Below are 72,089 nucleotides of genomic sequence, written 5' to 3'. Positions count from 1 at the left end.
TGCATCCGAGGTCTCTATCCACCCAGCCATTCGGCTGTCATTTCACTCTATTCCCTCTAGAAAGATGGACACTTCCATGAGATTCCATTCCACACTGAACTGGTCCTTAACACCAATGGAACATTATTAGGAGCGAAGCCTTTGTCACCTGGATCGGCAGTCCACACTCAACCCCAGGAGGGCAAGTTTTCACTTGGTTTTAATTGTTAAAATTTTCTTGCCTTTGTGTCACTTGATCTCTCTCATAAGGTGCCCAGAAAGAAATGTTTTGAGTTTTCCTGAAGTCATGACAGGCTTAGACTCAGATATTAGAAAAAAGAACATGAAAATGACAATGCTGCATCAGACCAATGGTTCCTCTTGTTCAGCACCCTTCTTCCAACAGTAATCCATGCCAGAAGCTTCAGACCTAATTACAATTAAGTCATAATACTGGTAGAAACTATAACACTTACAAGCACCAATCCAGACTGCACAGTATTTATTCACAATGGCTATGTCTACACTAGCCCCAAACTTCGAAATGGCCACGCAAATGGCCATTTCGAAGTTTACTAATGAAGCGCTGAAATGCATATTCAGTGCTTCATTAGCATGCGGGCGGCCACGGCACTTCGAAATTGACGCACCTCGCGGCTCATCCCAACGGGGCTCCTTTTCAAAAGGACCCCACCTATTTCAAAGTCCCCTTATTCCCATAAGCTGCTTCAGCACTTCATTAGTAAACTTTGAAATGGCCATTTGTGTGGCCATTTCAAAGTTTGGGGCTAGTGTAGACACGGCCAATGTGTTATTAAGACACACAGAATGAGAGCTCCAAAGAGCTTACACCTCAAAATTAGAGGGCAGTAAACTAAGGATAGTTTTGCTGTAAATATGCAGTTACATCCCTGCCAACATGGTAAAAAGTGGCTGAAGGTCCAAATTCAACCTGCTGTGATTTTGTCACTAAGAGCTGCGTTCAGAGAAGAAACAGGTTTGGAATTTTCTCCCCAGATCAGTTTTGCCAATTCTGATGAATATTCGTTAATATCTTGCATTAATATTTCACAAAGTAAAATTAATTATAATTTAAACATGTGTGGCAGGGTCAGTCTCATCCCTGGGCCCCAGGTCCTCCATTCAGTCCACTGGCCCCACCATATGAACCCCATTACCCTTGCTTGGGGCAGGGGACAGTCTGGGGAGAACCTGGCCCCCACCCACTCACCCCTGGTTCTGGCCCAGGGAGTCTGAATAGCCACTACCAGAGAGGGCCAACTCCCTTTACCCTTGCCCCTGCAGCTTCTCTCCCTGGGCCACTTCCCCAGATGATTCACCCTGGTACTTCCTTCTGCTAGTGGTAGCCATGGCAGCAGCAAGTCCCCTCCTTTGTTTGACTCCCCCAGCTAACCAGTTCCTCACAGTCTCTGGTTGAGCTTCAGGCCCCCCCAAACTGGAGCAGTCCAGACCCCTGAGTTGCTGAGGCTCCGCTCCTCTTTTGTGGTCTCTGGTGTTCCTCTAAGTCTCCTTCCTTCACCTCACTTACCTTTGAAACTCTCCTTACCCTCCCTCCCCTTACCCTGCATGGAGAAGGGCTTATCAAGGTAGCCCTGAGTAGGATCAGCTGGCCCTAATTGATTTGGGGCAGCCTACTCCTCAGCTGCTCCCACTTTGATTGTCAGCTCCATCTCTGCTCTGTTTTCACTCCTGCCTCCCTTCTCCTGGCCCCACCCTGCCACATGAGATATTAATGGTTTGTGTTGGAAGGTCACGTGACAGGCTCCCCTTTTCAGGAAATTCTGTGAATCAAGAAGGCACGGAAAGGTCTAGATGAGTGTCTTAAGGGAGAGAGGAGTTTCTTCAAATATCATTGTGAAGTGATGGTTTATTCTGTCCTCTTTGTGATGATGTGTCTCAGACACCTGTATCTCTCACCAGTGGACTCAATAAGCTGAATTAAATATAGCTGAGCAGAAACAGCATATTAGCAAACAGCATGTCCGTAATTCAGTAATTACTGCATTGTCGCATCTGTATGCTTTCTAGGACCATTGTAGCAGGATCTGTGGCCATTCTTCCAACTTTCAATCTAAGTCAGGAGACAGCATTAAGAGCCCAAAGACATGAGAGTAACAGTATTGCCTTACAAGGAGGTGTAAAAGCCAATGGATTTCCACCTCTCTTCATGAACTGCAGAAATACCTTCTTCATGACTTCTAATACTACTAAAAGGCTACAAAGTGTGATATTAGAGGCTTTTGTACACACCATGAATGACTGCTGAACCATTTCCAAGCAGGCCACCTGCTAACAACTTTGTGTTTAGGAATCTATGACATTAAGTCCCTGGAGCAACAAAAGCAGAATCCCACATCCTAGACCTCTCTCATTAAAAACTATTTCTTCTGTATCGTTATTCTCGCCTTCCTGTTTTAGCAGAGGTTGGCAATGGTGATGAGCCAAAATTCTGTAATTCAAAAAACCATCCTGTGAGACATTTGGTCACAATATGTATGTGTGTGTGTGTGTGTTCAGAAAAAGAGAGGGAAGAATATGTGCATTTTATGTATCTATAACAGAGAGAAAGGAGAGTGAGGTTATAAGGTTGCTCAAATCAGGACTGGGTGAGGGGCATTTTGTCGGACATGGTCGGTTAGGCATAGAAAATCTCTCTCCCTCTTCAGTGCTCAGAAATGTAAAACATTCAGTTTGCAATCTGGTAACTCAGTTAATGCCTTTCCAGAAGTTTTTTCAAATCCCTGGCCTTTCTGAACCTGAGTAGGGGGCGGAGAGAAAGGATAGAGGACACTGAGTGTCTTATTAAAAGAAACTGAATTGCTTCTTCAGCTTCAAGACCAGGGATTTATGAGGGAATTTCACTGGCTCTGCAGCAATGTAAAATAAATAGACATTAGATGATGACAAGGAAAACAGAATTGTTGCCAAAGCTAAAAAGAGTTTGGCAAAAGAAGAAAGCACTACTACATAGTTAGTCATTATTTACTGTAAACCTTTTCATAAAGCACAGAAGAGAGATATATAGAAATAATGGGCCCTAGCTAAAAGATTAAAAGGACCTTCTATAGATTACATTATTCGCTGATGCAGTCTAGGATGCCTCGGTTGTTACAAAATAGTATTGTTCTATTCAGCCATTCAGAAAACTGATTATACCTTTTCGAGGCATTCACAGTTCTGGACTTCTACTAAATAACTAAAATGGCATGTAAAGAAAAGAAAGTTCTTGTAGAAACAATGAGATGTCAGTCAACTTCCACCTTCAATGTTTTCTTTATAATAGATTATTCTGTGTTGGGCGAGGGATGGTTCACATAGTGATTTTCAAATAAAAATAAAGTTTCTATGCTTAAGACCACTGAAAGAATATACTTTAAAAATTTAAATATTTTAAATTTCTTGAACGCCAGACAGCAAAAAATCCTTTCCAAATGTCTAAATATGTTTTACATTCACTGGTGGTTATAGCACCCAGCCCTGATCTGGGTGCTACTTTAATATGAGTATTAGATAATAAAATTAAAACTGCTGATAAGTGGATCTTATTTCCACCATCATTTAGATGGGAACTTGTTGGTTTAAACCAGAGCACAGGATCCACCCCCCACAAACAAAAGGAAAGACCCACAAAGGAGGAAACTACAATGCCAGAAAATGGCTGTAGCTTCCCCTTCGTGTTTCCAAAGGCCATCACCGCCTGAAAGGGTCTCACAGTTCGGCCCTTGGTGTGGTAGCCAAGGCTGTCTGATTCAGCTTGTCCTCACAGCAGCCTTCTACTACAGAAATATTGTTTGCTCCATAAAATAAAGGCGACTGGGGCTGACACAGGTAAGTGAAGTTTGAGTGTCCTTACACCAGCCCAGGTGAATCTGGCTGGTCCTTTTAGAACCTCTGTATTACTTTCTACAGCTGGAATGAGCAAAAAACATTTTTTTTTACACAGGAGCACCAAACATTGACAACATTTTCATGAAAACTTGTGCTATTCAGAAAGTGATTGGTTTATGTATGTTGTCCCATTATTCATGATTACTATGCGGCTGTGTGCCTTTGTGGCAATTGGTCAGGATAGAGTGGTGTGGTAAAAGTGTTTGCATCACATTAGCAGCCAAACAGGAAGGTGGAAGTGCTGAAAATCTGACAAGAGATCTTGTTCTCGTGAGATCATCAGTCTGATCTCTCAAAACTAATAAGATTGGGTAATTCATTATTATGTCCAGATCTTAGGATTCAGAGACACAGGGCAGTCACCTAGGGCTCCTTTATGACCATGCATCCCCCTCAACAGTCAAGCCGTTAGGGAGGGAATGACAGCAACAATGGAAGATTTTTTTTTTAAATTAGAAGGTATCTCACGAGACACACATGGAGCTTATTGTGGTGATGGAAGAGGGGGAGGAATGGAGAAAGGAGAACCGGCTGAAGAATAGACTTTTTCCCTTTTCATGCCTTCAGCAACTTTCCAGTTTCTTGATATTTTGGTTAAGAGCCAGCATGACATCAGTTTGACATTGCCTTATCATCTGCCTGGGGAGCTGTACCTTGCCCTTGCAGGGGAATAGACAAGATGACTGACTGAGGTAGGATTTCTTCATTTCTAATTCCCACAGCCCTGACATGCTCATATCTGTAGTTTATAAGTGAGTGGATTAAATTGCCATTTGAGATTAACTTGATTTTCCTTTGTGTTTTTTAAAAAAAAGAACGGCATGCATACTTGATCATTTTTGTCTCCTGTCTCTTGTAGGGCAGGTTGACAACACAGTCCCCTTTGTATGTCAAACAGTGACCAATCCCTTAAATACATTGTCTCCATCTGGTTACTTACATATCCAAGCTAAACATTAATTTTGTGTAAGCATTAGCATGAGTAAACCCTGACCTCTCAAATATCAATGGGAAGAAAATACCAATGAGAGATGCCACGGAGATGGATGCAGTACAAGGAAGAGAAGAGAAGAGAATAGCTCAGATATAAGAAGAGGGTAAGCACTGACCTTCTCTGAAAAAGAAATGTATTTTTAATGAGAGAGATGAATGATAATTACACTCACCGGGCCTAAATCAAAGCCTACTGAAGTCAATGGGTATCTTGCCATTGGCTTCAATGGACTTTTGATCAGGGCCCAAAGGCAACAACATTTTCAAACATTTTTGTGGGAAAGAGGATTTTCAATTTTAGTGAAAAATGCATATTATTCACTGAAAAAACTTTTTGATGAAAATTTGAGTTGCTCTAACTTTGGCGTCCATGCTTGTGGTTTTATTTACTTTCCCTACTTTTTTTCTATGTATTCCTTTGTAATGGCACTTTTTTTTCATTAGTATCCAGCATCCAGTTTCAAGTTTTAACAGTCTATAATGGGGATGATATGAAGTAAGAACTAAATAAATGTAGACAATGGAGGATAATTTTGTCTTCAGAGATGACAAAGTGAAAGTAACACCAAAAATTATGTTTAAAGTTTTGCTGCTGGTTACTGTGGGACTGGCATAATTCAAATTTTCCTGTAAACTCTAGGTGCAAAATCTGAAGTATGTGGGGCCAGGACTGTATTCTGTGCTAGTCAGTGAGAGAATTAATAGCATCTTAAGAGTGTAATAATATTGCATACGTCTATCTTTAATTGCTGGAAGCAAGTTTTTCCTTGTGCATCTTTGCTGTGAGTGGCTTTCACCTCAAGGCTACTGATTTCATTTCACTGGATTAGGGAAAAAAAACCAAAATCCGAATAACGATAAAAGCCGTTCTCACAAGATTATGTGGCATGGTTTTGGAAACAAGGACTAACGTCCTGTACAACCTCCAATTGCTGTTAATATCTCCTGGTATTCCATTGCAAGCTGCTATTTCCAGTAGGACTGGACATATCTATTGATATAATGGTCTCCAGAGACTGGAGAGCTTAAGTAGTTTTTTTGAGACGAGAGAGTACTGACCTGACCTACACACAGTAGTTGAATTGTTTGGAACGTTGATTCATGATTTTACAAAGGCTCCTCTATTCTTATTCTCCAAGGTGATTATACACCTGATGAGTGGTAAAAGCAACATTACCGGACCTGAGAGAGTTATTTTGCTTTTAATGCATGCCAGAATTAAGCCTGATAGCCTCGCTCATTGCTGTTTTGATAGCTGCCTGCTGTTTAAATGAAAGCACCATATTTCCTGACAGCTCATGCACAGGTGGCGAAAATCTCAAGCTAAACAAGCTTAGAAGAAATCAGTCTGAAGGACAGGGGTGGGGTGTCCATTCATGTCATCCACAGTCTAAATAGAAAATTTCACCTTGGTACAGGGAGAATCCTTTCATGGTGAGGGAAAGCAGAGGTTGAGAAAACGCTGATGGGTTTCCCCCAACCTCACTGATTTGTTTGGCCTTGAGTCATTTCTGTTGGGCATCAAAATCAGATCGAATGTGATGGCAGATTTATCCTTCTGTTTTAATTGTTAAGAAGGGACCATTCTGATGACTTCCCACATAACAGGCCACAGAATTGCACCCAGTAATTCTTGCAATGAAACTAACTACTTTTCCCTACACTAGGAGTGAAAGACCTATTTGTGACAACTCTATTTTGTGCTTTTTTTTAAAATCTTCCTGAAATCTGGTAGTCCAAGGATATAAATACTATAGAGGAGATTGTCAGTTGGTGTCTGCAAGTGTATTATCATAGTTCTAGCAACATCAGTGTAGCTGCCAAAATTTACTCCGGCTGCGAATCAGCCCCATAATTTTGAAAGTGTACACATCTAGGGCAGGGACAATCAATTATTCTTTGTCAAGGTCCAAATTTTTGGCCAAGGTACAGTCAAGGTCCAGATTCCAGAGAAACGTTTTTCATACTGCAATTACGATGATGATGAGAAGAAGAAGAAGAAGAAAGTTCAGGGTCCATTCTAAGGTTCCAATCTAGGGGCTTGACACTTTGAGCTTGATTCTCAACCTGAGGGTGTTCAGATCCAGGATTCAGGTTTAAGCAGAACTCTGAAGATGTGCAAGAACATTATCATTTTAAATATACCCATTGCCACAAAGGCTTGTAATACATTTCCCAACTTAGACCCTTATGAAATACTGCCATAGCCTCAGAGGCAGCAGGGTTGCCAGAGAACAAAAAGAATACTTCTGATGGGATGTGGCATGAACACTGGGGCAAACTTCAGTTGGGTTAGAAAGCTATGGAATTTTTAATGTTCTTACAGCATATATCACGTAGGCTTATGTGGTTGACTCCAAAAGATGCCTGGTCAGACAGACACACACAGAATGAACTGTGAATGATGGCACTCAACTTCCCCATCAAAGATGGAGGAAAGGATGAAAGATGGAACATAAAAATGTCCCAATTCAGATTATGCGGAGTCCCTAAACCTACATCAGCAGTGCACAAAGGGCAGCCTTTAGCTCCACCAATCTGATACTTTAGGGGGCAAGTGGAGACAGGAGCTGGCTACAGAGTCCTAGCTGGCTAGGGTACTGGAGAAAACCCCACCACTGACTTCCTGTTGCCAGCCCACACATCACTGAAGTAAGGGATAGTCACTCCAGAGCAGTTCCTCAGGGGTCAAGTTAGGACAAAGCCTTGGCTGCAGACTATCTAGTTGATTCTGGGCCAGTTGCCTGATGCAGGGCTGGGGCTGGAAAGGATGGGTGACATAGCCGAGGTAAGGTTCTACGTGTCTGCTGTGAAGAGCAGGCACAAATGTATCCTGGACCTGGAACTAGGGATGTGGCTCTTACAGCAGGCCAGAGATACATCTCCAGCCAGACTGAGGGAGGGCAAAGACCTTGTGGAAGTCTTGTCCAGCAGGGGACTGACACCAGGCAATACAGCACAGACTGGGGCTCACCACACTGAGCTCACACCACACCCAAGCACCAGTGACACCACTGTGGACGTAAGAGTTTGGGTCTGTTTGGACTCTTAATTGGGCTTTTGAGCATCTTTCCGTATATATCAAGATTGGAGATTCAGTATCCTGGGGTGGGGACCTTACACAAAAGGAGATGTGTGTATTATATAGCTGAGTGCAGCACCTATTTCTGGGTATAATTCCTGCTTCCTCAAAGGTTGTGTAAGGAAAGCAAGGGATTTGGACCTCCTGGGAGGCAAGCAAGGTACTCCCAGCCTCATAGCCTAGGGTTTGGAATCACATAATAGGCTCCCATCACAAATGGGTTTCTAATATTACCAAAGAGCAGTATTCCAAACCAACTCACTAAAATATATAATAGTTAGTCTGAAGCGCAGGGGGCTGGGGCTGCAACTGGGTCCATCTCTTGTTATGGTCATCGGTTGTGTGGGCACATTAGTGTATTGCCAAACTCAAGAGGGCAAAATGAACAATTCGGCTCTCAAAATTATTTATGAGACTAATAAAAAACCTTGGGGAGAGGTGGGAGAGATCAGCTTCCTCTGTCCTTTCCCATGCCAGACCTGGCAGGGAGGGAGGGGGAAGTGGTAGGAGTTGTGTCCCATCGCTATTGCTGCTCATAGAAGGGGGCAAATTAAAAAAGAGCAGAGCTACCCTGAGCAGCTGAGTTCTTGATGCTCTGTTCTCCTGTTTAACTCCTTCCCAACCCTCCCACCATGAGAATGGCTTCTGGCTGCTGAGGAAGAACTCTGTTTGTAGCAGCTCTGATTGGTTGTTCTGCTTTGGGAAGCAGTTGAGTGGGGTGGACAGCCAATCAGAGGACTCAAATTTGTTAGCAGGGCAGAGCTTCTTGTATCATCACAAAATTGGCTCTGAACCTCAATCAAAATCATCATGGGAGTTGGCAGCACTGTAAGTAATTACTTGGGTCTCTGAATTGCCTGGTTTCAAGCAGTAGTTGCAAAAACCCACAGTGAAAAGTAATCTCACAAACTATTTGGTCTGGAAGAAGGCTACGCTCTGGAAACCCTATGCACAAGCTTGATGTAGCAGGTTTCTCTTGGCTTTATTAGCATGCATGAGTAAAGCTTTAATCTTAGTGACAGTGCTGTACATCTGGAGTAACTCATCTGAATTTATGGCAATTTTATAAGTAGGACAAAAATCTTCCCTATACAATCTGATAGTTGTGAGAGACAGATGTACTCTTATCTGCTTGGTCATTTTAAGCTATTTTGGTAAATACTCATAAGCATGCTAGAGGGCTGGCTAGTTGCAAAGTAGTTTAAAAATGCTTTACTATTCTGGCTCTCCTTGCTTATCTGCTCTTATCTGTGAGTTCACTAGCTTTATCCCTCCCACTCTACACATGATATCAGCCACCAATGCCCATTTCTACTTCTCTCACAAATTTCTTAGCTTTCTTTTACACCAGCTGTCATGAAACACCCTCCTGTGGATGAATTTATCAAGTCTTTACCCTTTCCTCTTTACTGACGCTCAGGGAGATGAAATGGTCTCATTAGAGGTCCTGAGCACATGCACATCTCAGTGGCTTCAAATGAAGGATGATCCAGTATTTATGAAAATCAGGCCTTTTCCTGACATCACCTAGGACTTTTGAAAAGCCAGGAATTCAACACAGGCATCCAGAGTTTTATTAAGTCTTTTAATCACACTGCCATTCTTCCTACACCTACCTTCTGCAGTTGCAGGGATTTGCTCAAATAGGATATATTGATTTGATCCCAATGGAGTTTGCTCAGTGCTTCAGGAAGGATTAGGGAAACTTCTAAGACTCCCACCTCTAAGTTATAACCCCTGTTATTTATATTACTGGAACACTTTGAGACCTCAGCCACAATCAGCACCCCTCTGTGCTGCACAACCATACAAACACAATACAAAGTGAGCTCCAGCCCTGCAGGGCTCACACTCTAAACACATAAGACAAGTAGCAAGCAGGGATGGAGGACAGAGGTCTCATCCAGTAGGTAGGTGAGTGGCAAAGCTGGGAATAGAATGCAGAGCTCCTGGGGCCCAGTCCATTGCTTTACCTGTTACCCTTTGTGCTGAGCAGGGGCGTGAAAAATGGGGGACACATCCCCCCAAACGGGACGTGACATTTTGTAAGGGGGGGGAACACAACATGAGCAGCTCTCTCCCCCATCCTGCTCCCTCCCATGGCTTCTGCTGCCTCCCCAGCCCTCTGCTTTTTCCCCCGTGGCCTCTGCTGATGCTGTTGCCAAGGGAACAACCCTCCCAGCCAGCTGCTGGGCCAGTCAGAATGCTCAGAGGCCCTGAGTCAAGTCATGGGGGTGGCTGGCGAGTTCCCAGTTTGGTAAGGTGCCCTCATGAGGTCCTCCCTGTGAGCAGCCCCTCCCTTCGGGTCACCCCTTGGAGCCCCCCGACACCACCTTCCTGAGCATCCCACCCCCTTCCTGAGTGCATCCTTCCTGTGGTCCTCCCACAGGTTGTGGGGGATGGCTAATTGCAGAGCCAAAAAGCAGGGCCCATCATAAAAATTTTGCTCACCCCTAGCATAGAGCACCTTGCTCCTAGCTATTAGGGGAAGTTGACGTACTTTGGTTTGCCACATGCTTTTCAGTAAACATGAGCATGTGGAAAGTGAACAATGATTGTACTTCATCATCTACTCCCATTTGTTCACCAAGACATTCTTGCTGACAAAGTCCCTTTCCCTGGTCATTTTCATTCTTCAGTCCTCCTAAAATGAAGGCTGCTACCAGTCTGGAGGCAGAAGATTCTGGAAATTGTTTCCCACACACTGTTTAGCTTGAATGGATCCTTCACATGGTTATTTTGTTCCCATTTTAGATACAGATGCTGCAATAGCAGCTCCCTGCAGTTTGCCCTCCTCAACAGGGGAAGATTTCATCACCCTAGCCAAGAAGATCCCCCTAGGGTTACTTGACCAGCTTTTCTTGGGATCTATTCCAGAGTTTGACTTTCAATGAGAGCTGAACATTTGAAAAATTCCTTTTAAAGACTTAGGGCCTTATTCTGATCTCACTAAGACTGAAGTAAACCAGGAGTGATTCCAAAGAGGTCAACCATGTAACAGTATAAATGAGATTGAAATCAGACTCTGTCGTTATGTATTAGATTTTCCTAAAGCTAAACATTTGTTTAAAGTCCAGGGGAAAAAAAAGTTTCCAAGTCAGAAAAAGGTAAAATACACATACATGACTTTTTGAAGGAAAGTTCAAAGTCAATTAGGCACGGCTTCAGACGAGCACAAGTTGCAACAATGTAGTGCATTGTATTGTTGACAGGCACTAAGATACGGACATTCCTAGACACAGAGGGCCTCTTGCCCCAGAATTCTCATATTAGTAAAAAGGATCTTTGACCCTTCTGCAATTCCTTCGTACCAGCATAACTGATGCAAAACACCTCTGCACAACAGTAGATTTCAGGTGGACTCTCCTCTGATATCTGCCCCAAGCGTCAGTATTGTTCCAGGCAGTGCCACCAGGAGAAACAACCAAGGGTAACAGGAACCAAAATGTGGAGATGAGCCGACGAGAGGAAAGCTGGGAAGTAGGGAGGAGCAGCCCCTGTGTCTCACAGAGTTGCATGTCCTGCCTCCCCATGGCTACAAGTGTCCTGCAGAGATCTCTACGCCCTAGTTTCACCAGGTCTAGGATCGTAGAGATCTAAAATCATGCCAGGTATGCACTTGGTGCTTCCCATAGCTCCCAATGTCCATCACAAACATTTCAAAAATGGAGTAAACTAATAAACAGTATCACCATCACCATCCTTAAGGACATTTCCAGCAAAAAGTATGTTGTTAATCTAGTGTTCAGGTTGGGAGTAGCTTTGGGTAACTTAGGAATTGAAAAAAAAAAAACCCATCTTACAAAGAGAAACTACAAAAATAACCTTTCAAAAGCCATGTAAGTCAAAGGGAAAAGTAAATTTAGAACAAACTTCCTTGGATTTTTTTTCTTAGAGACTTAAATAAAGGTTAATGTAAAATAAAGCATATTTTCCTCCACTTATGAACATACAGAAATTCACACTTAAGGCTTTCAAAAATTTTTAAATTGCCCTGAAGTTTTGTTTTTTTAAATCCCCTCAAAACAAAACAAACTTTGAAACAACCTAATTCATCCATCTAACATAGGGTGACCCTCTGTCCCATTTTGGCTGGGGCAGTCCCATATTTCAGGCATCAGGAAGGCAGTCTGAATTATTTTAACAAAAGACTAAATTGTCCCATATTCACGCCCCTGCTGAGCTGCCCTTCCCCTAGGTCAGCACAGCTGCAGTTGCAGGTGCCAGGGGCTGGCCAGAGAGCATGTGCCGTACTGACTAGACAGGTGTGCAGGCAGTAGCAGGAGAGGGAGGTTGGGGCCCTGTCACAGGGTAAGGCAGGGTATGTTAGGGTCGGGGGAGGGTGGTGGTGCAGATCCCTCTCTCGCTTTTTGAATAAGATTTTAAGGGAACTTGGTGCCCCTCTTTGGGGCTACTGCCCCACCAGCCACAGAGACCCCTGCAAAGAGGTAACCCCATCCTGCTGTGCTGTAAGGCAGCCTCCTGTGGAACCAGGGAACTGCCTGTGCGACAGCTGCCTTCTGCAGCTGGGGATCCCCTCTCCCAGGGCAGGGCTACAACCCATACACTGCTCCTCTCTGCTTGGGGCAGCTGAGAGCCTCGCCCACCAGGCTGCAGCCCCCTTCCCAGCTCCCCACAGTGCATACATGGTTACAGTTGGTAAATGTTGACTTTGTAATGTCATATACACCTCATTGCAAGACAAGAAGAAAGCTTTTGCGTTAGAAACCATGAGCACATAGCATTCTGCACTGTCAACTTCTGGCTAACTTCTGTTCAGTTAAAATATATATTTTTAATTTTTTAAACCTATTAGTTATAAAAATGTAGCATCTTTTTAATGGGTGCTCAGTAAACAACGTTATTTTGAATGTTTATACTGCCTAGGTCTGACTGATTTTCATTTAACTTTCTGAAGTCAGAGCAATTTTTCCAGGTGTCCAGTATTTGGCAAAGGGAAATATAGTCACCCTACTCTAACAGTGTCTTATCGCTGGCAACAACAGACTCTTACTCCTAAATGTATAGTGGCTGCTCTGACGCTGATTTTATGTTTCATGAAGCCTACAAACCTGTGCACTTTACAAGCCCTTGATCAGGCAGATAGCATATTGATGATGATCCTTACCTGTTCAAAAGCATAATTAGAAACAAAGTTATTGTATTTACATATTGATTAGCACAGAATACCAAATCATAACAGCTACATAAAAGGAACAGAGTTTATTAGAGGGGCGGGGGAAAGGAGGATGAAGTGCAAGTAAATTGTGAGAAAAAACTTAGTATGAGTGATTTTAAAAATCAAAGCTCTGTGATGTGATGTTTACAAGTACAGGAGTCCCTTGAGTTATGTGATGGTTGAACTCCCACACACCTCCACGTAACCTGAATTTCGTGTAAGTCCAGGAAAGCAACAGGAGCATCTGGAGCTCCTTTTGAAAGGTAAGTCTTGCGGTAGGGAGGCCAGTTGGGGAGGGTTAAGCCTGGTGGTGGGTTGGGGCCGTAGGAGGGGGCAGGAGGGTTAATCATGGGGTGAGTTAGAGCTGCAGGGGATGGGGGTGGGGAGTTGAGACAGAGCTGTGTGCAGGGGGTTTGAACCAGGCTGGGGGGGTTGAACTCAGGCTGGAGGGTTGAGCCAGAGCACAGTGCGGGTTGAACTGGGGCAGGGATGGTGAGCTGGAGCTGCACATGGGGGTGGTGACTTGGAGGGGGGGAATTGACCCAGAGAATGGTGAGGGGGTTTGAACTGGGGCCACACAGGGCTGGGAGGGTTGAGCCAGGGCCGGGGGGAAAGGAGGGGAAGCGGGATTTTGAGTTGCGCTTAAGTTGCGATAATGCGAGTTAAGTGCACCTGGAAATCATGCGTTTTGAGGGCTTACTGTAGAGTGAGCCAGTGCTCCATTGTACTGTGACCATTTTGTTCCACACCATCTATCCGTTATTAATCATTATTTGTTTAAAAATGGGGTTGCCTTATTTATGCAAAGATTTTGAATATTGTCCTTAGCTGTATTTGAAACCTATTGCCAGTAGTTTAGCCTCCTTTTTTGAGTATGCAGCAGTTTAAATTGTTAGCCTGCAAATGGTGATTACTATGCCCCCCGCCCCATTAACATATTTACATAGTAATGTAACTGAGATAAATGTTTCAAAGCAAATGTGTCAGTAGTTGTGGTTTTAATTATCTTTGTGTTCTTCCTCTCTTCCTCACACCCAAGGCAGATTAATCCTTCACTCTCTGGTCATATAAAAATCACATCCATGTGGATGGCAGATTATAAAGTTTACTGCTTGCTACCATTAAATTATTTTACAAACAACAATGAAACAGGAAATAACAAAGCAAGCTCTTTGATTTAATACTTAGGCTAAAATAGTTTTTCTACAGTTCATAAACTGCTCCAGCTGTGTGTTCATGGTTTATGACACAGAGAAGCATACGCCTTGCCCAGATTAAAACCTCATTCATTTGGGTGAGTGTTTTGCAGCATGATGCACTATTTTCTTTAGTGGAGGTTGTAGAAATATACTGTGTTGACAGAATGTGCCAAAAATCCAGATAACCCACAGTATTAATGCCCATTGTGTGCAGAAATGAAGCACACCACAACACAAGCGTGGAAAATTTACACTATCTGTTGTAAATAAAAATATTTCCGGGAGAAGCGCATGATATTGATATTGCAAAGAGGTAAATATTGTAGCAACATTAGGAACTCCATGAGAAATGAATAGTGTGTAAGTATTGCCACCTTTTGGCTACATGTTGCATTGACTGGGCATGGACGAAGGCTCTATAATTCAAATAAGAAATATTACTAAGAGATAATCAACTTTCATGGAACAGTTCCAAGATAGAAGCCGATTACCCTCCCCCCCACATGTTTAGACTACTGACTACTACTTGCATATGAAAGGGTTTGTATTGACTACTGGTTTGGTTCTCCCTCTTACCCTATCTGAAGGCAGAATCCTAACCGGGATGCCAGAAAGCCAGATGCTTTTGGAAACATTATCTTGTAGTGAGACCAAACAGCAAACAAGGATACTGGGAACCAAATCTATACAGGCCTACAGTACCAGACTTAACCCACCAAAATGACATTTGTTAAGAGATTTCTGTTATTTTTGCAGCACTGGGATGGATTTTTTTCCACAAAAATAAATTATATATCTGTCCCACACTGACACTATACAGGTAATAGTCTCTCTGGGGACCCAACAACATCTTGCAGACGTCTGTTCATCCATGTTAGTGCCAATTAACCTGGCACTTTGGACTGTAAGGCTACGTCTACACATGTATGCTACATCAAAATAGCTTATTTCGATGTAGCAACATCGAAATAAGCTATTTTGATGAATATTGTCTACACGTCCTCCAGGGCTGGTGCCGTCGATGTTCAACGTCAATGTTGGGCAGCACCACATCAAAGTAGGCGCTGCAGGGGAGCGTCTACACGCCAAAGTAGGACACATCGAAATAAGGGTGCCAGGAACAGCTGCAGACAGGGTCACAGGGCGGACTAGCACTTCCGGGGCAACAGCTAGCCGCTCCCTTAAAGGGCCCCTCCCAGACACACGCAGCCTGCACAGCACACGGTCTGCAGAGCCATAGGTACGCACACCTCGGCGAAGCAGTCATGGACCCCCAGCAGCAGCAGCAGCAGCAACCAGACGCCCACACAGCCACCCCTGCAGGAGCAGTGCTCGCCCTGCTCCGTGCCATGCAGGAGGCAGCTGATCACCTTCTAGTCACAGAAGAGGAGCTGCCCCCAGGGGAAGAGGAAGCAACCCCAGACCCTGCAGCCCCCCCCCGCCCCCCGCCACACACGCCGCCGGCTGTGGAGCTACCCCACGAGCACCGACTGGTGGGAGCGGCTGGTGCTCGGAGAGTGGGACGACGACCTCTGGCTCCAGAACTTTCGTATGAGCCGGCAGACATTTCTGGAGCTCTACCAGTGGCTCACCCCCTCACTGAGGCACCAGGACACCGCCATGCGGCGTGCCCTCAGTGTGGAGAAACAGGTCGGCATCGCTGTCTGGAAGCTGGCCACTCCAGATAGCTACCGATCCGTGGGCCAGCAGTTTGGCGTCGGCAAGGCCACCGTTGGGGCTGTCCTCATGGAGGTAAGAGGACCCACAGGGAGGGGGAGGCAGCCCTGGGGGTGGAGGGGAGCCCTGGCAGGGGAGGGCCAGACATACCCTGCACACCCCTCATTGGTGCTGTCCCATGTCCTTGCCCTGCAGGTCGTCCGCACCATCAACGCCCTGCTCCTCCACAGGTTTGTGCGGCTTGGGGACCTGGATGCCGCCATCGAGGGGTTTGCCACCCTGGGCTTCCCAAATTGCTTCGGGGCTCTGGATGGGACCCATATCCCCATCCGAGCTCCGGAGCACAGTGGAAGACGCTTCTTGAACCGGAAGGGCTACCATTCAGTGGTCCTCCAGGCCTTGGTGGACAGCCGGGGCCGCTTCCTGGACATATATGTTGGCTGGCCTGGCAGCACCCATGATGCCCAGGTATTCCGGAAGTCGGGCCTGTGCCGCCAGCTGGAGGCGGGGACCTACATCCCCCAGCAGGAAATCCCTGTGGGGGACACCACCATGCCCCTCTGCGTCGTCGCAGACGCAGCGTACCTCCTCCGGCCCTGGCTCATGCACCCTTACACGGGCCATCTCTCAGCCAGCCAGGAGCGCTTCAACATGCGCCTGAACCACACACGCCAGGTGGTTAAGCGCACATTTGGCCGCCTCAAAGGGCACTGGAGGTGTCTCCTCACCCACCTTGATGCGGGCCCCACCAACATCCCCCAGATTGTGGGCACATGCAGCACCCTCCACAACCTGGTGGAGAGTAAGGGGGGAGGCATTCTTTCAGGGCTGGGCTGTGGAGGCTGGCAGGGCCGACGTGCAGCCACCCACTGCTCCCAGTCGCCAGGTGGACCCCGAGGGGATCTGGGTCCAGGAGGCCCTGCAGGCCCATTTCAACGAGGCCGCAGGGTGAACGCTGGCAGGCCCCCACTGCACCCCCACATACTCCACAACACTCCCTGCCCCTACGCCCACACCACGGAGCACCCAAGAGCACACCCCCCCACTTTTCTTGCGAATAAAAATAGACCTGTTGTTCTTGAAACCACCAAATGTTGAATTCTTATTATTATATTATTTACAACAAACATAAATATTATATATTGTATGGATAACCAAAAAACAGACGAACACAAGGAAGGGGAGTAACTATTTACAAGGGGGAGCAGGTATCATAAAATAACAGGGGTCTAATACAAACTATATGCAACACAAGTAAAAGGGGATATGTACAAAGGGGGAGGGGGAGCCACGTCCTGGGCCCAGCACCCCCTAATGTCCAGCGCTGGGGGTGGGTGGCCGCGACCCGCGCCTTGGCCTCAGCCCTGGCCGGGGCTGGCTGGGGGCCGGGCGGACTGGCAGATATGGCCGGCGGGTGTCAGCAGGCCCCAGGTCCCCCTCAGCAGATGGCCCCTCAGTGGCGGACGGCAGTGCGACGGTGGGTGGAGCAGTGGGTGGAGCAGGCAGGGCGGGCAGAGCGGTGGCCGGAGTGGCATGGGGGGCCAGGTAGTCCGCGATGTGCTCAAATGTGCGCATAAAGGCCCCCCATGCCTCCTGGCGCCAGGCCAGCGCCCACTCCTGCAGATGGAGGCGCTGCTCCTCCACCCACAGGCACTGCTCTGAGACCTCCAGCTGCCACCCGAGGGTCGCCAGCAGCTGGGGGTCCACCGCCGTCCGGGGGTGGTGCTGGGTCCACCGTTGTCCCCGCCCTGGGGCTGGTCGGTGCTCCACCGAGGGGCTGACCTGGAGTGATGGCCCCGGTGGGCTCTCCAGGACCACTGACACCTCGCCGGCGCTCTCCGGTCCCTCCGATGGCGCAGCTGCGGAACACGGGGTGGGGAAGAAGAGTGGAGACAGCCATTAGTGTGGGCCCCGAGCTGTGGCCCTTGTCCCCCCACCCCTCTGCTGCTGGTTCCCCATCCCCGTCCCTGGGAGATGCTGCTGCTGCTGATGATGGGTGTCCCACGCCCTCCCCCCAGGGGACCCTAGGTTCCGCTGCCCCCATCCCCAAGGATGGGGCATGGCACTGTCGTGCTGGGGGGGCAGGGGCTGATGCACTCTTCTGAGGGACATGCCACTGCTGTCCTCCTCCGGTGTCCCGGGGTGGGCTCCTGGGGGGGCCCCTGGGGTGCAGGGCTTGCCTCCAGGGCAGACTCCACCTCCAGGGCCTGCTGGGGCTCATCGGCCGAGGTGTCAAGAATGGCCGGCGGGGAGGAGGTGTGCCGGGGGCCCAGGATTTCCCTGAGCTCCCTGTAAAAGGGGCAAGTGACGGGGGCGGCCCCAGATCGGCTGGCCGCATCCTGGACCTGGGCGTAACCCTGCCACAGCTCCTTGACCTTACTCCTGACGTGGTCAGGAGTGCGGGCAGGGTGACACCGGGCGGCCAGGCCCTCGGCCAGCTGAGCGAACACATCCGCGTTCCGCCTCTTGCTCCCCATTACCTGGAGCACCTCCTCCTCGCTCCAGAGCCCCAGCAGGTCCCAGATCTCGGTCTCCGTCCAGGAGGGGCCCCGCTGCCTCTTCCCCAGCTGGCTGCCAGCCTGGGAGCCCTGGCTCCCCTTGGGGGGGGTGCCCTGGGGTCGCTTGGGGGGCTGGCGGGCTGCCATTGCTGCGGGGGTGGTGGACTGCAGCTGCAGAGGGGCGTGCAGGCTGGCCGCGTGGCTGTGCTGCCGCCTGCATGCTCTCTCAGCTTCCTGCACAGGAAGGCAGGGGGCAGGGACCTTTAAGGGGCCGCTGCACGCAGCGACCATCGAGCTCAGGGGCTGGAGAGAGCGTCTCTCAACCCCTCAGCTGATGACCGCCATGGCGGACCCCACTATTTCGATGTTGCAGGACTCGCATCAGCTACACGTGCCCTACTTCGACGTTCAATGTCGAAGTAGGGCACTATTCCCATCTCCTGATGGGGATAGCGACTTTGATGTCTCGCCGCCTTACGTCGATGTCAACTTCAAAATAGCGCCCGCCACGTGTAGCCATGGCGGGCACTATTTCGAAGTTGGCACGGCTACTTCGAAGTAGCTGGCACGTGTAGACGTGGCTTAAGAGATGTGTTAGGATAGAAATGGTCTCCACACACCCAAAAGGAAAACCACTAGACAGGCATTTACATGGGAATCAAGAGAAATAGATTTTGTTATTTTCTTTGCCATGGACTCATGCAACTTTGAGCAAGTTACTTAGCTGTCTGTGCTTCAGTCTTCACATATGGGAAAATAAAGCTTATTCAAATATGTCAAGAGCTTTGAGATCAATGGACCAAAGTACTGTAACACAGTGTAAGTATTATGAATAGCCTGTTCACATACTGCTCTGTGCCTCAGTTCCCTGAAACCTGTACGTTTCCTACCACCAAAAGAAGAATTTGAAGAAAACTCAATGAAAGGAATCTCACAAAATCTTCCTCCCCATTATTTTTGTGTTTTCCTACAGGAGTGGGGATTCTCTGGGTGAGTAAACTATCAAGTAATATCAGGGGAACTTCTTGATAGTTAAAATTAGGGGTGATGAATAGTCTCCCAAAGTAAGTGGTGGAAATTTCATGCCTACAGCAATTTGGTACTAAACTGAACAAAAACATTGCAATACATACTGAGGGACACAATCTTGCACTGTCATCTGGGATGAAGAATCTGTAAGACAATTTAAAACCTATTAAGATCACCAGGCCAAAATTTTAGAAAAGTGTGTTTAAAGTTATACTTCTAAGGCTAGGTCCACAAAGGGTACCCTAACCTCTGGGCTATCGGATATAATGTGATAAATCTCTGGTTTTTCATCAGAAAGACACCTAACCTAGGTCAAACCTAACTCCAGAGGAGGGTTTGCAGCTGTGAATCCTGAGCTGAGTTTAACTCAAAGCCGGAAGGAGGACCCTATCACCTAACTACCTTTACAGGCAGGATCTAAGCCCCACCAACCCACCCAATCAGCACTTCCTATTGTCTAGTTTAGAATGCTCCCTGCTGAGTGTGCTGGCTTCTGGAAATGAATTTGGCATCTAATTAGGCATCTAATTCTCCCCAGGCCTTGCACAGGGAACATGGGCACCTAACTCAGAGCTGATGCCCCTGGACGTAAGTTAAGCACCTAAAGGTTAGATTGCTAAGCACTGCAGTGCCTAAGTTTCTTAGTGACTCTAGCCCTTAAGTAATTATTTATGCTCCAATATGAGAAGGGAAGAAGATTAGGGGACAGGGCACTATACTGGAACTGAGAGGCACTTGGTTCAATTCCCCTCTTTTCCATAAATTTCCTGTACCACCTAGGGCAAGTAACGCTAATCTACCACATACCTCAGAGTCCCATAATAGGGAAGGAAATGTTGTAAGGATAAAATCCAATAAAGTTTGTGAGGTGCTCAGACACTATCCAGATGAGAGCTATATAAGCAGCTTGAAAATGGGAGCTGTTCAGTGCATCTGAAAATAAGAACACTCATTTAGATATTCAAAAATAGAAATAGGAGTCTAAATTTTGTCAAGCACTGTCACACTTATTCTGGTTTCTGTGTTAACTTCCCATCGTGGAAGATTTGGATTTCCTTGAAAACTGAAGTAACAGAAATGTACAAAATTTACTAATGAGAAATGCAATGCTATAGATTTAGGGATTAATGACAAGACATTTTTATATAACCTGGGGCCATAACAGTTGGAAGTGACAAAAGAGAAAGAAGGACTTGGGTGTATTAGCCAAATCACAGGATGACTCTGTGCTTCCAATGTGATGCAGCCATGAAAAAAGACTAATGTACTGTAATCCTAAACTGCATCAGACCAAGTATTTCCAGCAGAGACAGGGAACACATAGTACCATTCAAAACAAGCATTGATGAGACCTCATCTGGAATTTGGTGCACCATAATGGTCTCCAACGTTTAAGAAAGATAAATTAAAACTGGAACAGGTGCAGAGAAGAGCTACTAGCATGATGAGAGGAATGGAGAACCTAATTTATGAGAAAAGAGAGCAAAGGGCAGGTCTGCACTTCAGGAGAGAGTTGACCTAAGATACACAACTCCAGCCTGTGGAGTACCAGGGTCAACAGCAAAATAATGAGCAGAGAATTTAGCACAACCCTATGAGACCAGCTAGAATAGAGCTCAGGGAAATTGATCTCTGGAGTGTCGATCTCTGGTTGAGTGTAGACAAGCCCTTAGAGAAGTTGGCTTGTTCAGCCTACCTAAATAAAGGCTGAAGGAAGATAATGATTGCTGTCTATAATACTTGGATAAACAACCAGGGAGAAGAGTTGTTTAAGTGAAAGGCAGTGTGCTCACAAGAACAAATGGAGGTAAACTGGCCATCAGTGAGTTTAGGGTTGAAATTAGATGATGGATTCTAACCAGCTTTCCAAGGGAGACATGAAGGCAAAACTACAACTCATGGTTGAAGTTGAAAAATGTGCGGGCAAGATAATATGATGAAGTTGCTAATAGCAGTGATAGATGAGCTATATGCCGTTGCAGAAGCAAAACACCTCCAATGGCCAAAAATGGGACACTAGACAGGGAGGGTTCTGAATTACAGAGAGAGACTATTTTCCCATGTGGCTAGCTGGTGGGTCTTGCCCATTTGCTTAGGGGTATGAATGCCATATTTGGGGTTGGGAGGAAGTTTTCCACCAGATTAGATTGGCAAAGACTCTAGGTTGTGGGTTTTTGTTTGTTTTTGTTCTGAGCGCCTTCCTTTGCAACACAGGGTCACTTGCTGGTTTGAACTAGAGCAAATGGTGGATTCTCTGACTCAAAGTCTTTAAATCAAAATTTGAGGACTTCAGTGGCTCAACCAGAAATAACGGGCTGTTACAGGAATGGTGGACTGTGATATGCAGGAGGTCAGACTAAGTAATCATGCTGGTCCCTTCTGACCTTAAACTCTGAGTAAAAAAGTTTTCCAGGTTTCTCTATGCTCTTAACAGGCATCCTTAGGAAAATATGAATTGTGATGTGGCTAGCAAAATGATAGTTTGATTTGATCACGAATTTTTGTTTGAGATCTTGAATAAATACATAGGTCCATGCCAGAGGAGAGTAAAGTGTTGACTGATGCAGTATTATACTTTTTAAGCCTTTATGCTTCATATGAAAAGGAAGAATTAGTAAAAATTTTGGAACTTGTACTTTATCATAGAGTGTTGCAAAGAGGTCAAATGATTCTAGCAACTTCCAACCACAAAAAGCAAAGATCTTTTTCTATTCACTACGGAACTAAAGGAAAACTGTCTAAAATGCATAGTCTTTGCCTGTGGGGCCAATGACTAATTAGATTATTCAAATCCAAGACATTTTTAAAAATGTTATTTAGTTGTCACCCTTTCAGCTGTTTACTTGGTAATGAGTGTAGCTTTCCACTTAAGTTGGAGCAGCTACATCACTGAAACCAATGCCCCAGTGTTAACAGTATTTAGGTTTATAAAAACTGTACTGTCAATGTGAGGTAAGGACTCTTTTCACAGATGAAGCATCACTGTTCTCTAGGGCTGTGTCCACACAGGCAACCTCCGTCAACACAAGTCGCTGTCAACAGAGAAACATCGGCAGTGCCTCTGTCAACAGATTGTGTCTACACATAAAAGCAGATAGAAAGAGCAATCCTCTCTGTTGACAGAGAGCAGCCAGATTGCCCTGCCCTCTCTCAACAGAATGGCTGACCTGAAGCTCTGCAAACAGCGCTGCCCAGGGAACTGGAAGCCCTCTCTGTTGACAGGACTGTCTATACAGGCACTCTGTCAATAAAACACGGTTGACAGAGGCACTGTTCCTGATGAGGAACAGGGATATCGCTGCTGACTGAACAGCTGAGTTTTGTTGACAAACTCTTGACAGACCTTTTTAGCTGTATAGATGCTCGGCGAGTTTTGTCAACAAAAGGGCTGTTCTGTAGACAGAAGCTGCCCACGGAGACACAGCCTAGCAGATTAGGAATCAGACTAAGTCAGGTCTCGTATTCTTAACCTGGGATCCAACAATCACTGCTGTTGACATTGGGCAAGTCACTTAGGGTATGTCTACACACAGTTGGGAGTGAGCTGCCCAGCCCAGATAGACAAAGTGGTGTTAGCAGGGCTCAAGCAAGCATGTTACAAAAAGCAATACAGATGCTACAGTTCCACCTGAGCTCAGATCCAGAAAGTGGTCAGCTGGAGAAACAACCGACCTCCCCTCCACCCCCCCACACTGCAAAGTGCAGACTACTATTTTGAGCACACTGGCTGAAGACCCACAACTGCAAGACTGCTGGGAGGCTCTCTCCCAGCTCCAGTGTAGTCATACCCTTAGTCCCACTGCCTCAAAAGGTATTTAGATATCTAACCTCCACAGAGGTCTTAAACTTCATTGACTTCTGTGGGAGTTAAAAAGCTAATATTTTTGAGGCTCCAACCCTTCATCCGACCCAGGATGAAGTCATGTTCTCTTACCTTCACCAGTACAGTTTGGTACATTCCAGTCTGTGGTGGTTTCTGGTGGTAATGTGCATGGTGTTTCAGTTACTGGTTTTGACCTACAAAGGCCTAAAGACTGGCCTGCTTGAGAATCTGCCTCTCTCCCGAGGCTGTGCAGCTCAAGCTGAGATTAATGTCCAACCTGGAGCTTGTTCTTCAGCATAAAAGAGAGCTGCTGGCAAGACCCCTGAGATTAGAGCTCAGGTCCCACTCCTTTCTCCAGCCTGAATTTGTTGATTCTCTGGCATCGCAGCCAAGCTCATCTTTCGTGGGGCTCTGGGGTCCGGGTGTCATCTGCGAAATGATATTTAAGGCAGGAGGCACTTCCTCACTGGATTTTGCTGTGAGATCCCACTAGTTATGGACAAATACAGAGGGAGTTGCTATTGGTATTGTTAGTATTGCTGTGTTTTCAAAGAATTGCCATTGTCACCTAGAGCTTGCATAGGAAGCTTTTCTCTTCTGGTTTTCTAAACCTAAAAACAAACACCCTGTGTTATTGGGCAGAACTATTTGTAAAGGGCTATAAAGAACAAAAAAGAAATGACAGGTAGGCCGTGTCAACACATGTCCCTCCCTTTCATAAGGGGCATGTTAAGGAGGCACTTTGGAACAGGTTAATGAGGTGCTGACATGCATATTCAGTGCTTTATTAGCATAACAGCAGTCAGTTGCACTTCAAAAGTGCTGCTTTCGAAACACAGACTGGCTGTATAGGCGCGGGCACTTCGAAATAAGTGCCACACTTTGAAATTCCCTTATTCCCATTTCATTTTGAGAATAAGTGAATTTTGAAGTGTGGCATTAATTTCAAAGTGCTTGTGTCTATACAGCCCCGAAAGGGAGGGGCATGTGAGGACACAGCCCTAGTGAAAACAGAGTTCAGAAGGCATTCCTGACTCTCATGTTTGCCTCTCAGCTACTAACCATTGTAGCTTCTACACGGACATGCCAGAACTGGAGTAAACTCAATTTACTTCGGGTTGAAAGTGAATATTTCCAGCAATGGTGTCTAGACAGTCATCAGACTAGGTGATTACAATGATCCCTTTTGCCATTGTAATTTATTAATCTGAGAGATTTTTTCCTCCAGTGCATCAAAGTGAAAATTTCCAATCTTCTGAAATTGTATTTCCTCCTATCTCTCCCCCAACCCAGACAGCAAATCCTGCAATGAGAATGAATGAAATGAGAAAGTTCCCTTAATTTCTGAATAACATTTGTCACCAACACCACCTACTGCTATTGTTATCAGTTCTGAGAGTGTGACCAACAGTTTTATAGTAAGTGTAGCAGTTGTATTACATTTATCTACTAACAGAAGATAAAGGACACTGTTTTATATAGCTCAGTTTTGGTTGCTGTAATAGACAGTAGTTAATATATAACACAGCTGAAACCAGGTCTTTAATCAGCTGGCAAAGTCAATTTCATTTCTTAGATAGTAGAAATTCTAGGCTGACTCGCTTTCTGAGACATATTTTCTAGTCTTCATATTAGTTACACATCATATATTTTCAGCTCCTTAATTAAAGTGGAAATTGAATGCACTTGTTTTAAAAAGGGAACAAAGTAGAGATGATTGATGAAAAGCAGTTGCAAGAATTGCCACTTTCTGAAACCACTTGATTTGGCTGTCAGAAAGGACTTTCCAAAGGCTGAATTAGAAGGGCATAACAAAGGAGCGTTGTATGCTAAAGCTACATACGATAGTCTGAAAGCCAGAGGTTGAGGCAGATTAATTTCAGTATGAATTTATGTTGCTTTAAGGATATACTGTTGCCATATTGATAGCAGTCCAATTAAAGAATCACTGTGAATTGATTTAAAAACATAGTAAAAGTGAAACTTTACAAGGCAGACTAAAGCATAAAAGAAAAAGTCCTCGTTTCATAGGTTTCTCTAAAAATCCTTATTCGCTTGCTAGTTCAGGAGTTTTGCTATTTGTCCAGTCCTGAGTACAGAACAAAGAAAACAAGACATCTAAACTCCTTGGCCATATTTCTGATTAATACCCACACCTAAACTGGGGCTGAGTGCATTGATTTTCTCCCTTCAAGAGGGTAAGAAGAGTAAGCTGATGATGGGGTCTTGGTACGCAGGTCTGACTTCCACGAGATGCTAAACGTACAATTGAAAGACTGAGTCTGTTCCCAAAAAAAAAAAAGGCAAGAAGGACTCTCTGAATTCATAAAAATAATTTTTCTCTTAATTCAGTGAGTGTAGCAGTTCTAGGATTTTTAAAGGAACCACAGAAGGCTATATATTATCCTAGCTGGTTTGGCGCCTTAAACCTCACTTAGGAACACATTGTGATGGCTGTTGACCGGCTGTCCAGTGGGACATCCACTCAAGAAATTACCCCTCTTGCACAAACATTCAAAGACCTCCCTCACCAGCAGTCTCTGTCCCTCCTGCTCCCCCCCCAGGGAGCAAAGTAAAAGGAGGAGACATGACCACAGCCCTAGTTCCCCTGTAACAGCCCATCAAGCAGGGCCTCTGAGCTATGCTATCCTAAGGGCTGGCACAAAGTATTACTCTCACACTCACATGTAGTAGACCTGGGAGAGCGGGGCGAGGGGGGCTGCCTAATGCACAATTTCCCACATGCTCCACCTTGGACATTGTAGGTTTGCGCTGCCCCAGCTCCAGGCGACGGCGTAAGTGCCATGACATCACCCAGGGCAGATCTGTAACACTTTTCAACTTCAGACACCATTAACATACTGTTTTATTGCTGGATTAATTTAGTACAGCTTGGCTCACATGTGTAATTTCATGGATTCCATAACATGGAGATTTTCTATAAACATAATATATTCAGTCATTTAAAACAGACCTCAAGGAACTTAGCGTTCTCTGTGATATATGGACCAATAAGTGATATTTTTGTCCATTCAGGAGGGTGCAGAAAGGTAATATAAAATTCTATCAGTTCATGTGGATGGAATACTACTGTAGAGATGCCAGCATAAGCAAGTGATGAAAAAGGCTTACCATTGGGGAGGATGTGATCATAAGGAATACAGGAAATATTTGTTTAGATTTAGAATTAGCAGCAGCTACTTCAGTGGCATAGTTGCAATTGTTCAAGAATACCATAAGGAAACTGGCTGGGTGGTGGTCTGAGAGGTAGCCAGCAGCTACGGGAACCCATAAGAAGTTGTTTACAGAGATATGATTTACATTTGCAAGAGCATCTGTGACAGGAAAGTACTGAAGCATGTGGTGGCTATATGGGTATTTATTTGATTTCGGCAAGGAAAAGATATTAATCCTGAGGTGTGAATCAGCAGTACATCTGAGGAGTGTCTGGCACAAGCCAGGATTCTGGGAATCCTTAAACAGGAATTTCAGTTGAGCCAAGTTCAACTTTGGGGTGGGCTGAAGCTAAAGTATCTTTAAGCCCCACATGCCTGCTCTGCATCCTTGAACAGGCTGCGGAATGAATTTTCTTAGCACAAAGTCTGCTCTAGTTTATACCAGGTGGAAAAAACCCTCAAACCTCTAGGGACCCTTTGAGCAGACCAAGATGGGTCTTATAGAATCACCCCTCCTCCATCATACCCCTCACCACTGAAGCAGCAGAGTAGGTGACGGAAAGTTTCACATCAGGAGACTCCGAAATGGCCCACTAAGGTCCATTGGCTCTACTAACTCAGAGACAGTTTAGAAGGCGATCTAGCACACAGTGTGGTGACAGTAGGCATCTCTGCAGGTTTAGGTACCTGCAGGTCAAGATCACAATGAGCATCTGTCCAGAAGCACAGATCTCAGTAAAGAATCGCCTTTGCATTCATCACAACAGCAGCCTGTCATCTCTACTGCCAAGGTTAGCACAAAGCTGAAGCCATGGTACACCAAGATTTTCATTAGAGGCACAATAAGGTAGAAAAAATAATGGCCAAGAAGCCAAATGAGATGAAAATCCAATAGGCCTGGGGGATGTATATCAGTTGATCTGAAGACGTGAGAGAGGAGTTAGAATCCCATTTTAAGATTCTTTCATCCCCTGCAACTACCCTCCCACCAATATAGCTACCAACAAAGTTGACCTGATTTCAAAGGGAAAGTAAGCAGGGGGAAAAGGCTGGAACAATTTACTCTTCCTGTAGAGCATGGGGCGGGGGGAGCAGAGACTGAACTGTGACCCTCACTGTTCAGACACTCCTCTGCTCCAGGAGTACACAGCCATGCACTGCCCCCTTACTCAGAGCAGAACACAAAAGGTGCCAATGTAGCCTATTTTTTTTTTTGGCAAGTTCAATTTCTCTAAGCAAGCAGAGCAACTTCTGTGGCATTTCACACATTTTGCAACCAAATTTCACCAAGTTGTTTACTGAGAAACAAAGCCTGGCAACCAAAGAAGAAATATGATTTGCAAAATGTGTTGAAGTGTTTTTTAAAAATCCATCTGCAGGCTATGATTTTTTCCACAAACACGTGGTAGTGACATGTTTGAGTGCTGCCAGGGCACAAATGAAAGTGGAGCTTATCCTAACGCACTTCTGTTTTCATTTATCGTTTGGACAACGCTAGGAGAATACTGCACTCAAATATTTGTTTTGACAGTATTCACATGCCTTTTAAGTACTTTCTGTGAACAGTCAGGCTAGAGAATTTCTGTTTGCCAGAATGTTCAGTGAAAGAGGGAGTGTCATGCAGAACCAGGAAAGTTTACATGAGTAGTCATACTGTACGTTTTGGTGAGACCCTCTCGAAAGCTCTCTCTCCGCTGACAGTATATATTCCCCAAAGAAAAATATATGGATCTTTCCAATGATTTGGTGGGGAATCACAGAACATTCCTTTCTGTCTCTATTTTCCACTATTATGTTTACAGCAGATGATGGAATTCCTGTCATCATTGTTGTTTCAACACATGCTATTTAGTCACACATCTATGTTTATTTGGTGCTGTTATTTTGAGACCAGCACACTGCTCCAGAGATAAAAGATAACGGTATTAATTTAACTCGTGAGAGACTAACTAGGTTCTTATTTCACGTGATTTTAAGTGGGGGGGGGTCTAACTTCTAGGTCATCACTGATGTGTAGAGTGCTCACAGATCACAGAATCACAGAACCATAGGGCTGGAAGGAACCTCAGGAGGTCATCGGGTCCAGCCCCCTCCTTCAAGCAGGCTCAACCCCCACTAAGTCATCACAGCCAGGACCTTGTCCATCCGTGACTTAAAAACCTCAAGGGATGGAGAATCCACCACCTCTCAAGGCAATGCATTCCAATGCTTCAACACCCTCCTGGTGAAGTAGTTTTTTCCCAATATCAAACCTACACCTCTCCCTCTTCAACTTCAGACCATTACTCCTTGTTCTGTCGTCTGACACCACTGATAACAGTTTCTCACCCTCCTCTTTAGAGCTCCCCTTCAGGAAGTTGAAGGCTGCTATTAAATCACCCCTGAGTCTTCTCTTCTGTAAACTAAACAAACCCAAATCTCGTAGGTCCTGTGCTCCAGCCCCTTAATCATTTTTGTTGCCCTTTACTGAACCTGCTCCAGCAAATCCACATCCTGTTTATACTGGGGGGCCCAAAACTGGACACAATATTCCAGATGTGGTCTCACCAGTGCCGAATAGAGGGGAACAACTACTTCTCTAGAAATAGCACCATTCCAAACTTTAACAGCACCAATTTCAAAATAGCTACATTGAAATGGGTGTTATTCCTCCTGAAGTGAGGTTTATGATATTTGAATCGTGCCCGCTATTTCGAATTTATTTCAAAATAGTGTGTGCATAGTATAGATGTTCACAGAGTTATTTCAAAATAATACCTGTCATCTCAAAATAACTTTGCTGTCAACACTCACACAATGAAGTATTCATATAATCACTTGACTTTCCAACATGTCTGTCTACACTTGGAGCTGGGGGGCTAGCTCTGGCCAAGCTACCATGCTAAAAATTGTAGTGTAGCACAGGCAGCAGCTCAGGTTAGTCAAGCAACTTCACACCTGGAGGGGCCAGGAGGGTTTGCCTTCAGGGCAACTAGCCCTTGACACAAACAATGCATGCTGTGCACCATGACACTAGGTCTTCCTCACACTCCTTAGTTGGGCATAGCTCTCACAGAGCTCAACAGAAGCTCCGCATAAGTAAAAAGCAGAGACTAGGGTACACTAATTATATCTTAGTGTGTCAAAAGCTCTGCACAGGTAATTGTATATGCAATCAGGTTACAACTATCTCTCCAGAGAATATGCTTATGATATCTTCCTTTCCTAACTACCTATTTTCTAGCAGGGGTGACCTCAGCATGTATTCTGGGGGACTAAGTTGTTTGAAAATTGTGTTAAATGGGGGTCATTTGGTAAGATGGTGCAGAAATTATACTGATTACAGAGTGCTCTGGAAAAAGAAAAGAAATGCAAATTAGTTTTGATCTAGGACTTGAGTTTTAGAGCTGTACAAAAATCTATTTTAAGTTTGCCAGCCAAACCCAAGTGTTTTAAAGTCAATCCTAATAGGAAATGAAAAAAGTTTCAATTTTTTAAAAACTAAACAGTTTGCTCAATAGAATTTTTAAGTCGTGGTTTGCTGGAAATTTTGACATTCTAATTTTTTCTCTTTCATTCTGGAATGGATAAAGTTTCAAAATTATGAACCTCCCATCCCCACCCCCACCAAAGGGATACCCAGATCCACCAACAAAGGGATCAAAGGAAACCAAAAACTACAAGATCTCCACCAAATATTCATAAACCTGAATTACCCACCAGGAGAAATAAAAAAAAAAAATTGACAGGGCCAGTCGAATACCCAGAGACCAGCTACTCCAAGACAGGCCCAAAAAAGCCAAGCACAGAACACCACTGGTCATTACCTATGGCCCCCAATTCAAACCACTGCAAAGCATTATTAAAGACCTACAACCTATCCTGAATCAGGATGCCACATTCCAGAAGGCCCTAAGTGACAGGCCTGTTCCCTCCCACAGACAACCTCCCAACCTTATGAGGATTCTCACCAACAGCCACAGTCTATACCGCAGGAACACCAGTCCTGGGACTTTTCCTTGCAACAAAGCCCACTGCCAGCTTTGTCCACATATCTATTCTGGAAATACGATCACTGGACCTAACCAGGTTAGTCACAGAATCACGGTCACATTCTCACATTCCTCAACTAGCATCATATTTTCCATTATGTGCCAACAATGCCCAGATGCTTTGTATATTGGACAGACTTCAAACTCTCTTAGACAAAGAGTTAATGGGCACAAAACAGACATAAAAACACTCCTGATCCACAAATCAGTCAGCTGACATTTTAATGGAGTGGGCCATTCTTTTAATGACTTAAGAGTTTGTGTGTTACTGAAGAGGAATTTTCACACTACTTTGGAAAGAGGCTGCTGCACTCTCTTTTACGACACACTAAGACATGGTTTATAGTAACAGAGAGGAAGCCATGCTAGTTTATACACTATCAAAACAAAAAGCAGTCAAGTAGCACTTTAAAGACTAGCAAAATAGTTTATTAGGTGAGCTTTCGTGGGACAGACCCACTTCTTCAGACCATATCCAGACCAGAACAGACACAATATTTAAGACACAGAGAACCAAAAACAGTAGGCAAGGAGGACAAATCAGAAAAAGATAATCAAGGTGAGCAAATCAGAGAGTGGAGGGGTGGGGGGGAAGATCAAGAATTAGACTGAGTCAAGTATGCAGACGAGCCCCTATAGTGACTCAGAAAGTTCCCATCACAATTTAAAAACCCGCACGCTCCACTCTCTGATTTGCTCACCTTGATTATCTTTTTCTGATTTGTCCTCCTTGCTTACTGTTTTTGGTTCTCTGTGTCTTAAATATTGAGTCTGTTCTGGTCTGGATATGGTCTGAAGAAGTGGGTCTGTCCCACAAAAGCTCACCTAATAAACTATTTTGCTAGTCTTTAAAGTGCTACTTGACTGCTTTTTGTTTTGATAAGACATGGTTTGAACCAGGATGGGAATTTTCTGGGTCACTATGGCTACGTCTACACGTGCACCCAACTTCGAAATAGCTTATTTCGATGTTGCGACATCGAAATAGGCTATTTCGATGAATAACTACACGTCCTCCAGGGCTGGCAACGTCGATGTTCAACTTTGACGTTGCTCAGCCCAACATCGAAATAGGCACAACGAGGGAACGTCTACACGGCAAAGTAGCACACATCGAAATAAGGGAGCCAGGCACAGCTGCAGACAGGGTCACGGGGCGGACTCAACAGCAAGCCGCTCCCTTAAAGGGCCCCTCCCAGACACACTTTCATTAAACAGTGCAAGATACACAGAGCCAACAACTAGTTGCAGACCCTGTATATGCAGCACGGACCCCCAGCTGCAGCAGCAGCAGCCAGAAGCCCTGGGCTAAGGGCTGCTGCCCACGGTGACCACAGAGCCCCGCAAGGGCTGGAGAGAGAGTATCTCTCAACCCCCCAGCTGATGGCCGCCATGGAGGACCCCGCTATTTCGATGTTGCGGGACGCGGATCGTCTACACGTCCCTACTTCGATGTTGAACGTCGAAGTAGGGCGCTATTCCCATCCGCTCATGGGGTTAGCGACTTCGACGTCTCGCCGCCTAACGTCGATTTCAACTTCGAAATAGCGCCCAACACGTGTAGACGTGACGGGCGCTATTTCGAAGTTACTGCCGCTACTTCGAAGTAGCGTGCACGTGTAGACGCAGCCTATAGGGGCTCTTTTGCAAACTTGGCTTAATCTAATTCTTGACTCCATCCCTCCCCCTTCTGCCCCTCCACTCTCTGATTTGCTCACCTTGATAATATTTTTCTGATTTTTCAACCTTGATTACTATTTTTGGTTCTCTGTGCCTTTAATATTGAGCCTGCTCTGGTCTGGATATGGTCTGAAGAAGTGGGTCCGTCCCACAAAAGCTCACCTAATAAATTATTTTGTTGGTCTTTAAAGTGCTACTTTACTGCTTTTTTGTTTTGATAGTATATAGACTAACACGGCTTTCTCTCTGTTAGGGATCAAAGGGGGCAATTGCCCTGGAGCCCAGAATTTCAAAGGGGCCTGGAGCTCCAGTCACCACCACTGCTGTTTCACCCGGAACGCAAGGCTCCTTTGAAAGGCCACAGCAATCCTGTGCCACTGCTGCGCATGCGGCTCTGAGGGAACACAGGGGGACCAGGGCTGACTGCCTTAAGCCCTGCCCCTTCCACTCTTGTTATCACCCTTTCCAGGGTCAGGTAGATGAGCCCTCCTCCCACTTTGTACCTGGACCCAGGGTGACTGTCAGAGCCACTGAGGCTCCCACACAGCTTTACTTTTAATCATTAGCATTAAGACCTACAAGCAAATTTCTGTTGGTGTTGTTTTTATTTTGCATTAACTGGCTCTACTGTATATGAGAGAATATACAAGTAAATCCTTTCCCCCACCCCCGAAATAAATCCCTACATCATCTCAAATTCATATGTAATGAGAATTTTTGTAAGAAAACTGATGTTATGCAAATGTCAGGTGTCCCCTGAAATCTTAACAAGATTAGTATTCATGGGCCTTTTGCTTATTACTGTAAATCAACATCAATAGAATGCCAAGCTTCAGTTAGGGACTGTAAGAATCGGCTGCCTTAGAAACAACTGCCTCACGGACACATGTCAGTCTGTATCACCCTGACTTCATTTCTCATAAGTGGACAATTCAAATAAACTCCATCCCTGATTTTTCTTGGTCAGAAATACCTCTGTTCAAGTACTGGGTTTCTTCACACACTGGGTGTGTCTACACTTGCTTTCCTCTTTTGAAAGAGGTATGCAAATGAGGCAAACAGAAAATGCAAATGAGGTGTAAATTTGCATATTTGGCACCTCATTTGCATATTCTGATTTCAAAAGAGCTTCTTTTGAAAGAAGAAAACTGATGTAGATGCTGCTCTTTCAAAAGTAAACCCCATCTTCGAAAGAGTCCTTCTTCTCATTAAATAAAGGGAAGAAGGATTCTTTCAAAGCTAGGTTTACTTTCCAAAGAGCATCATCTACACTGGCTTTCTTCTTTTGAAAGATGCTCTTTCGAAATTAGAATACGCAAATGAGGTGTCAAATATGCAATTTATGCTTCGCTTGGATTTTCAATTTACCTCAGTTGCATACCTCTTTCGAAAGAGGAATGCAAGTGTAGATGCACCCAATGTGACAGACCTGCAAGGCAGGGAATTACAACTCACATCAGCCCCCACCCTCCCACAGTACATCTCCCTCCTGCCTGGCTAAGCAAGGACTATTGCAATTTCCCTCCCCCTGGCTAGGTAAGAGGAATGGTGCTGAATTTGCAAATGACCCAGCTCAACTTGGGAGTGGGAGCCACACTGCAGCAGAGATCTGGACCAAAGCCCCAGGAACGATGGGCATAGCTCCAGAAGAACGAGGTTGCGTGTGCCAGACATCACAGATGGGTGCAGGTCTTACGGAGGAGCAGCAACAGTGGAGCAAGGAGTCAGTGAAAAGGAGCCCCAAAGAGAGGCCTAACTCAACCTGGAAACCCTGAAATGATTATCTGTGTGAATAGAGACTGGACTGGAAAGTGCAAGGCAAGCACTAGGCCTGAGTAGCCCTGGCTCATTTGGACTGTCCCAGAGACCCCAGGCTCCTTCACTAACAGGATTGGCTGTCCACAGGATCACCAGCCTTTTAAGGCACGTGCCTGTTACAGGACAGCACTGCTCCATGTAGTCAATATTGCTCCTACATCTCACTTCTTCTGGCTGGCATATGGCAGTTACTCTCATTATTTTCCATTTCCAGGACTGCCTTTTCCATACCAAAATCAGCAAAGCTCCTCTTCATTTTGTCTTCTCACCTAAGATTGCCCTCCCATTTAACAACGTGGGAAGGGCAGGATGGCTGCCACTAGAGCTGAAGGGGATGACAGTTGTGTTTCACAAGTTTGAGGGTTTGAACTTTAGCTTTGTTCCAAATGGGAATAAACACCCCCTCCAAACTGGAAAAGTTCTCCAGGAAGGTAAAAACTTGTTCCCCCTTACTGTCCACATATACCCACTTCCCGCTGTTTTGACTGTTGATGAAAAACTGTTTCAAAATGGGGAAAACTATTTTATGAAAATGTCAAAAAAGTTTTACATCATCTCATTTGCCATGATTTTCTGCCAAAACAAGATTCCAGACCAATTAACCTGATTTTGAAAATGTTTCAGTTTCAAGCACCTCTGTATGTAACCTCCTGACATCTTTTTGCAAGCAGCAGATTTAAAACCTTTGGGGGAAGAATAATAATTTGAAATCAGAATATTGCATTTCTTTTTTGCCCCTTTTCGAAGAATTGGCAGATGTATAAATTAAAGTGAATTCTTCTGTGTGCACCTGAGACCAAAAGATGCTTAAATCATGATTTCTGAAGTTCCTTTAACTAAATTAAGCCAATGATCTCTTCTAGCTAATCTTTCCCCATAGATGTAGAAGGTACTTTTAAACAGTGTTCTTGACATTAGCCTTAAAGTAGCTGCACAGTTGTTCCACAGCAGCAACAAATAAGGACTGAGTGGATCAGTTTGAAGTGCCTGGAAACAATTAAACATGGGTGCTGCTGAATGCAGTCTTTAATTGATTGATTTGAGTTTGCGGTCAGCAAATGACTGTCAGCTACAGCTTATCTATAATTATCAGTAATCAAAACCAGACCTCTCTCTTCCTAATGTTGTAATGCTCCCTCAGTGCTCTTGACATGTGTGTTGCTCGGGTGTTCATCTCGAGTCCTTTAGCTTGAACAACAAGATGCAAAGATACATACATCAACAAAAAACAAGTTACCTTTGCAGTCATAATTGGAAGTATGTGGGAGAGGACTTGTCTAAAGATTCCTTATTGTTTTCATAGAATCATAGAACACAAGAACTGGAAGGGATCTTAAAAGGTCATCGAGTCCAGCCCCCTGCCCTCATGGCAGGGCCAAGCACCATATAGACCATCTGTTGATCAATGTCTATCTAATCTGCTCTTAAATAGAGTGATTCCACAACCTCTGTAGACAATTTATTCCAGTGTTTAACCACTCTGACAGTTAGGAAGTTTATCTTAGGCCGTGTCTACACTAGCCAAAAACTTTGAAATGGCCATGCAAATGGCCATTTCGAAGTTTACTAATGAAGCACTGAAATACATATTCAGCGCCTCATTAGCATGAGGGTGGCCACAGCACTTCGAAATTGATGCTAGAGTGCATCTTTTCGAAAGAACCCCAGTTACTTCGAAGTCCCCTTATTCCTATGAGCAGATAGGAATAAGGGGACTTCAAAGTAGCTGGGGTCCTTTCGAAAAGGAGCCCCGTCTGGACAAGCCACGCAGCAGCAAGCCATATCAATTTCGAAGTGCCGCAGCTGCCCACATGCTAATGAGGCGCTGAATATGTATTTCAGGCTTCATTAGTAAACTTCGAAATGGCCATTTGCATGGCCATTTCAAAGTTTTTGCCTAGTGTAGACATGGCCTTGATGGCAAAGGAGAAGAACTAGAAAGTTGAGGGGAAGCTGTCCACTTCCCTGTAGCAGAAGGGAGCCAGGTGAAGGAGGCGGCAATACTGAGAAAAAATAGTTATACTATGATGTCATACATAGCAACATAACATAAAATATCTGCTCAAGGCCTGCAGCTAAATTTGTTATGTGAAACATGACAGTTTGTGATATTAAACAGATCCTTAAATCACATCTTCAAATGTTGCCATCTACCTCCTTACGTATCACATCAGTATAGAAAAAGTCTTTTTCTGTTCATTGTATTCAAAACTTAAATTTCGTTATGGATAATAAGCATGGAAAAAATTATCTTTTCCCCAGAAGAACCATGAGAACATGCAATGCTCCATTTCTGTATATTTAAAGTATGGGAAAAGGAGAGAATTTACATGCTAAACCATACCATTATTAAGAAAGAAAGTAATGGGGAGGTTGATGTCCCATGTGACCTACAGGAAGAAGTATGGGAGGGTGGAGTTTATAGAGCTGGTGTGAAATCCTGGCCCCATCAAAGTCAATGACAAAACTCCCATTAACTTCAATGGAGCTAGGATTTCACCTCAGAGTCTAATTGTGATTTACTTTCATCTTGGGCAAGACAAACTCTCTGGCACAATTTCACAACCAGTGAGATTATGATAATAAACCCTAATTACCTGCCTTACATGAGTATTGAGAGAATCAATTGTTCATATTTCTAATACAGGTTGATGTAAAGTGCCTTGTAATTGCTAAAGGTTTTACTTTAACCATTAAATATAAAAAGCCTGATCCTGCTTCCATCATAGCAATTGGGAGAAGATTACCACCAAACCTCCCATGAATGGCAAAGTCTTTGGGATAGCCACATTGCAAATAAGTAATCCATAAACAAACTTTCAAAATACATGCTAACTTCCCCTGCTAGCAATAAAGTCATATCAGCAATGACCCCTTCCATCCCAAACTGAGATGAACAGCAATCATACACTGACTTATGCCCCAGCCCTGCAAAGCACCTACATGATGCTTATCTTACAACAGATGAATAGTGCCATCTGGTCTACACTAGGAGATTAGGTAGAACTTAGCGGTCTTAGCTCATTTTCTAAGCAAATCAGTCCACACTACTTGATCAGTTCCATTGATATTAAGGTCTCCTAAGGTGGACTTTTGTATGCCTCCTTTGCATGAGGAGCACCACCAAATTCAGCCTTGCATGATCTACTTTAGGATAGTGCAGATGGCACATTGTGAAATTGATGTTCTTCTCCTCCTGGCGGTGTCCCACAGTGCCCCCATGGGAGCAGACACCACTTTCAGCTATGACCTCCTAAGGTCCCTTCCGACAGTATGATTCTATGACAGGAAAGCAGATCTGGAGGACAGGAAAGCACTCAGAGAGCATGAAGTCCAGACCTAGGAGGATATGTTGAAGCTGATGACATAGCTAGCAAACAGAGCCCCTGATGTGCCTGGTACAGGAGCACAAAGACCCACTGCAGTCCATAATGAACCATATGCCCTCCTTATCATGTTCGATAACCTCCTCCCATCAGTGCCCAACAATGGGGGGCAGGGGTCAAGGGCAATCTTACATTCTATTCCCAGGGATGCTTCCCAGAGCAGGAAGCTGGCATTCCTCCACCTGCGATAGCAAAATGCCTCTTGCCGTTGCTTACCCACCTCTGAAGCCCCTGCCATGTGCTGCTTTACTTTGTGCTACATATTGTCCCCAAAATAAAACAGAGTCTTTATTGCTTGTGTTGAATAGAGGTTTGCCTCCAATGATGATTTTCTGGTCAGGGAAGAAAGCACCATTCTGCACTTGTCTGGAATAGACCAGAGTTCCCTAAGATGTGGGCATCTTGCACATTTCCCCAACATACCACATTGATGTTGGCGAAATGGCTCGTGATCCATCACCTGCAACGTCATAGAGAAGTACCCCTGACAGTTTATGTATTCTGTGGCAAGGTGGTTTGGTGCCAAGATAGATGGAATGCACATTCCTATCTCCCCACTGCAGTTAGGGAACCTCCTCATGGCAAAGCCATCCACTACATCCTGCACATTTCCCAGAGTAACTGACCTTCATAGCAATAGGGTATTGATTGCTGTGACTACCTGGATCACAGCAGCCCCCACAGTCGTTTTGCCCACTCCAAATTGATTACCCACTGACCAGGATCTGTTTGGTGCTGTAAGCTTCCGTAAAACTATTGCCACATGCTTCTGATCTGTCAGAGCAGGTCTCATTCTGGTATTGCTGTGCTTTGGGACTGGGGAAAGCTATTCAGAACATTCCATAAAAGCCACCTGACACATGAGGAAGTTTTGTAGCCACTGCTGATTGCCCGACACTTACAGAGCAATGCAGTCCCACCAGTCTGAGCTTGTTTCCCGGCACCAGCACCAGAGTTCCACTGTGTACAAAGCATCAAATGCAACCAACATCTCCCCATCCCTCCTCTCCAGTGTTTCATGCTCATGTATGTCTGTGTTCTCCTCAGAGTCTTTATCACTCTGAAGGCTGCCTAGGCTCTGCAAGTATCACAGCTCTATGCTTGCAGAGCTCACAACACTTATCACAACAGTTTGAGGCTGAACGGGCTCCATTTTAGCCTTGCAATGGCATCTGCACAGCCAGCCAGTGAGAAAAGGGTACAAAAATCACTTTGTGCTGTTGTTTTGCAAAGGAAGGGGGAGGAGATAAGTGCCCTTTTGAAGGCTGACAGCACACACCCACAACCAGCCATGGAACTTTTTTGCCCCGTCAGACACTGGAAGCTTAACCCACAATGCAAAGGGGCAGCAGGAACAGTGGGGCAGTTACCCACAGTGCACTGCTGACAAAGTTGAAGCTGCCCACCCTAATGGGGGTGCATTCCATCGACTTCATGTGCCACTGTGGATGTGCACCCACTTTACAAAACTGGGTGCTAAAAAATCAACCTTAAATTCAACCTACTCTAGTTTAAATATATGCTAGGAAGTGCTTTGCTGAAATAGGGCCTGGGTATCCTAAACTGGTGAACACCCATAAATATTTAACCATTCAAAAATCCATATCAGAATTCTGGGGCCATCTCTGAGGTTCCCATTAATATTCCTCTCTATATGATCAAATACCCAATGAAAACGCCATCTGTTTTTAAGATTCTTATAGCTGCAAACACACACATGAAAAAAGCATAAAGAAATAGATGTGTGTGTTTGCATTCCTTTGTCCTGCTCTCTGTAATACTGATTTCATTTTAAAAGTCTTGGGGTTTGTATTTTTCTTGAAAAATAATCAATACAAGGAACACATTTGTAAAGAAAAAAAATGGAAAAATAAAGTTGTAGTAGTGCTTTGTATCTGACACAAGAGCTCCCTGTTTTTACCGTAATTCCTAGACAGCTCTCAGTTTAATCAACAAAGGCTCATTCTGCATTATTAAGATGCAGTGAAAAGAGTAAACAGTAAAATAGTTGAGTGGAGGGCGTCAATGGAAAAAATCTTTTTGTTCTTTGAATTTCTCTGACAAGAATTTACTAAAACTGGAATTGACAGGATGATAAATTTCTGGCGAGATTTCGTGATTGAAAGAGCAAGTTGGCACATAACAATTCACTTTGTAAATCAATTCAAGATGGGCTTGGAGAGTGCTTTATGTCTGGGTCATTCACATGTACGATGGAAAATGTGCGAATCATCAAGCTAACATTTCTCCTGACTTTCTCAAATGGATGTTGTTCAAGATGGGTAGCCTAAAAATTACTGTACCTGAATGAAATAGTATGTTACTAAGTATCCCATTCATTTATATGCAGTTTCCACCACATTCTGGGTAGAAGCCTCACAAGGAATAAAAGACAAAGTAGTACCATTCTGCTCTGGTATAAATGGCAGAAAAACAAATATACAGGCAATTAGGTTGTACAACAATCATGGCTTTTTAACACCTCAGAGAGTGAGATGGTATAGCGGATGTTCTGCAACAAGCAGTAGGAGTCACTGAAGCAACAGTCAGTACAATTTAGCCTGTGCTATTGCAGACCTAGCTGTTCCACACCTGACTGAGATCACTACGGTTCTGGAAAAAAAAAAAAGAAACCTGCATGGGAGTTTTGTAGAGGGTTCCATGCAGTGGCAAATAGCATGTGATAATGCTGTTTCTCCCACTGTTTAGAGCCTGAACCAATTCCCTTTGAAATACAAGGAAAGATTCATTGGAGGCTGAAAAAGGGAGGAAGGCCCAGTGAGAAATTCAGAGGCTGATTTAGATCAGGGAGTTGAGTCAGACAGACACATCTCTAAATCTGGATACAGAATGTCTTACCTCAGATGTCTGGTAGGAATCCTGTTTAAATTCACTCATAGCTCAAAATTGTTACGATACAATGGTGAGTGGTCTGGAACTGGTGGCTTTATTCCAGTTCACAGGCAGTTGACTACTTTGCAAAAATAGCCACCCACCACAGTGAGCATTAACCTTGCCAGCTGTGTTGGAGAGTGGAAAGACTCATTGGATATATCGTACTATGCCTGTTCCAAAGTGGATTAAGCAGAATATTAACAATGAAAAACAAAAACAAAAAAACACCTCACCACTATTTTGTGAAATAGGCAGCCCAAAACTGGCCAGATAAGCCTTTGGGGAATCCATCTGCCAATGCTCAATAGACACTTTCTTTGAGTTTGGCTGCTACAGAACAAAGTCAGAGTTCTGAACACCCGAGCTGTGAACCAGCCCATTAACTACACTACTCCTTTGGAACTGGAAGTTCACCATCGAGCAGCAGCAGAGACAAAAAACAACAAATTCAGTTCAATATGATGTTAAAAATGTAACATTACTAAAAAAAAAAGTTGAAAAAGATTTCACAAGTTAAGGGAACTATTTGTGTTCGCTTTTTTAAAAATCAGTGGGTGCATCTACACTAGGAACTAACTTTGAAGTTAACTTTGACGTTAGGCACTACTTCCAAGTAGCCAGCAGAGAGTCTACACACATTTCCCCTTATTTTGAAGTTATCTTTGAAGTCGAGAGCCCAACTTTGAAATCCTAACTCCATCCCCAGGAATGGAGTAGTGCCCCACTTCAAAGTTTAACATCGAAATAGGGTATGTATAGATGCTCAGCTTCAAAGTGGCTCACTTCAAAGTTGTACTTCGAAGTAAGTAGCTTCAAAGATATTTTTGTAGTGTAGACATGGCCAATATGATTAAAGGCAGCATCTTCTGCATAGTCAAGTTATAAAGCTTGATGAAGTCAATGTTCCATTGCAAACTTTTGAATGTTTTGTTCAGAGCTATGAATATTTCAGTTTTCATTCCTTTTGTTTTGTTTTGTATCCCTCTGTTATGGATTCGGCATACCACTTCATTTTCAGTCCTGTTTCCAAATCTGAAGAAGCGGGTCTGCCCCACAAAAGCTCATCACCTCATACATTATTTGGTTAGTCTTTAAAGTGCTACAGGACTGCTTTTTTGTGAACATTTCAGAGTTATGAACAACCTCCGTTCCTGAAATGTTCGCAGCTGTGAACTTCTGTTGTGTCTTTTCCAAAGGTTCCCACTCTAGACCTGGCCTGTCTGGGTTGAGCAGGATTTTCCTTGCCATTGCTGCCAGGCACAGATATGATAGCCTGGAATTACCTGATCATATATCATTTAGTCCCAAAGGATTTCTCTCCCGTTCAGTGCAAAGAATGGATGGTGCTCAAATAATGAGCAGCTGTTTAGTATTTTATCTGCATTGTTCAGTGCATGGGCCCCAGGCCTGATTCCCCGCACAGCTCTGCATACAGTTACTAAAATTTCCTCATGCATGTTACTATGGTACTCATGTTCAGCAGAACTGGCAGCCTCCACAGACTCCTGGGCAAAGTGGTGGGGGTAGGTGGTGGGGGGGATGGCGGACAGCTCCATGCTCCAGGAAGGGGCGGGTCCAAGGGTAGCTGGCTCTCAGCACTGCCCAGACTGTGGCACTTCTCCACCCCCAACCCAAGCCTTTAGTGCTTCCCGACATTCTGTAACAGCACTCCAGCAATTTAAAGGGCCCAAGCTGATGACTGCCATTGCTGATACTGTGCCAGTGGCAGCAGCTGGAGCCCCATGGCAACTGTCCCCTTTGCCACCCTCACCCCAAGCTCCTGTCAACAGTCCTACTCAGGTTTAATAGTTGCTTCGAACATTAACACATCCATTCTCACAAGCCCTCTGAGAGATCGGGGTATTGCCTCCATTTTACAGATGGAAAACAGGCACAAAAAGTGTCAGTAAGTTTGGGTTCCCAGTCTGAAACTCTTAGGACCTGAAGTTTCAGAGCTCTTTAAATATTTAACTTCCATACTATTGCTGATGAATTTTGCCAAGAATTCCCGAGATTTCATACCACTCCACAGTACATCTTGTGTTATTTTTAGGTCTTGCTGAAGGATGTTTTCCTATACATGCATGTATAAAGATACTAGCTCCAACACAAAGAAACCCACAGACCACAGTAACCTCTTAGAATGAGAATAAGTATCCGGTTATGCCCCTTTTTAGAACATGGCATTGAACCATTCTGAAATCATCTAGAACTATTTTTGAAATATGTATGTGTCAGCATTTGGGGCTCAGAAACACTTTCACTCCATGGTGAAGGTCACAGAACTTGAGCATCTTCGGATGTAGCTTTCAAAACCAGTCAGGAAGTGTACATGTGATATGAGATGTACTTATGAATTTGGTGTGAATACACCTATTAAATAACTGAGAATATATGAAGGACCTCTCCCTCCATCAAAGCATGTCCCAAAGGTATTATATATAAGCCATAGTTTCCCAAACTGGCGGGGGCATGAAGAAATTCCAGTGGGAGTGCAAGGCAACCCAGCCCCCCCCCCCCCGCATCGTTCCCCCCCACCTGAAGAAAGAGCCAGCCTTTGCTTCCAGCTCTCAGCCCTTGCCATTTTATGTGGGTGACCTGGCGCTGCTGCTATAAAAAGTAGGCAGCCAGTGAAGACCAGGTGGAGCTTCCTACAAAGGTAAGTGAATGTGGGTTGGGGAGGGAGGAGGAGGAGGAGGTGATTAGATGGGAGTCTGGGGGGTGCCTGGCTCAGTGGGGGGGATGGGGTAAGCGGGTTGGTGGTGCCTGGATTTGGGGGAGGGGAGGGGCTTAAGCAGCGGCTCATGGCTTGTGGGACTTGCAGGAGTTGGGTGGCTGGCCCCGGCAGAGTGAGGCTTGGGCTGACGGGCAGGCAGGCAGCTAGCTCTGACAATGCAGGGCATGGGCAGCTGGTGAGTGGATGGCTGGCCCTGGCTGCACTGGGCTCAGGCAGGCAACTGGCACAGGTCTCAGGCAGCTGGCCAGCTGGGGTTCTACCAGGCACCTGCAAGGGGCCAAGAAAAATAAATGTGCTTGTTTCTAACTTTAAATAACATTTTTATAATCAAGTTTTTGTGTTGATTTTGAATTATGAATTGATTTTTTTGTTAAAAGTGGGTTGGATGATGGTAAAAAAGAGGTGGGGGGGCATGAAGGTTTCTCAAAAATCAAAAGGGGGGCATGATGCCAAAAAAAGTTTGGGCACCACTGCTCTAAGCCAATTTATCACTCAGTGAAATATGTTATATTTTGGGCCCTGTCAATTTCATGGTCCCCTTTGGTCAATTTCATGATACAGATTTTTTTTAAAAAAATTGAGTTTCATGATTTCAGCTATTTAAATTTAAAATTTCCACAGTGTTGTAATGTGGGGAGTCCTGACTCAAGAAGAGTTTTGGGAGGGCCCCAGGATTTTTGTAGAGCTGGTGGGAGAGAGTTGCAATACAGTTACACTTCTTTGCTGCTGCTAGCAATGGCGCTGCCGTGAGAGGTAGGCAGCTGGCTGGGAGCATGGTATGCCATTGCCACCCTTACTTCTGCTCTTCAGAGCTGGACGTTTTATCATCAACCACCACAGTGTGGGTACCTACCTTTGAAGGCAATGCAGCCATAAGGGTGGCCACCCCATAAATGGCCTTGTGACACCCCCACAACTCCCTTTTGGGTCAGAACCCACTGATTGTGAAACACTGCTCTCTCCCCATTAAAATCTGTGTGCTTTTACCCTGCGCTACAGAAAACCGGATTTCACAGAAAGAGACCAGATTTCCTGGTCTCAGACATGGCCATTAATTTGGTAGGGCCCTAGCTATATGTCAATTCTCTTTTGTTATCCTTTTCCATGTATCAGTCCTTATGCTGCCGCAGTTCAGGAATGGAATCACACTAGTGTGAGACCAGAATCAGTTGCCAATAGTGTGTTATTTTCTTGGGAGAGAAATGAATGGAGATGGATTAGGAAAGCCTATGCTGAGCTGGCCTTTAGTTATAATGTTCATTTAAACCCCAGTGTTCGTCCCACTGAAGTCATTGGCAAAGCTCTCACTGGGTTTAAAGGTCGAGCCTAGAGGGCACAGTCCTTCTGTGTTCTCCTTGGAGGTTGGCTTAAAAAAAAATCAGCCACAGTAGCAGCAAAGATTGCACTGAGCTACCATTGCTTTCGGAGTACCAATAGATCAGCTCTGTTTTCACACCTTCACCTCACCTGTAGTTTTCCCCCAAATGCTGAACCAGACCTCACTGCTATATGCCACCCCTAACTCCTGGGTATCCTTCATTCTTTGTCCATACTTTGGTTACATGGTCCTGGTTACTGAGTACAGAATTTGAGACACTCACTTTAAGTTCAATTATCAGAAGGGCTTGAGTGTCAAGAGGTAACACCCTTCAGTGGTTGTCACTCTCATTTGTTCCTTACATATTCCACTGGCTTGCACAGTGAAGTCATTTTTTGCTACAGAATTTCATTACAAGCTTCAGTATAACTGTGTGCAGTATGTTAAAGTAACAAAGTCCTGCATTACAATGCCCTACTCCTTGACTGAACTGTAAAGAAAAACTTATGTGCCAACCTTGTTCACTTTGCTTACAATGAAAGTCTTAATAGGATGACTAAGTAAACAAGACTGGCAAGATGTAACCCAATGTCAGCATTCACTGAATTTTCTTAATAGCATGTTTATGGCATTCACAGTAAGCTTTCTTGCTTTTCTTGTATTTAATGTCTCCTGCTATAACTAACATTATTTCAGTGCCGTTTGAGATCTATGAGTACTTATTTGCACTGCCCTGTCTTCACCTCATAGGCAACATTTCAGGGTGAAAGAAGGAATTTTTATATAACAGAGAAGGTGCAGCAAGTCCCAATGAAGGAGAATCTCCCGCTAATTTAAGTGGGAGTTTTGTTTGTTGGAAGACTGCACGACCACAATTCATATACTCTTACTTTGTAGAGTTTTCAAAGTGTCTATAGCCCTATGAATGAAATATTGGCCTCATGGAGCTCAACAGAAGTTTTGTCATTAACTCAAATGGCACCAGGATTTCACCCAGTACCTTTTCTCTGTGTGTATTTTCTGGTGTATTTTTGAGCATAATGATTATACATTTAATTTTCTGTATGTCAATACCCTGTATTTTTACACACAAAAAAAATACCAAGAAATTTTACAGACCAATAATAGAAAAAAAAGTCAGTGGATTTAAACTTTGCAATCAAAAATGTATATGAAAACTATTATACTTTTTAGTACCATGTGCGATTCATGTTCATGGCTTTACAGCACAGAGCCTACCATTTCAATTGTCAATATTAGGGGCTTTTAGTCACTGCAAAACTTCATTTTGAACAAAGGTTTATTTATTTATAGAGAAGGAAAATATTTTAAAATATCCACTCATTTTTGTACTCGCTAAAGCCCTGCTGATCACATTTTCCATCATAAAGATGCCATCTGGATGCCAAGTTTTGAGATCTTTCTCCTAAGGCAGTGAAGGTTTTCATGAATAGTGCAGATAAATCACCAGTTCAAGTAACATTTGCTCATTTTATCTAAATACAGTATTCTCTTCTGAAAAAACATGGCTAGGTAAATTGCAATGAATGGTTAACCTCAAAAGCTAGAGATTAGCAAAACAGTAGGCTCTTTCATAAGATTTCTGGTACCTCTGGCTTCTAGTGGGGATAGAAATACTACTTAGAATTTATCTAGTGCTTTTTCATCTACAGATCAAACCAGAGTTTTGTAAAAGTATTACTTCCATTTTACAGATAGGGAAACTGAGGCCCAGAGAAGCAATACCTTGCCCAAGCTCACCCAGCAAGTCACTGAACCCAAGCTACTTGACATTTTGCTCTCTGTCCTAGATTCTGGTTATCCTGCCTCCTCACATGCCTGTGTACAATTATTATGGAAAAAAACACTTGTTCTGATTCAGTGCTATCAGTCCCTGATGAAATGTGAAAGGGCGAAGGTGAATGATAATTAAAATAATGGAAATGACCATAAACTAATTATTCTTTTGTAAGCTTCTTCCATAAAAAGCAACCCACCAAAATACTTAACCATCATTAAGCTAATACTTAACATCACACATTTCTTGTCTAAGTAGTTGAAAAGTACTGTAAACTCTCACCTAGTGGAGCAAACCTTTTTTTCCTGAAAAGCAAATAACCTTAGCCTGTGGTCATTCAGTAATTGTGCAGGATTCAAGTGACAAAATCCTTTCCCCCTATCCATGCACATTTGGAGTGGCTTTGACATTTACTTCAGTGGTGCAGTTCACCTGCACAAGGCCATTAGTACTCTTAGGTGGATCAGGGAGTAAAATGAATCCATCCACTGTACTACAAGTTTAACGTCTCTAATCCAGCTCCCTCAGGACCTGACTGGTGCCGAATGAGAGAATTTGCCAGACTATGGGTGGCCAATGATGTCTAGCAGCATTTCAAATACTTCTACTACTTGCAGGGCTCAGACGACATTTAGGGGTAAATTAGAGCTAAATAACAGCACAGAAAACAGAGACCTAGGCCCGATGGCTATTAAGAAACTTTATGGGACCACAGGATACTGAGTCATATCCATAATAAGGGGATATCTGGCTAACAAAAATCATGCTGAATTACAAACTTTGTGGGATGAGAGAGTTCCAGATTAGAGAGGTTCAAGCAGTAATTATATTTCTGGCTTTATATAACCTTAATGCATTTGACACTGACACCAATCTAATTTTATAAACACCATTTTAGTGAATAGTTAGAGGTTTGTATTTCCTACCTACAGCCCTTCATAGACGTATATCATTGTTATTGACTTTTTCCCTTCATGCCAAAACTAATGTGTCCACACTGGGAAGCAGAAGTGGTAGAGGGAGAATACATGCAAGAACGAAAAGACAGCAATGGGGAAGGTTCTGGCTTCAACCTGTCTCATTGCTCACTCTCATGACATGGCTTTCTCCCTCTCCCCATTTATCAAAGGTTCAATCCTGCATTGTACTAACCAAGCTGTAGCTCCCATTGATAGTCCTCTGCAAAGCCATGTATATCTGTATCCACGCATGTCAATGCCGATAGCCACAGCTCGTTTTTGTGGATACAGATGCAGATACAAGTTTTAGATCTGCACAGAGCTCTACCTATTGAATATTTCCTGTATGGACTTCAGCAGGTCACAAAATTTGAATTCTGGTGACTAGCAGCTGATTCCCTTTCCAAAGCTTCCCAACTACTACAGTTCAAATATAGATTTCATTTTACATGGGATTTGGGGAAGATACCTGGAAAAATTCTGTAACACTGAGGCTATGTCTACACTACAACATAATTTGGAAGTACAACTTTGAAGTAGAGCGTCTACACACGAAAAACACTCCTGCCTTACTTAGAAGTAAGCTCCCTCTACTTTGAAGTAAAGAGTCTATACACAATAGCCCATACTTCAAAGTAAGGAGCCAGGATGATATGATGCAGGCAGGGGTCGCATGGCCAACAAGCCCTTCTGGGCTACCAGCCAGCCAACTTCTTAAAGGGCCCCTCCCAACACCCGCACCTAGCATATGCTCATGGCTGCCAGGCTGCACACAGCATAGCATGGCCTTCGCACACAGCCGAACCACTGCAGGTTCCAGCATGGATCCTCAGCAGCTCCCCAAGGGGGACCTCCTGCAGATCATGGCCAGCCTTCTGGCAGCATTGCTGGTGGCCATCATGAGCAGCAGCACAAGGCCAGCCGCCTAGGCCCTGGCTTGCAGACTCTCTGCCGGGGGGAGTGGCTGCATCCCATTCCGGTGATCCAGTAATGCTGGAGCTGTCCCACCAGCTCTGACCCCTGGGACCACCATGTGCTGGGGGACTGGGACAATGACTGGTGGCTGCAAATCCTCTGGCTGACCCAGCAAACATCCAAGGAGCTATGCCACTGGATCATCCCAGCCCTCCAGCACTGGGACACCAGGATGCGGCCCACAGTTCCCCTGCATAAGAGGGTCGCCATTGCCCTCTGGAAACCTGCCACCCTGGACAGCCACTGCTCCATCAACATCAGTTCAGGGTGGGTAAGGCCATCATCGGGGAACTCCTGATGGAAGTAAGCCAAGACGGGGGCATGCATCCACTATGGGGGGGCACCAAGCAAGACTTGGCCCTGCACAGGACTGGAGGAGAGCCCAACATGGGACTGGGGGGAGCCCTGCACAGGGCTGAGGACCATCAGGCCACACACTCATGGATGCATTCCCCTTGCACCCCATGCAGGTCATCCAGGCAGTCAACACCCTCTTCCTCTGCCAGCTGGTCACCATCAGGGACCTGGACATTGCCCTGGCAGGCTTCAAGGACCTGGGGTTCCCCACCTATTCTGGCACTCTCGACGGCATGCACATTTTGATCTGTACCTCAGAACATAGCAACAGGGTCTACATAAAAAGAAAGGGTCACCACTCGGTCGTCCTCCAAGCAGTCGTGAATGTTAACAGCCCATTCACGGACTTATATGTGGGATGGTCCAGCAAGTCCCATGATGCCCGACTGTTCAGGAACTTGTGTCTCAGCCACAGAATGAAGAAATGGACCTACCTCCCCGCTCAAAGCTCCCAGTGGGAGACATCACCAGGCCCCCTGCATCATGGCAAACACCGCATACCCCTTGTGCCCGTGGCTCATGAGGCCCTACACCAGATGCACCAACCCATCCCACGACCAGTTCAACACATGCCTGAACCATGGCAGGAGTGCCCTGGAGCGAGCGTTCGGACAGCTGAAGGGGCAGTTTTAGATGCCTCCTCACAAGGCTGCAAGTCACACTCCCAAATGTGCCAGCTGTGGTCATGTCCTGCTGCGCTCTCCACAATATTGTGGAGAGAAAATGGGAGCCCTTTGTCCAGGCCTGGGCTGCCGAGACTGCTGCTGGGTATGAGCATCTGCCCAGTGTCCCATGCCATGAGGCAGAAAGTGACAGGGTGTGGGTCAGGTACGCCTTGAGGAAGGCCTTTGACTGGAGTCCACAATGACCCTCCTCACCGCATACCCCCACCACAAACCCCTCCCCCACTGCACAAGAGGGACATAGAGTTAAGGGGTGCAAGAATGCAGATTTACTTTGTGCAAAATAAACTTTGAAAACATATGAACATGTCATCATGTGAAACTATTTACACGAGGGAACTATGTACAACAGGGACCCTGGGGTGGAGTTGGGATGAGGGACTGAACTAGGAGGGGTGCTGGGATGGCACGGGTCACTCATTCACTGGAGTGGTGAGCTGGGAGCCACAACAAACATGGGATCTCCTGCCGCTGCAGGTCCTGGGACACCAGTGGGGCAGGGATGGGTCTGGAACAATGGGGAGGGAGGAGTGTGGGAGGGGTGCGACAATGTCGGGGTCAGCAGGGGGCATGGGGGGAGTGGGAGGAGTCAGCTCGCCCTCTATCACACTGGCCACCAGCCACTTCATCAGTGCCAGACGGACAGCAGGCAGCAGGGCCCAGAAGTTAGTGCCTGTGGTGGGGACTGCTAGGGGGGGGCCACTGGGGGGCTTTGGGGGGCAGCAGGGCGAGCTGTTGCGGGGGGGGAGGTTGGGTGAGGTGCGTGGCGACAGCCCAGATAAGGGTCTCCAGGCAGTCAGCCACCCGTAACCAAGCTTCCTGTTCCCTTGCCAACCAGTCCAGCACCACAGTTGTCAGCTCCCACACGGCAGCTATATGTGTGACTGCCTCCTCCTCCCCCGTGCAACAGCGGCATCCGGGCTGGTGGCAACTCTGGTGGGAGGCAGCCCGAAGTGGGGTGTCAGCCTCCTGGACCTCACTGCCTGAAGGCTGGTCACAGGCAGCCCTGGGGCGACTCCCGGATGGCAGACCTGTGCAGACAGAAGGGGACAGGGGGACAGCCCATCAGTCGTGTGTCCTGACCCTGTGGCTCTGGGCCCCTGCTCTACCAGCCCCATTGCCTGGTGGTCTGGAGGCCCCATGGGATACCCAGTGCAGGAGGGTCCCTGCTTGTTGCAGCTGGAGCTGGATTCACTGTCCCCCCACCCCATGCTCTTCCAAGGCAAATGCACTGCAGAGCTGGGCAGGGCTGCAGGCGATGTTCATTGACCAGGCACGTGACCCCCTGCCTGCCGTGCCAGGGGAGGCTTCCTCTCCCTGGGCCCCAGGGCATTCTGAACACCCAGGACCTACCTGCAATTACCTCCACACACTTGGGGGAAGCCTGGCTGTGGGGGTCCCAGCTTGACGGCCTGGAAGGGAGAACGATGACTAGAGTCCCATTGCCGGAACCCTTGTCATCGTTCCCCAGCTCGATCCCCTGCACCCTTGGGTGAAGGATGGTGTCTCCTGAGGGTCCCAGATCCTCAGCAGTTGCCACCTTTGGCTCCAGCTCCTCCTCTGTCTCAGGCGGTTGTGCAGCGGTGTCTACCGCATAGCCAGGGGCCTGGACCTCCTTGGACCTGAGGAGCTGCTCAGAATGGGGGCATTCCCTTGCCCAGCATTACAGCCTTAATCCCAGTCCGGACGGGGTTCCCCCAGGAGGTGATCCCCCTTGCCAGGGACGCATAGGCATTGGCATCGTGGTGCCATACCCCCATCCACAGCAGGACCTCCTTGTTCCCCCACAGTGCGAGGAGGTCCTCCACTTCCACATCACCCCACGAGGGCCCCTTTTGTGATGCCACTTTGCTGGCTGCTGAGATTCCTCAGGGGACTCACAGGTGGGCTCCAGGCGTGCTGGAGAGGATGCCATGGCTGGCTGAGGGTGCGGGTGCCAGCTGAGGCTTCAAGAGGGGCTATGTAGCAGGGGTCTAGTGGTCCCCCTGCTTGTGGCACTCTCTCAGTTTCATGCCTGGGGTTGCTGGGGAGCTGATTCCTGTCAGATGGCTGGCAGGACCATAGAGCCCTGCCTGGGCTGCCCAGAGAGTCTCCCTGCTTCAGGGGGATGACACCATGACAGACCCCTTACTTCGAAGTGGTGAGTGCAAAACATCTACACACATCCTACTTCAAAATTAAACTTCAGTAAGGAAAAGCGTGTGTAGATGCTCTGCAGGCTACTTTGAAGTAGCCCCTTACTTCGAAGTTAACTTTGAAGTAATTATGTTGTGTAGATGCACCCTGAATGAGTCAGCTAGGCAGACAGAGTTGCCCAAAAACATCTGGGACTCTTTTTTCTAACTGCAGATGGAATTAAACCATGTGGCAGGCAGGCATTTTTAAACTCTTCAAAAGTCTGATCCCAGTCTCCTTGACAGTCAGTAGTGAAACTCCTGTTGACTTTAACTGGGAGCAGAATAGGTTCCTTAAATTAAACGAGAAACTGTGTGTTTTCTGCAACTGGAACTTTAGTTGTTAATTTGAGAAAACAACCACACATTAAACAAAGTTGTGAGCAACCTCAGTTTCTGAAAGCTAATATATGGCTCTTGTTTTGTCAGTGATTTCAGCTCAGTTGAATTGCAAGCGTCATAGAAATAAATGACTTCTGTGTAATACCAATAGCTGCCTTTAAAAAAAAAAGGCAAACAGATGCTTAAGGGCATTTCTGCTGCATAAATATGTCTTCATTGCTTGGAATAATGAAACCCAGGCCAGCATTAGTCCAATACTACTCACGATTAACTTGGCTATTTATAGGGCTGATCTTTAAAGCAGCACTAATATGGCCCATTTTAGAATGGCTGAGTATTTGGACTAACTTCATTGCCCCTCCCAGCACTATAGCTATAAAAGTTTCTAGTAATGGAATCCAGTAGCATGAAATAGCACACAGTTATTTTGCTTAGGCGTGCACACACAGACACACAGACACACACACACACAATCATAATTTCCAATGACATTTGAAAGAAGAAAAACTCTCATACATAATACTCTAAAGGTTGAATATTTGGCTACTTTTTTTTCCAAAATAACTATTGAAGTTTTAACCAAAGTGTTCCAGGCCACAGGGTTGGTAGTTAAATTACACGGAGGGAGGAGGGGGGCGGTAACTGAGGGGAGGAGATGGGTTCTGAACATTCAATGTGAGCTTTATTTCCTCCAAAATGCTTCATTTGGGAAAGCCTAAGACAGGCGTTTCAATTAATTTTATAAGGAGGAGTGAAGGTGCCCTTTTCCTACTGAACTGACCATTTTCAGAATTCTAAAGGGTTTCAAGCATACTATTAATTTTTTACCATGTCAGCATGCTTTTTATAAACTACTTTTTTAAAAAAATTTACAGTGCTCAGTATTGGAAACATTTTATACTCCAGGGGAAAGACTCAGCTTTCCCCACAGTAGGGAGTGGTATCATATTTAAACCATTTGATCTATTTTTATAAATGCTCTTTTTAAACTATGGAACAAACCTGTTCTGAATTGTGTGCTTCAGAAGCAGACCCCAGCAAGAATTCTAGCAAGAGTTTTTATTTGGTTTGCTCTTAAAACTCCTTTGTCTGACACAATCATTCACCTCTTTGAGAACTAGATGCTTGCAGGCATAGAAACACATGTGGGTTCGCATTGCCAGTCAGATCCTGCTGGAAGCAGGGGGACCTCCTGAGGTCCCTTCCAGCCCTATGATTCCTTACCCTTGCTGCTACCTCTTGTGTATCTGACCCAAAGCCCACTGAAGACTTTCCACTGACTTCAGTGTGTTTTGGATTAGACTCCGTTGGTGCAGAAATATACTGCAACAGTTTTTCTGTCCATGACAGACTGTGGAGTTTCTTTGGGAATGGCTCTGCTAATTTCGGTCCTGATCTTGCAATGCAGTCTGATAGTATGGTCTCTACACTAAACATAGTCTCAGTCGAATCAAAAAAACTTATCAGAAAGTTTCCTTCTCTGCCCCATATTATCTTAGTCCAAAGCCTGAGACAGACAAGATGAAGACCTGGACTTGTAACAACTTTTATATGCATAAATTTGTCATAGTTTAAAACATGGTATCTCTTGGCTAAAAAACAAAAGCTATATCTCATTGAAGAGAGGAGATTCCCATTTTATCGATAGAAGGCACGGCACTTTCTTCAATCCTTGACTCTAGGGTAACAGACTTTAAAGCTATGACATTAAAAAATCCATTTTAATTTCTTGTTGCAATTATTAAGGATTTTTTCAGTTGGACTGATAACTAGAAGCTCTAAAGGAAGATAAATTTATAAAAAAGTCTTCCAAGATGTCTTTGAACACTTTCAAATATTCCCAAAAATAGAAATTCTGCAGTGTGTGGCATATGTAGAACAAATGACAGTGTTTTTAACAGCATTTATTTGGAATAATCTGCAAACTCTACTGTAGCTTTAGGACTAGTAAATTATGCCAGTGTCCCACAATCAATCTAATGAACACTTCAGACGACATTTCATCTTCACATATTCTATCCACATACGCACACAGAGTAGGACTTTTAAAAATAAGCATAATTCGAAGTGGTATATCAAAGTTATATCCTGACAAGCCAAAAGAACTGAGAAATTCAACAGCTCTATAGAAAAGTCAGTTGTGTGCTCTAAACTTTTCTGTTAGTCTATCAGGTGCCACAGGACCCTTTGTTGCTGCTACAGATCCAGACTAACACGGCTACCCCTCTGATACTTGTGTGCATAGGTAAAAGAAACAGCCACTCTCTTGCCCACAAAGCTTATATGGAACCTGGACAATAAAATAGTAATAACCACACATGACATACACTCCATCTGTAATGGTCAGTTTATGGAAGCCCCTCCCTTAAAGCAAGCTCAAATGAAAAAGGACAAAAATTAAGAGAACAAAAATATGACAAGAATATGGTGATGAAGAATATGGAGAATGGTTCTCTCATTAAGCCCAACTCTCCCACACACTTTTTTCAGTACCTAGAGTAGTATGAAACACATAAAAGTGCCCCAGATATAAAGTACTGAAGTGCTTGGTGTCAACAAGTCAATAATAATCCAAACAACTATATGAGAAGTGCTGCTCTTGTTGCCGTGGTAAAGTGCTGATCTTATACTGAATTTTAGGGTGAACGTAAAATCTATGTAAATGGCTAGCGCACAGGTTGTTATTTACATCAAGGCACAACTTCTCAGGGATAGGGCCCCACCTCTGATGGAAAATATGAGCGAGAGCATATTGATATTGATGAAGAAGACTATGACCTGGCTTCTCATTCATTGTTATCCCAATTTATCACTTAACTAGTGCCAACCATGCCTACAGATGGGTGCAAAGACAACATCCTGTCTCTTTGGCTATGTCTGGACAGCGCCCTAAGCACCAATGCTACACAAATTGCATCGCTTATTTTGAGCAGATCTCAAAATAGGCTATTTGAGTACATGGCTCTGTCTAAATGGTGTCACGTGCTGAAATAAAGCCGTATTTCGAGGTATCCCTGTAGTCCTCATGCACCTGGAATAGGGCGCCTCCTATTTGAAACTGATCTAAACTTTGCAAAGTATGCAGGGCCCCCTGCATTGATGAGCATCTCCTCAATAGTTGCTTAGGCTATATTAGCAATGTCCCAGTATAGGCTTCTTCAGCATGTCTTTGTGGGAAAGAGTAGTTGGCTTACAGTGAACAAGCTAAGAAATTCAGGGAGCAGGGCTCTTTCTGTCAGTATGGCTGGTACTCTTAACTGCACTGGATATCTTACAGAACGGTTGACCCATGGGCAAGGTCACATACTTAGAAATACCACATTCCATCTTCCTACTGAAAATTTTGGCAAGAATTTTCTTCGGCAAGTGGCACAGAATGATTCTCTCCCTTCTCTCGTTTGGGGCCCAGGGGAGTAATAAGTTAAGAAACAAAGAACAGTTATTAGTATGCTAAGTCCCATTATTTAAAACCCTTTTCACAGGCTGGCAATTCTATATCCCTTGACTGCTACTAAACGTTCCAGGGGGAATTCACCTGGGCTAGCACCAATGTTTCATGTCTATTCATAGTGCTGCTGAATATTTCAACTAGCTTCTAATGGAGGGCCACCCCAAGATTTTAATAAGTACTCAAGAACTGCATTTTTCTATGGAGAGGTAGGGGGCCCGAGACTGAGGTTGGGTGCAGAAGGGGATTGAGGTAGGGGAAAGAGATGCAAGAGAGAGTGTGGGGTCCTAGAGGAAGTTTGGGTGAAGGAAGGGATAATAAATTGGTGCAGAGGATTAGAATGAAAGTATTACCCATGAAACATGTGTCCTTTGGCACATCATGCCTGGTCCTAGCTTATAGCTGTGGCAATTTGCCAGGCTGCGGCAGTGTTTCTAATGTTTTGTATTGTGCCTTCTCACCTGTCTGTAACCTCAACTTCACCATCCATTTTTTCTTATACCAACTCCTCCTAGGCAGAGCAAACTAGAATGGGCCAAGCATTGGTCTCAGATTCACTTCTTCTCTGTAAATTTCAAGACATATGGAGTTGTACTGTTCAGGTGGAGGGACACCACAAACATCATATTTGCCCTTCACGGACAATCGTTGGGCCCCCGATTAGAGCTGATGGAATAATACATTTGGGGGGGCCAAACGAAAACATCTGAAAAGTGTCCTGTTTGAGTTGAACGCAAATGGATCTTTTTTTTTTGTTTCTCACCAAAACATATATTTAGAGAGTCGAACTAAACCTTTTGTTCAACCTGAAACAAAATATAAGTTTTTCTTTTGAGTGTGTTTTATGGTGCTTTCATTTTCCCTTTAAGAGAAATGGATTTTTGATGTGAAATTTAGCTATTTTGGACTGAAAAGAGTCCCAATGTTTTGTCATTTATTAAAAAAGGAAGTCAATTTTTAGACAAAACCATTTGCTTAATTGGATCTGAATTCAAATAGTGTCAACCTACCTTGTCTCAAAATGCATGATTTTGACAAATTTTCTATTTATCATTTTCCCCCACTCTACAAAAGACCTGCTGTTTGTTTCTTCTCATGATGAGCTATGCATTTCTATTGTCTTTAACATTCCATGTATGAGTTACAGGAGGCGTATATGATCCTGCATCTGCTTTTAATTGAAACATGCTTTGCTTAGAGTATAGATTGACCTGCAGTTCCATTGCTTCAGCAGCATGGCAGTCAGACCGATAACTTCCTGCACACGAGGAAATCTGAAATTCCCGTTTTACAACTTTGTGCCACCATTTTAGACCTGTCTCACTTAAGCATAAATCTATGCTGTTATTTTAAATGCCTGTCCCCTTTAGCAAGTTTCCCTCCCCCCAGGGAGATAGAGCCCTTTGGTCATAATTTCAGTTACATGCTGCTCTTTAAAGTGCTTTCCTTATTTGGCAGTCAGCTATATAATTCAGATAGATCCCTTTAGTTCTCTGGAGAGAAAAGGCAGCAAAACAATTCTCTTTCCACTCTTGTTTCTCTGCATCTACCTAGATCAGAAAGTGAGGATTTTAGCAGTACTCAGTCTTTTTCAATCAAATATGTAAAATTCTAATAGGAAAGTATGGAAACAATTAATGACAAAAAAGCAACAAAGAAAACAAGGTGATATACTGGCTTTCTTAAAAAAAATCAGTATGTGAACATATGAAAAAGCAATAATTTGCTCTGGAGGAATCCACAGCTTTATGCTATACTTTTAAAATATGGCAGATAAATCAAATAAATAGTGGAAATCTAAACTAAAGCGATTGGACTAGTTCTCTAGAAGCCCCATGGTCTTGGAAGTGCTGAAACAACATTTTAATCAGCCAGCAAAAGAAAATGCCAAATCTAAATGTGATGTGTGAGGAGTACTATTTACAGAAGGTAACGTTTTTAAAATAGTATCTCCACACGCTGAGCTTTATTCCTAAAGCACTGCTGCAGATTCAGCTGGGCACGCATGTAGCTAAAGTAAAAGCCATGCCTCCAGGCAGGAGTCAAAAGGAGAAGCTACACTGAAGCACACCAAGTGGAGCAGTGCCATGAGGCTCAGCATCAGTGCAGATAAGGCTTTATTTTGGATAAAGTAGTGGGAGAATGCAGGCCCCACTGCCTGCCCAACTGCCTGCCCTCAGTTGGAAAGGGTGATTTAGATTCCCAAGTAACTAAATCTCATAAAGGGTTGGCGCTTATGATTTCGATCATCTCCAACAGTGGCTTATCTGCCCCTGCTTAGGTTCCTAACTTCCTAGGGCCCTGGGGAGATGTGTTTCTGGTATCCTGGCAAATAGTAGCCTAGCCAGAACCATTCTCTGCTCATGAATTATGTAAAAAAAGCCAAAGCAAACCTAGAGCTTTTATCAGCCCAGTGGTGCAACTGGCTGCCCACATGCAGAACCCCTCAGTGAGTGGGGAGACCATGCGATCATTCAGGCACTGCTTACTGGAGGCTGTGAGGAACGGGTCAACGCTTTTACAAAGTGTTGTCTAAGAAATAAAGTGTTAATCACATTTGATACCCTGGACATAATAGCATGAGAATCTTCTTATACACTTTAGTGGGTGCATGTGCCCTGTGAAGCACTGCATGCTGGTATTATGATGGGAGACATGGAACGCTGGTGGTTTTGAAACAAAATTTAATGGAAAATGAAGGTAGCACAGCCTTGTACACAGGGCACTGGAGTGGAACCTTTGTTCCCCTCCAAGCTTTCCCACAGACATCCAGAGCAACCTTCAGGAAGTCCCTTCACTTCAGTACAATGTGGATAATGATACTGGTGTGCTCTGTAAAGCTTTTTGAACTTTACTGATGAAAAAGCACCAGGTGTCAGCAGCAGCAGTTCTAGTACAGTGGTTTCTTAACAAGCCAGCCTGCCAAAAGCAAGAAAATTCAACAATAGGATTACAACACAAGCGTCACCTCGTGCTGTCTTAGGTGCATTTCCTGAAGGTGCCATGCCAACTGCCTGGAAAAAATGGGGTGTGTGCCCATGAAACAAAAAATTACAGTTAAAGTGGGTTAAAATCCATATTTGTGATAATGTCATCTGAGGGACTCAAAACTATGACTATAAAATACAGCTGGAAGTTACTCTAATAAGATGGTTGTTTTTATAAAGCCTTACTTTCCAACAGTTTTGTTACACCCTAGTGTGGCTTCATTCCTAAATCACTAAATGGGAAACACACATTCTATTTCCAGCTTTGCAGTAAATTCCTTGTGACCTTGATCAAGTACCTTAAACTTTTCAGTACTTTGGTTTCCACATCTACGAAAAGGGATATGACAATAACTAATTTACCTCACTGGAGTGTTCTGACTCTCCAGTTCATTAATATCTGGAAGTTCAAAGCATGTTACAAACTAAAAGATGACAGATGGACATTCGAGTTAATAATAGTTGTGCATACTTGTACTCAACACGGGTTCTCTTTGTTTATGCACAATGTTGAAAACTCAGATAAAGGACCCAGTTCTGCAAAAATTTCATTTGGAGTCTTGCCTGCATTAGGCCTGAATGATCAAGTCTGCATAAACGGCTCTCTGCTTGTTAAAGGGAGAGTGCCACTGATGTAAATCTACACACAGTACAAGGCAGACATGTTGGAGATTTAGGAGCAAACCAAAATGTTCTTATTTTACCCAATATGTATAATCTACCCCTTACATTTAAAACATTGGTTCCACTGGATCCAGTGTGTGTATATTCCTTATGTCCATGTGTTAGAAGTTTCATAAAATGCTGAACACATTTAAAATAACTCTGACAATGTATTTTAAAAAGCTCTAAAATATTATGACATGACCAATTTCTGTGCTATTTAATATCAATCACATGACAATATATTTTATGTGTGGAAATATACGTCCTAGATATTGGCCAATGTCATAACATTTTAAAATGTTTTATATGTTGTCAAATCTATTTTAAACACAGTACTGCATGTTATACATTTTGTGAAACATAACTCAGAGATCCAGGAAATCAACTATATTCCTTTTCCATGTGGGTTTACTATACATTTTGTGGTTTTATTGCTTCCTAACTCCACAATCCTCTTTTTTCCCCCCTGATTGTCTGAAACAAGGAAATGGTGTGCAAAGAGTAAGCACAGGCTTATATTTTTCTAATTAACACTTTATATTCATATAGTGTCTTGTATCCAAACAACTCCAAGTCTTTTACAAATATGAATTATTTGCATTCCTGTGAGGTAGGTATTATCCCTACTTCAACCATGGAGAAAATAAAAGAAGGGTGAACTGACTAGTCCATAGTTACAGATCAATTAAGCAGTGAGTTGGAAACAAAAGACAGAATTCCAAAGTCCCAGTCTCCAGCCATTAGGTTATACTTCCAGCACATTACTATAAATCAGCTCTGCTGCTGCCACAAGTGAGTTTTCCAGTTCTATATGCGGAATCCAACAAGACCAGAGTAAGTCCTTTACAATGGACTGGCACCACCTCAGCAGCTTGACTCAGCCAGAAACTCCCATTTCACTGGAACAAGACACCCCTGAAGGAATCCCGAGGATTTTACCACTAGGAAAACAGTTACTTGCAGTAACATTAACTGGGGGCTTTCAGTTTGGTTTTCGGTCCTCACAGCATATTAACTCTGAGTGATCCCTATTAAATTGTTACAGTGAAATCCTGGCCTCATTGAGCTTAATGGGATTTTTACAAAGGATATCAGAGAACGCCAGGATTTCAACATGAATCTATAAATTGTCATCTTTGCCCTCCAGGATTGTTTCATTCCAGATACAATTATAAACAAAACAAATATCACATCATCATTTAAATACCTTGCCCACTTCATTTTATAGCGGCAATGGGTTTTAAAGGCCCGTCTTTGAGTCCTGACATTTTGGAATACCATTTTTATGGAAGATGTTACACAAATAAGTTTCAAAAGAGTCAGAGGTTGAAATCCTGACACACACACACATACACACCCCACCCCATTGACATAAATTGTAAAACTCATCAATTTCACTCCTAGATTTTAAGGCCAGAAGAGACCATTATGGCTATCTAGCCTGGACCTCTCCATATCACAAGCCACTCCTGTAACAGTCTGCAGCAGACCCCAACAAGGCACTAATAGGCAGTAAATCTGGATTAATTATTTTAACTTTTTTAAATTCTCCAGGATTTCACACACACACTTGCCTTTTCCTTAAACCAAGGGTCAAAAATTGTTTTGTTTCAATTTATTTCCCCAGTTTTTTTACTGAATGTTTTTTCTTCTCTCCCTCTCTCAAACTTTTCATCCATTCTCCAACATCCCTCCCCGCTGCCCTCACAGAGAAAGAAGTTAAAAACAAGTAAAAGGCATTTTCTCACTTTTAAAATATTAAAACTACTTTCTTTTTTTTTAACTAGAAAGTGAGGGAAAAAATAAAAAATGAGGGGTGGGGGCAAGCTGCATTCACTTTTCCATGCCGTAGTGGGAGGACTTTAAAGTGAGAGAAAAATAACACTCACTTTTTAACTTCTTTCTTTTCCCGCAGGGAGGAGAAAAGGAGAGAGAAAACAGTAGGGGAAGAGGGGACAGAAGTATTTAAAAAGGAAAATCCAATTTCATGTTAATATTTTAGTCAAAAAACAAACAAAAAAGTGACCTGCAGCCCCATTCTGCAGCAGAAGACTACCGAGTCCCCACCCTTACCCCTGCCAATCAGACCAGAGGGGAAATTCCTTCTGGACCACACATATGGTGATCAGTTAGACCTGTGCCCGGGAACAAGAACCAGCCACCAAGCACCTGAGAAAAAGAGAAGGCATAGTGCCACGTCACAGCCTTCAGGGAACCAAGAGGCCCAGCCACATGTAAAGACTGATTTTGCTAAACCTGTGACATGCTCCATCTACCACTATCCACAGGGGCAGCCCAAGGATCCTGGGGAGGATTGTCAACTCTGGGGGATACTCCCCCACAATTTAGATTGCTCCCTTTACAGAAAATGTGTGTTCAGACCCCCTCAGGCACCTGCTTCAGCAATGGAGCCCAGCTGCTTAGGGCTCGTCCATGATGGCCAGGACCCCAAAAACTTTGGTCTCATTGTATTGGCCTGAGGTGAGAAGGAGTTCAGCTTTCTCACGAACCAAAACACCTGTGTATGCACTGGTGTGAATTCCAGCCCATGTAACACATTGCATTATTATAACAGCAGCCTCAGTGTCTTAACTTCTACTCTGAGATAGAGAAGAAACACTAACATCGTTTTACAGATAGGAAAAAGGTGGTAGAAGGGGTTAAGTGACTTGACAAAGGCATCAGTGGGAGTTGGTGTAAGAGCTTTGCCCAGAATTAGAATACAGAAGCACCCCATTCTCACTTCTTAAATAATCCAGCTGCCTTCCACTCTTCTGAGCTACCTCTTCTAAAGACCAGAAGCTACACAGGTCTAATTAAGGCTAGAATATTGAAGTGTCCCTAGTGTCATTCATTAGCTTGCATGTATAGCTCTTCCGTTAGCCCTTTAAGGAAAGCCAGGGTTCTGCTTTACATTCCTCAATCTTTCTGCTACAGCGCCCCTGGCTCTGAGCTGCATATTCATCCCAGTCCAGCTTTGTAGCCTGCTTTATTTTGCACTACAAGGAACACTAATTCTGACCTGGGTTTCCTTATGCCAACAGAGAACATGAAGGCATAATATTAAATAATGTATTAACATTTAATGTAGAACTTTGAATGTGCACAGAGCTGCAGTTATAAAGTAAGGCAAAATCCCTATCCTGGGGAGCTACTGTCAAATGTATACAGAGAACATGGAGAAAACCACCAGCAGCACAAAGAAGTGAGAAGACTTAATGGGGTTACTAAACAAAGCTCAGACTGTGTGGACCCACACCAGATTCCACTGACTTCCACTGGAGCAGGATCAGACCCTGTGAGGGGCAGCACTGGTATGTACAGAAGAAATAAAACACTGTGAATTACAACAGGGCAAAAGCAGGCAACGATCCAGACCAAAAGCCCAAGCTTGTGTGGTTTTACTTGTGAAGAGGAAAACAGCAAGAGACATGGCTGGAAGTGGCTGCAGTACAGCTCATTACTGGTTGCACAATTCACTGATTTGTCTTCCCATGCATTCTCCCCATATATCCTGGGAGCATAACAACAGTCATGGTGAAATATGTTATGGTGTAGCCGCAGAAAGAAAGACAAAGGCAATGAAAGGGGCCAGGAGGCAGCTGCCAACAATAACCCTCAGCAAGCTGCTGTGGCAGCTATTGAGAAAACAGAACAAAGGCACCACACATAGCCACAAGTGTTGAATGAGTTGCCAGCAGAGCAGCAAGTGTTGACTTCAAGAGTGCAGAGCATTTTGTGGAGGAAAACCCCCCAACTAACCTTTAATTCTAGTATAGCCATATTTTAGTCATTTCCACTCGGAAGTACCATGCCCTCCAATCCATTCACCACATCTTATACTCTGTTGTAAATGGTATTCCAAAGGAGCCATCACCCTTACTGTTCTGTCTGACCATCTACTTAAGTGGTGAGCTCACCTATATCACCCCTCTCATTTCCCTCCTACAGAAACTATTCACGAACCCTCTATTTCTAGCATGACCAGATTTCTGGTGTTCCACAGGACTCTATGGAGCCAACCCTACTGAGACAATGGTCAGATTTGGAACCAGTTAAAAAAAACCTCTCCCACAACAGTATTTATTTTGTAAAGGAAACCAAGAGGTTCTCAAGTTCTTCTGAACAGCAGGTGTCAGATTTTTCCAAGAGCATTCCTTTAATTCTTATGACGTTTGTTATACAGTAGGCACCAGACTAATCTTGCTGAGACCATGTGTGATTCAATTCATTTCTAGTTGACAGAAGCAAGACAGGCAGGTAAACTCTTGTGAATTAAAAATATTTAGAAGTAGCAGCCAAGTTCAATAAGAGCCAGAAATGCTGAGCACACACAATTAGGGAGCAAACTTTCAAAAGTCCTCAGATTTTTCAGGCCCCTATCTAAGCAATCAAGACTTTCAATGCACTGAGCTCATTTGAAAACATCACCTATCTAGGGACCAAAATGAGGCTATGAGTCCTGAAAATCTAGCCTCAATTTGTGTGCTGAGCATTTTTGAAACATTACCCGAGCATGCAAGACTCCCTTTCCCTTCCCTCCCCCACACACACTCCCAGCCTGCTCCCTCCTTACAAAGCCTGCAGGAGACTTTTCCCACCAACTCTACCAAATCTCCTCTCATTCCTTAAAATATATATCTGTCCATATTCAAACTTTCTCTGAAATTTCATCTTTTAGCAGAGACTAATGATGACATTTTCAGAAAGTGAAATTATAAGCAGATCTGGTTAGTATGGTCAGAATTCAGGTTACATCTACACTATGAGATAAATTCAAATTTAAGGCAGTTAGCTCAATATTACAATGGCACTGTCTTCACTGTAAATACTATGAGCTCAGTCAGAGAGTGCTAATATCTATATCATATCATCATCGGAACCAGCTAGGTGTAGCGTCAAGTTTAAATTGAAAAGTTCGATTAAAGTACCATGTCTTGAAATCAAATTTATTAGCCTCCAGAGGTGTCCCATATGTACCCCACAATGCCCCTCACTCCTCTGCTCTGGCTGCTGCTCTCCAGGTGCATGGGAATTAGGTAATAGGAAGACCATGAATTTCAACTCAGAACACAAAGCCTGTGGCTGTGGGCTCATGTTTGTATGAGGGGCTGAGAAACATCTTTCTTTCTTTGCTATTAGCACTGTTTGCAATTACAAATAGCCCCAGAAAGGAGTTCATGGTTCTTTCTCTATACCTGGCATTTTTTTCTGCACTGCCTGGCGCCAGCCACTGCCCCCCCCCACCCACACCCACACCCACACCCACACCCACACCCTACGTGGAAGCAGGGCTGTTGTGGGGGCACTGTGCTTGTATGAGAGGCTGAAAATCTTCTTCCCAGTGGTTTCCACTTGTGCACGCTCCCTTCCCTCCCCCACAGGCGCCATGCAGTCGGGGTCTTTCTAGTACTCAACAACATCACACGGGTCGTCCCCAACCCAATAAAAGGACATACCTGCCATTCAGTGCTGCCAGGCTTGCACGTGTTTAGGGCTCCAAGGGCAGGGAAGATTTTTCAGGGGCTGCTGCTGCTGAGGGTGTGGGGGGGTGGAGGGAGCCTCCCCCCAGCTAAGATTTTTGGAGGCTTTCATCTATCTAGGGAGATTGCTTCAACTGGCCTCCCACCAAAAATATCTTTTTGGCCTTTCTGCCACCAGGGGGAAATCTCCCCTGGCGGCTACAAATTATGGGGGCTTGCAGCCACCCAGGGCGACTACTTCCACTGGCACCCCACTGAAACCCCCCCACACTCCCAACCCGGACCTGGAGGGCTAGCTATTGCCACAGAGGGGGGAAGTCTCCCTCAATGGCTACGAATTGCAGGACCTGGCTGCCGCTGTGGGGAACAGATCAAGTGGCTCTTGAGTCACAGACACTGCACCCCACAGCCAAAAAAGGTTTTCAGGGACCATGACAACTGGCCATTCAACCTCCTAAACACCAAACCACCCCACAACTCAATAAAATTTGGCAAGCCCCATCCCCTGTGTCGGCGATGTTTGTGTAGGGAAGAGGGAAGCCAAAAATATTTTTTCCTAGTCTTTTCTATCCTCTTACTTCCAACTTTGAACCCCTTCACACAGGGAGGGGTGGGTGGAGGGCCAGTTGGGAATACAAACTGTCCACAGAAGCTCGGTAATGGACTGGGAAGCCAAATACCCTCCCTCACCAATTCTATTTTTTCCAAAACCTTTACAATCTACCCTTTCCTTCATGCTCTTTGTTGTCACTGTATTATTTTCAGAGATCAGATGGAATCATGGGAGTTGGGACAGTCAGTGGAAGGCCACTTGAGTAGACACACTCCAGCTGATTTTTATAAAAAAGTCTTTCATAATTCCGTTACAGCCACAGTTGTAAAAAGCAATTCAGTTATAGAAGAAAAAATTCTGTGCATTTGGTGATCTTTGTTGATGCACTAGTTTTCCTTCCCCCCTTCCTCCTGGAAAAATGGACATTTGTTTACCCCAGAGGGGAACGAGGACAATGCAATGTGGGAAGGTCTGAAATAGCAAAAATACCTAGAATACTATGGGGATGAGGGAACTGCGGGATAGGTTCCCACAATGCACTGCTGCAACAGTCAAAGGCTACCGCTTGATTGTGGCTGCAATAAGTCAACTTTATGAGGAGCACGTGGGGAGGTGAGGATTGTCAAATTTGAATTTATAAACTCCAGCATTACAAAACAGATATTAATAAATTCAAATCTATCTGATAGTGTCGATGTGGCCTCAGATGCAAAATTTCATAGAAATACTGAGCTTCAATGGAAAAAGTTCCATAGAATGAGTCGTTTTAAAGTTAGACTCTAGGAAACAATTCAAGGCTTTTGGGGGTGAGGGAGAATCAATAAGATGACCTAATCAGCCTTTTGCATCTCAAATTTCTATGGTTTTAAGGAAAGAACAATTAAAAGAAATTCCACTGAACCAATTGCAGAAAGAATTGTAGTGGTAGAAGTTGGATAGATTATTGGAAGATGTAAAATATAAAAGTGGCTGAAGATAAGTAGATGTGAGGAGAGATGAAGGCACTGAGATGTTTAGAATGCAGAGTGATAAGCAAAGTCCTGGGCGAGGGACATAAAATCGGGTCAGTTCAAGCTTCAAAGAGATAAAAGATGGCAGAGGCAGGGAATCTAAGGTATTTTTTTAAATGGGATACCTCTTCATTTATAAACCCCCTAGTGTATGTAGATAATATTCATTATGAGGTCTCAGGTGCTGGGACAAAGCCATCTTTAATATTAGAAGGTTATGTGAGAATTTCTAAGCATGTAGGACTTTCCTTTTGTTGATGGCCTATACTAACCTGATTCTTTAGTATTTATCACAAAGTAACGCTCTGCAAGGAAAAATATCATTCAAAAATCAGTTTCATCCCACACATTTTCTATCTGGGAGCAGAAAATAACTGCAGTAAACTCTTCCATAGCTGGCAGCCCCTGGACCAGGAGGTTGCCAGATATTCAAATATTCTGGATAACAGAGAGATACCTAGCAATGCATAACACTAAAGAAAAACAAGATCAGGTATTAAGAAACAAACAACAATGTATGCAGCATACTTTATTTACCAACAGTAATATTGCACACTGTAAACTTGTACTATATTTGCTGTATACGTGTATTTACTTTCACTTAAGGAAAACATAACTAAAATTTACTTATGTTTAAAATGCCAGTTATTTGGGAGTTCCAGATGATAGGAATGCCAGTTAAGACAGAATTTATTGTACTTACATAAACTACTCAAATGGTAACTATGGAATGAAAAATAAAATGCACTTCTGGCATTTTGCAGGAGCAGGGGGCCGTGTAATTCCGCAGTGAATGGCATTGATTCCTGCCAAATGGATTCGTTATTGGTAACATGCACATAACATGCAACTCTGCATTAACATGACAATTGTTGAATTTCATGTTACAAGGCTTAGGCCTCATCTATGTGGGTCCCTGTTTAATGGAGGGAACTGTGTATTTATGAGTTCAGCAGCACTATCCATGCAGAAAATTCCTTTAACCCAATTTTGTGCTGAGGGCCTCCATGTTTCTCTCCCCTTGATGTTCCCAGTTGTCGTTTTTTCAAGGCTTTGCCATTTCTTTTCTTCCCATACTGCCAGACCCCAAAACGGCTGTATCAACATGGGCACAAATCTTCGAAATAACCACATTTTGAAGATTAGTAATGAGGCGCTGAATTGAATATTCAGCGCCTCATGACCATTAGGATGCTCCTGGCCGCAGCGCTTCAAAAGCGCCACTTTCAAAAGCACGCGTCTCAGTGCGGCTACACGGGGGGGGGTCCTTTTCGAAAGGACCCTCACCTTTCGAAATCCCCTTATTCTGCTCAGTGAGCGAGATAAGGGGATTTTAAAAGGTGTGGGATCCTTTTGAAAAGGATCCCCACGTAGCCGGGCCGAGTCACACGCTTTCAAAAGTGGAGCTTTCAAAGTGCCATGGCCAGACGCATCCCAATGCTAATGAGGCCCTGAATATTCAATTCAGCGCCTCGTTACTAATCTTCAAAATGGCCATTAGCATGTCTATTTCAAAGATTTGTGCACATGTAGACACATCCAAAGAGAATAACTTTCATTTTCTTGTCACCCCACGCAAAAGTCCTAATCTTCAAATTTCTAACTTCTTCAACCAAAGTGCTGCCATTTAATTATTTGTTTTAATATCTAGTACAACTCGTACTTCTCTAATTCAGCACTCCCTCATCCAGCAACATCTGTAATCCAGCATCATTTTAGTTAGCTGGACAATCAATTATTATGAGTGTGGCCAAGTTCCCTGTGGTCCCATTAAATTTGTTTCCAGCCATCAGTCCTGGCTCTCAGGTGTTCTGCGCTCTTATTTACCCCTAAAATGTCTTCTAAGAGCCCAGTAAGCAGTGGAAGTGTCGATAATGTGCTAGATATTGACCTCCCATGGTCTGGCAAAGTCTCTTGTCCAGCAATGTTCAGGACCTAAGGTGCCGGATGAGAGACGTTCAACAAGTCTTCTTATACAAGTGAAGGTTTACATAAATTAGACTGAGTTGGATAGATTACAGAGTGTGTAAGGCATAGACGTGGTCTAACTATATGTTGTTTTTAAAGTACCTTATAGCATTGTGTGCATTTGTGGCACCACCAGTAAATCCCACGGACAAATCCCAATCTTATATCGTGTACCCCAGTTTGCTGTAAGAAACAGGATCTCTTTGTATATAATTATTGCTAACTCATTTTAAAAGTTGAACTACTGAGAAGATCATCAAAAAACTAGCCTTATTACAATGCATCACCTTGCTAGATTGCCCAGACTACAAGAAAGAGTAAGTTTTGCGTGTGTGGATTTAGAGAGGAAAAAGCAAAACTTAATTTTGTCCCACAGTGCTTTGGGCCCTACTATTCTAAAATGTTTGTCCACTGACTGTTCCTGTTGCCTTTAGAATGGTGAGCCACTGAAATAGAGATGTTTGCTGAAATAAGCATTTTTAACTTGAGGTTTCTTAAACAAAGACTGGAACAACATTTAGTTATTTGGCCCCTAAGTCATCTGTTAAAGCTTAGCATGGTTGCTGCCTGAGGATGGCTTAGTGGTCTAAACCTCAGGTCTGCACAGACTTCCTGGAACCATAGGTTCAAATATTGGCAGAGTAATCCAGCTCTTCATCTTTCTGTGGCAGTTAGGTTTCACTGCTATGCATCCAGGGGTCTTTCAGATGTGACCTTAAAACCCCAGTGCCTTTGTGAAAATAAAGACTCCCACAGTCGTTTTTGTAAGAACATGTATCCTTGGCCAAAATACTATCTTCATCTACAGCCGTGTTGTTTGTTATTCATTTGTCACCATCTACTTCAGAGATAGCGTAGTACAATTGGAACACAGTCAAGGTATGTATAGTCTGCAGAACACTGAAAAAGTGCTCCATACATATAAATTATAGTTATAATTCACACGCATAGGGTATGTCTACACAGCAGCCTTATTTCAAAATAAGCTATTCTGGAATTGAGAAGAAAGGTGCTTTTGAAATTGGGGTTTCCTTTTGAAGGAACCCCATTGACACAGCTAGTTATCAATTCAAAAGCAGCACTTTCAATGCTCCAGGTGGCCACCATTATGCAAATGAAATGCTGACTATTTATCAGCACCTCATTAGCATTTCCAGTCCATTTAATTTACGTACCCCTTCCAAAAGGGAGCAGTAATGTAGACACAGTCACTATGTCTACACTAGCACGCTGCGTCAAAGTAGCCTATTTCGAAGTAAGGATATCGAAATCGGCTACTTCGATGCATATCATCTTCATGTCCTCCAGGGCTGGTGCCATCGATGTTCAATATCGAAGTAGCGATGGAGAATGTCAAAAGGAGCTACCCCGGAAGGAAATGCGGAGCATCCACACACACACACACACACACACCCCCACACACACGCGCGCGCGCGCTCCCCATCGAAATAAGGGGCCAGCAAAGCCCCAAGCTGCTCCCTTAAAGGGCCCCTCCCAGACACACTCAGCCTGCACAGCACAAGAGCCACAGAGCCAACAACCAGTTGCAGACCCTGTGCACGCAGCATGGACCCCCAGCTGCAGCAGCAGCAGCCAGAAGCCCTGGCCTAAGGACTGCTGCATGTGGTGACCATAGAGCCCCTCAGGGGCTGGACAGAGCATCTCTCAACCCCTCAGCTGATGGCCGCCATGAAGGACCCTCCTATTTCAAAGTAGCGGGACGCAGATCGTCTACACACGCCCTACTTCGACGTTGAACATCGAAGTAGGGCACTATTCCCATCTTCGGATGGGAATAGTGATTTCGATGTCTCATTGCCTAACGTCGATTTCAACGTCGAAATAGCACACAGCACGAGTAGATGCAACGCGTGCTATTTCAACATGCTGGCTACTTCGAAGTAGTCGGCTAGTGTAGATGCACCCAGTGCGTCTTAACAGAACCTGTTTCAAAATAGGTGCTATTCCACATAGAATGAGTAACAGAGAGGAAGCCGTGCTAGTCTGTACGCTATCAAAACAAAAAGCAGTCAAGTAGCACTTTAAAGACTAGCAAAATAGTTTATTAGGTGACCTTTCATGGGACATACCCACTTCTTCAGACCATAGCCAGGTTAACCTATTTCGAAATTATTTTGAAATAGCAGTTGCATTGTGTAGATGTTAAGATAGCTATTCTGAAATAACTTTGCTGTGTAGATCTACCTACAGATTATATTATATCCAGACCACTGTTAGATTCACAAAAGAGTAATCAATTCATTTTAAAGTTTAAAATCTGGTTCTCAACTCATTCCACAAGGCATAGGGATTGTACACCATTTCATGCTGTATAGCTGAACCCACAGTTTTCTAAGCCTCCAATAACAACCTTTACAATTAATTGCAACACCTGGGTGCAAGTAGAAAGAGAAGAAATTAATTATATAATTGGGGCTCTTGTCCATAATGTTTAGTTTATGGAGAGAAAGGAAATTCCTAGAAATTAATTTTGTAATACATTTCTTTCTTATTAGGTTAGTTTTAAATGCCTGCCTTGAAGTTGAAGACATATTTTGGCCCAGCATCTTACACACCAATACATACAAAATTTAGTTCTGAATATTCTTAAACCTCTTTAAAGATCACTTTGAAAACCATTTTAATATCCTCTCAGGTGGAACCTCAATAGACACTGCACCAGCAACTCCAAATAGCTGCATGTGTCCGGAAGGGGAAGTGAAGACTTCCCAATTAAACTGCAGTAAAATTTAGATTAGCAGTTACATTTTGCCTGAGTTGGGACTGGGCCAACATTCCAACATAATCTCTTCTCTTGCGAGAAATACCATGCAACCTTTACCATCATAAATGTTATGCATCTTGTTTCACATCTTATTCATAAGACAGTGATTGCAGCAGCACAGCCTCTGGATATCATGCTGGAGATTCACGTTCTATGCTGCCGCAGAGGGAAACATTCACCAGTGCCAACTGCTTTAGTTCCTGGGATACACCAATGGACTTACCTCTGCCATGTGAGATCACTAAGTGTTCAGCGCTTGCCCTGATATGGTGATGACTACTGCGAAAGCTACTGTTGCATAACAAACTAACCACTTGTTCCAGTTTTCAGACTCTTCTGGGCTACGTGAGCCAAAAGCAATTTACCTTTACCTGTTCTTACATCACTTGTGTATTCCATTGAAACATACCAAAACTCTCAAGAATGACAACAGTTGTCCAACCTGCAAAGTGCTAGAAACTCCTTTCTAATGGCATGGGCTGTGTTTCAGCAAGGCGTTAGCTAGACATTTACAGATGATGTTCCGAAATCAGTTTCCAATTCAGCTTGTATGTAGTTAACTGATTTTTTTTTTTTAGCATCTTTCAAGCTAAGATCACTGATTTCTCCTCTCCTGCTGACAATCTGAGAAATGGCCACTTCCACACACAAATACGCAATGAAGACTCACTGCATGCCAACTATGTGCAAGTCAGGATCAAATTGCATTGCCAGCTCCAAATCAGCAAAAAGTCCTTAGCCTTTCAGCACCCTTCTCTGTCCAAGTCCGTCCAAGTTTATTCTTCCTAGCCCTAGAAGAGCATGAAAAAGATATAACAATATTGCATGCAGATGAGAAGCCAAGCCAGGGTAACACCAGAGGAGAATGTAAAGAAAATAAATTTTCTATAACTGATGTGTCTACCCTGGTATCTTACTCACTGAGATCAGTCACATGAGTGAACAAGAGCAGCAGGAACCAAGGATTTTTGCTAGACAGCTCTCCAAGGCTATGTCTAGACATGAAAGCTTTTGCAGACAGGTGTTTATGTCAGAAGATACTTTGCGACAAAACTCCTGTTGACAGAGCACATCCAGAAACCAACATGCATCAAAAGAGCGATCCACTCTCCCAACAGACAGTGGCCAGACAGCCCAGCTGCTCTCTTGGCAAAACAGCCACCCAGAACCACATCAGCCAGGGTTGCAGATCAACAGTTCCTTGTAAGAGCCAGTGCTGGAGCCCTGCAGAGACATGCGTTTAAAGGAACTCTTCCAGACAGCCATTCCTTGCCCCTGCTGTGGGCTTGCCTACCCCTGCAAAGCATAGCAAGGCTTTTGACATGCCCACTACCCTTATGGGAAACACAGCTGGTCCCAGGGTGCTGTCCCTGACATTGTGATAGCCCCACACACACATGCTGCCACTTGTGCTCATCTTTCTGGCAACTGCCTTCCTGTCCTCAGTGAGGTGGACCCTGAAATCATGTTCAGGACCATCATCCTGGCTGCA

Source organism: Carettochelys insculpta, chromosome 3, assembly GCF_033958435.1.
Source record: "Carettochelys insculpta isolate YL-2023 chromosome 3, ASM3395843v1, whole genome shotgun sequence".
Classification (NCBI taxonomy): Eukaryota; Metazoa; Chordata; order Testudines; family Carettochelyidae; genus Carettochelys; species Carettochelys insculpta.
This window is presented reverse-complemented; position numbering follows the sequence as displayed.